General features: G+C 36.4%; 3 protein-coding genes across 3 annotated transcripts; 2 read left to right on the top strand and 1 right to left on the bottom strand.

The window, feature by feature from the left end:
• Positions 1-17,235: 17,235 nt before the first annotated feature.
• On the bottom strand, positions 17,236-38,695 carry adad1 (adenosine deaminase domain containing 1 (testis-specific)). Its single transcript, XM_081382349.1, has 12 exons — positions 38,642-38,695; positions 37,685-37,848; positions 34,123-34,257; positions 33,866-34,033; positions 32,552-32,626; positions 32,248-32,373; positions 28,583-28,706; positions 27,141-27,311; positions 25,947-26,179; positions 23,851-24,085; positions 20,195-20,327; positions 17,236-17,665 (listed from the first exon to the last, which is right to left on the bottom strand). The coding sequence occupies exons 2-12, from the start codon at positions 37,839-37,841 to the stop codon at positions 17,552-17,554; spliced, it is 1,671 nt and encodes a 556-aa protein (XP_081238475.1). The 5' UTR covers positions 37,842-37,848; positions 38,642-38,695; the 3' UTR covers positions 17,236-17,551.
• A 4,294-nt stretch (positions 38,696-42,989) lies between these two features.
• Positions 42,990-60,351, top strand: srp72 (signal recognition particle 72). The gene is made up of 18 exons (XM_081382419.1): positions 42,990-43,111; positions 43,607-43,727; positions 46,531-46,654; positions 48,355-48,498; positions 48,909-49,020; positions 50,214-50,245; positions 50,391-50,515; positions 51,958-52,015; positions 52,110-52,241; positions 52,325-52,453; positions 53,384-53,456; positions 54,738-54,802; positions 55,650-55,745; positions 55,823-56,004; positions 56,543-56,680; positions 57,292-57,329; positions 57,633-57,792; positions 59,696-60,351. Exons 1-18 carry the CDS (start codon positions 43,012-43,014, stop codon positions 59,865-59,867), a joined length of 2,001 nt encoding a protein of 666 aa, XP_081238545.1. The 5' UTR covers positions 42,990-43,011; the 3' UTR covers positions 59,868-60,351.
• A 1,312-nt stretch (positions 60,352-61,663) lies between these two features.
• On the top strand, positions 61,664-69,547 carry arl9 (ADP-ribosylation factor-like 9). Its single transcript, XM_081382420.1, has 4 exons — positions 61,664-62,348; positions 63,653-63,821; positions 64,948-65,123; positions 69,026-69,547. Exons 1-4 carry the CDS (start codon positions 62,160-62,162, stop codon positions 69,200-69,202), a joined length of 711 nt encoding a protein of 236 aa, XP_081238546.1. The 5' UTR covers positions 61,664-62,159; the 3' UTR covers positions 69,203-69,547.
• The last annotated feature ends 2,542 nt before the right edge of the window (positions 69,548-72,089 follow it).

The raw sequence follows: 72,089 nt of genomic DNA, 5'->3' as shown, positions 1-72,089 counted from the left end.
TTTAAAAACATTAAAAAATCTTACTGACCCCAAACTTTTGAACGGTATATAGCAATTTTCTGCTCTAAAACACTACACAAAAATCCACTAAAAATTACCTTAACCCCAGTGGGTCAAATATTATTTTAGTTATACATTTTAGTTCTATCATAATTTATTTTTTATGCAATTAAATGTAAACTTTTTAAGTGTAGCTTTAACTATTCAAATATACGTCACCCTTAAAAACTCATTAGCATGAATGTCAGTGACCATCTTGTCCCCTAGATTAATCTACAGCTACGCAACATGGAAAAATGATCAAACAGAATCAATCCCCAATGATTCATGCTAGAGTAAAGGGGAAGATATGCTATGACACTTAAACATGAGACTATTTTAAAGCTTCATCCCATACAAAAAGTTATTTTTAGGGGGAAATTTTTTTTATAATGTTTTCTGGATTTTTGATCACACACCAAACATGCAACGAGCATAATTATCAGAAAAATTAAATGACGTAAATGGGGGAAACCGTTTTCTGTGCAAAATGTAGGCTATTAGTAATAATGTCACAAGTGCCGTACATTTTTCCATGGCAGTTTTTTTTTTTAAGTTAGTAGTTTGCTAATCCATACCAGAGGCCATCACGTCACATTGAATGACCTTTTAGTCAAGTCAAAGTTTCTTTATAAAGCACTTTTTTAAAAACAGCAAGTGTTCATCAAAGTGCTGTACACGCATATCACATATCAATGATACAAACAGTCAACAGCGCAGAATAAAACAATAAGACACAATAATAAAAAAAGCAACTCTCACATATAAGCATCAAATGCCAGACTAGAAAAATGTTTTTAGGCTAGATTTAAAAACAGCAAGTGTTTGAGTCTGTCTAATGTAGAGGGGCAAACTACTCCAGAGCTTCGCTGACAGCTATAGAGATCATCAATCGGCCATCTACTGATATTCCTGCCCTTCCCGCATGTCAAACGTTTAATTTTCTGTGTAATTTGAACCACTGAATTTGTAAAGCGGAATAAAATGGACCGAAAATTGCCTGTCGAATATTATAAGTTGTATTTTTAATACATTTTGGAAGTAAAATCTGAAAGGTGAATATGGATTATTGAATTTTTAATAATGAAAACGTGTGTAAAAACATGTGTTTTGAATTGAAATATTCAGAGCTTAAATATACAACCATGTTGAATTTCAGCCCATAAAAATGCAAGCCCTGAAAATGCAATGCAAGCAATTAGTAGTGCAATTCAACAAGCTTTTTTGTTTCAAAAACATGTCATTTTATTTTACTTCCACTTCAAATGCTCTGTAATGCTTTAGTGCCATTTCACTTTTTAAAAAACTAGTTTTTGGAAGGTAATACAGCAATGTACTTTTAAAATACCTGTAAACAACATAGTTTGAATATGGTAATCGTATCGCACTGGTATGCCATGAACACACCATACAGTAACTATACTATGGTACCAACCATTTTTAAAGAGTTTGCACTGTGCCAGTGAATTGGTTGTGATGCAACTGTAGAAAGGGAACTTATTCCATTGTTTCTCCTGTGGGAGAGTTTTTATGGGAAGCAATTATCCACTTCATTGTTCTCCGATTCGTGAATCAAATGTAAGTGTAGATGTTAATGAGGAAGGAAAGGTCTGGAGATAATCTTGACAGACGCAAGAAACAGAAGTAAATCTATTGTTTACTAAAAAAAAACACACTTTTTTCAGCTTTAATGGAGAGAAATCATGTGCACTGCAGCTTCAAACACACTGCGTACATACTGCATCCTCAGGAAGTTTTAAATCACTACAACATAATGTGGGGAAATGATATCAGCTCACGTCATCCAATAAAAAGGTAATATGAAAATGCTACATTTTTCTCAGTAACACTTTATAAACATAAACAAACATTGGGATAAACTACGGTTCAATTGATTTCTCAACTCACTAACATTTGCTATGTTTCCATTCACTTACATTTTTTTGGGTTACACTTTATTTTAAGGTGTCAGTGTTTCAGTGTAATTATATATTTAAGTACTGAGTAATATTAATCAACTACATGTACTTACTATAGGGTTAGGGTTTGGTTGAGGGTTAGTTGCATGTAATTATGCATAATTTACTGTTATTACTATGGTAAGTACATGTAACATATGTAACAAGGACACTGTAAAATAAAGTCTTACCTTTTTTCCCCCGCATTTTGGGATATCGCATCTAAAAAAAACTAAAATCCAGGATGATTCCTTTGTGGGACACATGTGTGAGATTACATTTAAATTTATGCATTTGGCAGACGCTGTTATCCGAAGTGACTTGCATTGCATTTCAAGATACACATTAACATTCTCACCAGTTCTCGCTTTCCCTGGGAATCGAACCCATGACCTTGGCTACTGTTTGAGCTACAGGAAACACTTTTACTGTTATTATATCATATAAATATGGATTTACAGTAGTTGGAAAGCCTATTTGCCATCACAATAACGTCATAAACAAATACGCTTTTGTGATCGTCTCTCTGACTCAATCACTCGATTTGACCAGGTTTGAGTGATACGATGTGATTTGCTAAGGCTAGTAGTAGTAGGAAGACTTAGTGCATCTTGAACTGGTATTTTTGCTAGATCAGGCAGGTTTTATTAGGATGTTAACAAGTGCATGTCTAGACGAAATCTTTGGCAGGTGTTGCTGTGTTTAACGACTTTTGGTGAGGTCAACACTGGTTCAAGAACATGATGGCTGCGCTAATGAATCTTCAATGGCAACCACATGTTTCTTTTTTAAAAATGCGGGACATTTCTTACGTCTTTCAGGACACGGGTTAAAGCTCCCTGTTTTGGGAGTGGGTGGTCATCCCAGTCAAAATGTGCTTAAATTTCCCCCCAAAACAAATATATTTACAAAACTTATGAGGATAGTTGAGGCGAATACATTTTTTTATCCAATAAGAAGATATGTGCATAAACTGTGATGGAAAAACTTTTACTGAATAATAAAAAGTCGAAAAGTCAAAAGTCTGTCTTCAGAATGATTTGGTTTAATTTCTTCCAGACGCACCTCACGCCATGCATGAGAACATGACAGAGTTTAGAGCATTAAGTCATTTATGAAGGAGGAAAGAAGAGCCACAGAGGCTTCCCCCGATTGCAGCAACTTCTGTTTTTATTACAGAAGCAAGCGTAATTCTGTTCCCTTGAGCACATGGGATGGCTAATGTCATAGCTAGACATAGCTAATGTCAAGTTTATTTGTATAGCGCTTTTCATAATATGTTTCAAAGCATTTTAATAAATAAAACATATAGACATTTTTTTTTTATATTGAAATGCTTTCTGATTCAGTTTAATATCGCTTTATAAAAACGAATTATTATTATTATTAATATGCAGAAACAACTATATACTGTTAGTGGGTTCTATAGAACTCTAGGGTTCTTGACTCAATTTTAAAGAACCCTTTATTTATACCAAAAAGGTTCTATACAAGGAGAAATGTCTTTGCGTAATACTTTCATGTTTAACATGTTACTTCAGTTTTTTTTTCTAGTGATAAAGTATGTTTACGAGCTGCTTAATTCATTACATTAAATTAAAATGACAACTAAATCCATAAAATAACCCTGTGATAGAACCTAGAGCTCCACGATGAATCATAAAAAGATCGCAATCTCTATTCAAACTCCCACATGATCTCATTCCTAAACGATAACGAATTCAGCTCTGTCTTTTAAAACCTTTGACAAAAATCACACCGTAACATTCAAATCTGTGTTTAAATCGCTGATCCTGAGAGAGCAGATGTTATAGGTATGAAACAGCTTCACAAACAGTCTTGTTATTTCTGTGTTACAAATATTCATATTATCACCAAAGTACTGGAATAAAAGTTTATATACAAACACTGATGTCTACAGTAGCAATCGAAATAGAGTAAATCACATTTTGAAAGCAACTTGACGCTCAAAACATAAATTCAAATTCAGATGACATCATTACACCACCAGGTGGCGACAAGTGACTATTAATGAGTCATTGAATCATTCATTAAAAAAAAAATCACAGCTGTCAATCATGACGTCACATTCCCGTTTTTATAGCATCAAATAACTAACTAAGACCAAACTTATTAAAAAAAACTACCTAAATTGACAGAAAACATTATTTGAAGTGTAATTCGATTGTTTAGTTTCCCTTGCGTCCCATTAGACTACATGGAGAGGGCGGGGTTTATGAGCTATACTGGGACCAGCCACCGGGGGGCAATCGAGACTCAGGGTTTATGAGCTATACTGGGACCAGCCACCGGGGGGCAATCGAGACTCAGGGTTTATGAGCTATACTGGGACCAGCCACCGGGGGGCAATCGAGACTCAGGGTTTATGAGCTATACTGGGACCAGCCACCGGGGGGCAATCGAGACTCAGGGTTTATGAGCTATACTGGGACCAGCCACCGGGGGGCGATCGAGACTCAGGGTTTATGAGCTATACTGGGACCAGCCACCAGGGGGCGATCGAGACTCAGGGTTTATGAGCTATACTGGGACCAGCCACGGGGGGGTGATCGAGACTCAGGGTTTATGAGCTATACTGGGACAAGCCACCGGGGGGCAATCGAGACTCAGGGTTTATGAGCTATACTGGGACCAGCCACCAGGGGGCGATCGAGACTCAGGGTTTATGAGCTATACTGGGACCAGCCACGGGGGGCGATCGAGACTCAGGGTTTATGAGCTATACTGGGACCAGCCACGGGGGGCGATCGAGACTCAGGGTTTATGAGCTATACTGGGACCAGCCACCAGGGGGCGATCGAGACTCAGGGTTTATGAGCTATACTGGGACCAGCCACCGGGGGGGCGATCGAGACTCAGGGTTTATGAGCTATACTGGGACCAGCCACCGGGGGGGCGATCGAGACGCTTTGGCTTCACTTTTCAGGACTTGTTCGGCACACTTGGTTCAGAATCGTGATTTATATATATATATAAATATATATATATATACGTCATCATTGCACGCGCCAGACGGAGTATCCTGAATAAAAAACAGCAAAAACAAAAACAAAACCATCCAAAAACAGCATACACTCGATTTCCTCCATTGTCCTGTGTGTGTGGGTAGCGGGTGTGTGTCGTGTAGAAGATTAAGTCACGGCAGTTTTTTCGCTATGACAACCAGGTATTATTATGGAGGTTGTGGCGAAAAGTGAGACGAGACGAGACGAGACGAGTCGGTACTGATAATGGAAAAGCGCCATAAGGTTCTATAAGGAACCCTTTTTCTTCTAAAAGTGTAATATGTAGGTCAATTCCCCAAAAACTGTAACACCGTGGAGCTTTTAAAACATTGGCATGACTTTAAAGCAGTTTGTCCAGGAATGATCTGGGAAGCACGGTGTCCATTGTGAACATGACTTGATGTCTTTCATTCATTCTTCGCACCATTGTGTTGTTCGACACCATGCACTACCTTCAGACACATATCCACCAATGCAGTGCCTCAAAGCGCCCACTGCTGTCTGCCATCATTTTTACACAAGAAACCTACACTGTAAAAAAATATTTTCACTCCAAACATCAAACATTTCACGGCATTTCCTTGTATTTTTTGTCAAATGTACTAGCGGTTTCTCACTGACCGTAAATATATATTTTTTTAAATGTATAAAGTAGCATTTACTGAGGGTTTCCTATGCAATGAACTAGAGCAAACCCACACAAGCAATGACCTGATAATGTCTATGATGTAATGGGTTTGCAATAGTATGATCTAATGCCAACTACATGCATCACATCGGAGGGGACAGGACACTTGACTAAATATTTTAACTTAAGTTTGTTACTATTTATTGGTGACTACTTTACCACATTCAGAATATGGCATCTGTGTAAAAAAACCTCAATGTGTTCACGCACACACACACACACACACACAGGGTGGAAAGGACAGGGGGGTGGGGGCTAGATGAGGGAGAAAGAGCAATAAGAAAAATCCCAACAGTCATCAAAAGGAAAAAAAAAAACTCCAGCAGTTGATTGTATTCGCTAATATCTGTAGTCTTTCTGCCCACCCATTCATTTTCCTAGTGCTGTCAATATATAGACCAACACGAGCGGGTTACAAGTCACTTGCACTTGTGCACTGAGGATAACCATCCAGCAGGTGACTCGAACCTCGAAGGACTTCCACTGACACCATGTCTTCTCTACACTGGATTTGTGCTCTGACACTGGCGCTGGTTTGCTGCCTGAGCGCCCAGCCCGTCAAACGAAACGCCAACAAGAAAGCAATGACAAAAGATGATCTACTTAAAAACCTTGAACTTTTTAAAGATGTTGCTAAAAAAAATTGTGTAAGTATTATCTGCTTTTAAAACACCCAGCAATATCAAACCATTTTAAACTGTTCATGCATTTATGCTTCATTTTATTTTTATTTTTTACAGACTAACGAAACGCAAATCTACTCTCCTGCTGACATTCATGAGGTAAGCGAACTCATTTATTTAATTTTAGCTTTAAACATCAGTTTGTTTGCTGAAGAGAGATAGATCACTCACACAGGAAGGAGGTTACTACGAGAAAGCCAAACCTCAAGCCAGCTCTCACAATTTTCACACACACACACACACACACACACACACACGAGCAGCTGAGAGATACAGAAAGAGATGCGCTCTGCAAACAACTCGAGGATGAGCTAAAACTCTAGGCCTGACACACTCTTTCTCTCTGTTTCTTTCAAGGATTGTTTGTCTTCAGCTCTGAACTGCATTATTAGCGATCTAGTCGTCATTGAATATGAATGCGGTCTTGAAAAAAACGAAGATGATTTGAATCTCTTCGACAGCATCTGCATCGACCTGGAGTTTGCAAAGAATGACGTAAGTGAAAAACAATTTTATATGCTTCATCAATTAGGCCTAAAGTAGCGATGACCGTGATTGGTGATACTTTCTTAAAAATAAAAGTGTCTTTTTTGGCATCATTGGTTTCACAAAGAACCTTTAACTATTAAGGTTCTTAATAATGCAAAAAAAAAAATATTGTTTTTTATCCTGTTCACTGAAAGTGAAAAAAATCGAACAAAAAAAATGCTTTTTGAACCTTCATTTTTTAAGAGTGTAGTGGAAATATGTTCTTTAGATTTGTAATAACTGCACGTTTCTTTGGGGAACCACTCTTCTATGGCATCTCTGAGAAACCTTTATGTTTAAGAGTGAAGACTCATATTGTTCTCTCTTCTCCTCCTCTCTCTAGACTTCACCAAGCCCAAGCTCATGCAAAGCCTGCGAGATGTACCCCAGAAAAAATGTTGAGGAGCTTCTAAAAGACATCGAAAGTCTGGTGCAGCAATGGTGATCATGTGAAGGTTAACCTGCTCTCGACCACTGCAAGCTTTGGGTCATAAAAAAGCTATTTCTAGACCATGTTTAGGAAACTTTAAAAAAAACTAAACAAAAAACATCACAAATGACTTATGTGATGTATGTTACTGGATTATGTCTTTATACATTGCAGTGCTATGAGATATGAATGTCTCCTTGATATAGATGTTATGTAACTTCTATGAAGACCGACAAGTTACCAGTTCTCTGAGTAGTATTTTGTTTTTGTTTTTAAAAAATCACTAGAATGTTTGATATAAGCTTTGCTGCCTATTTATCTATTTATGAATTTATTTATTATTTATTTGAATCTCTGCCATTTGTTTTACGATAAATAAATGAACCGAATTCTTCTAAAACCTTGAGATTTCACTGATTTCAATCATCAAGTGGGTTTTATTACGCAGAGGTTTTTAGTTTTTTTAAAAAAAAGCACTAGAATGTTTAACATAAGCTTTGCTGCTTATTCATGTATTTATTACTTTATTAATATTTATATTTTTTGAATTACTGGATTCTAAATTATTGAATTATAAATTGTATTTATTTATTGTGTTTATTTGAATGTCTGTCATTTTTTACGATAAATAAATGTGAACTGAATTCTTATAAAAGCTTGAGATTTCACTGATTTCAATCATCAAGTGGGTTTTATTACGCGGAGGTCACGGGTGCTAAAAACACGACTGCTAATTTAGATTCTGACCCCCTGACCTACATATAAACTGCGTTTATTTGAGCGTTTGACCCCATTTCACCGCTAAGGTGGACATCGTGTGTGTGAACTTCATTGGGAAAGTCCCCGATCACACGTTCTATGACAAGCAATGGGAAACATGCCTGGAAAATATTTTCTACACCTACTACTAATAAGTCATCACTCTTGCCCACCTAAACCACACTGGGATGCTCATCATTACACTGAATTAGAGTTATCAGTTATGGCACGTTCCTTTAGCATGCGCTCTAGTTCACTTCATGTGATACAGTTGCGGTCAGGCACTTGTTTCTCTCTAAATTATAACACATTACTCACTCTTGGCTTGACAGCAGAGGGCGTATGTCCAGAACAACTTTAAATGTTGTTAAATATGTTTTTTTAAATAGCAGTGCTTGCACCGCAGCCAAAGTGGATTAGTTTTGGGGCATCAGTGCTTGTCTTGTTTTCTGTCGGCAACGTTAACACGATCACTGGCTGTAAATGCATGAACGTGTGCAAGGAATGCAAGCCATTTAATAAATATTCCCATGATGTCATCACTGCGGGTAACATTGGAAACGCGGAAAATTCTGTCAGTGTCAATGGGAGCTTTTCAAATATTTCTTATGAAGTTTAGAAAAATAAACAAATAAATAGATGGTCAATGGGAGATTTAAAAAAATAAATTAATTTGCAAAAAATAAATTAATCAATGGTCAATGGCAGAACTATGTATTTTTTATAAAGTTTACATAAATAAATAGTCAATGGGAGTTTTTTATTTTTTAAATTTGCATAAAAATAAATTAACAATAAATGGTCAATGGCAGAATTATGTATTTTTTATAAAGTTTACATAAACAAATAAATCGTCAATGGGAGATTTTTATTTTTTAAATTTGCATAAAAATAAATTAATCAATGGTCAATGGCAGAATTATGTATTTCTACATAAATAAACAAATAAATGGTCAATAGGAGATTTTTATTTTTGTAAAATTTGCAAAAATAAATTAATGGTCAATGGCAGAAATATGTATTTCTTATAAAGTTTACAAAAATGAATGAATTAATAAATAATTGATCAATTTTATTTCTTATAAAGTTTGGAAAAAAAATGTCAATGGGAGATTCTTATATTTCTTTTAAAGTTAATAAAAATAAAATGAAAGAATAAAAAACACACTTAAGGATGAAATGGGGTCTTATATGATGCATTCAATCTGTATAATTGTCTACAGTCCGTAAATCTAAGAAAACCATACATTTGATTACTTTTATTAACAAGCCTTGTGATTTGAGGCATTACTCATGTCCGCAGAACAAACGGCGCAGCACATGTTTAGTGTCAAAGCTTATTACTTAGGTAAGTGTTGAAATCTCTAATCCTGTAAGTATGAGCAAATGAAGTAGTGATACTTGACATGGCAAACACTGCCTTCCTTCCTGGAAGGTGTGAAGGGAAATGATTAAACTGCACTTTGCAGCATAAACAAACTCTTTCAGATAGTGTGTGGGCACCTCTATAAGGTTCCTGCGTGGGTATCGATCACCCCAAAAACCAAACGCACAACACTGAGCAGCACTAAACCACAGTGCTTGAGCATTTATTTCACTGCTTTAAAAGTTGATGCCAGGCGATGATTCCTCAAGACTAACGCCCACCTTCCTGATCAGGAAATGTGTTAGGGATTAAGGGGGATGTGGGATAACGGGACGGCCCACCAGCGCAGCAAACAAGACAGGAACCGAAAATAAATAAATAAATAAATTGGCCCACATGTGAGAGTTTATGTGGTTGAGCCCTTTAAACCATAAACTGATACTATCTGAGTTACAACCAACTGCACGATCTCTAGTGCCTGAGCTATAACTGACAATACCTGCTCGATATCATCTCAACCATGAACAACGTACATGTGTGACCCTGGGTGACAAAACCAATCACGAGTCGTGCGGCTATATCTGTGGCAATAGCCGACAATACATTGTACGGGTCAAAATGATCGATTTTTCTTTTATGCCAAAAATCATTAGGATATTAAGATCATGTTCCATGAAGATATTTAGTAAATTTCCTACCGTAAATATATAAAACATGTATTTTTGTGAGTGAATGCAGCACAATCGTGAACATAAATGAACAACTTTAAAGGAGATTTTCTCAATGTTTCGATTTTTTTGCCTCAGATTCCAGATTTACAATAGTCGTATCTCGACCAAATATTGTCCTATCCTAACAAAACCATACATCAATGGACGGCTTATTTATTCAGCTTTCAGATGACGTATCAATCTCAATTTCAAAAAGTTGACCCATGTGACTGGTTTTGTGGTCCAGGGTCACATATGATGTTGCAAAAATCAACCTCATGCCAGATTTCTCTCAATGGAAAACGAGGAGTTTTGAAAAAGAATGCCAAAAAAGCGCCATAAAAAAGAAGTCCATACATCTGTGCCTCATAATTCCCAATTCCAAGCTTAAACTCCCTCAAAGGAACATCTGTGGACAATCTTGAAACGCCTCCAGGCAGCTTTTTCCCCTAGTCATGCAAGAACATGCAAGAGCATGAATAGGGAAGACTTAAATCAGCTTATTTTGTGACACAGAAGCTATTTTCTGTAAACGTTCAAGGCTTCATATTGGTTAATAAATAAAAGAATAACAGTGCGGTTAAAGGGTAAAACTATTTGTGCTATGATTATGATAATAGATTTAAAATTATATGATATAATATGATACCAATACCAGTTTTGTGATATATCAAGTAGCATAACTCTTTTATGGTAGAGCTAAAATTAACTGGAAGTGGAGGACAAGAACGTTAGTCACCATGAAATCACAATGTGCAATTCTTGTTTGGAATATTGCAGTGTTTATTATAAATGATTTAATGATCCGTGTACATCGTTAATTAATGTGCCTCGTAATCTTGAGTAAGAATAACTTCCCAACCTGCGGGGCAACCTGTCACTCACATGAGATCAGCCAATAGTAAACCACAACCAGCCAATCAAATCCTCACAGACAAAATCAAGCCCCGCCCACATTTGCTCTTGTTCCAGAAGCGTTTCACTCGGATATACGACTAGAGGTAGAACTGCAAAATTCAGTATCAATCCGACACCAAGTAAATACAGCGCCAGTATCGCCGATATCGATACATATACTTGTTAATTTTAAAAGCATGCACTTTCCTGTGCTAGAGCAGTGTGTCATGATTTATGAGGTGAATGCATCATTAATATGCTAAATCTGAAGACGTTTTCAATATTTTGTGATTTGTGCTCTCAACTCGCCTGTAATTAGTCAGTGACTTTTACCAAACTACCCTAATTATAGTAAATGCACTATTGTTCACTAGCCTACAGTTCAAAGGTTTGGGGTCTGCAAGATTTTTAATTCTCTTCTGCATTTATTTGAGCAAAAATGCAGTAAAAACTGAAATATTATTACAATTTAATAGTAAACTGTAATTTATTCCTGTGATCAAAGCTGAATTTTCAGCATCATTACTCCAGTCTTCATGATCCTTCATGATGAGAAATCATTTTAATATGCTGATTTGCTGCTCAAGAAACATTTCTTATTATTATCAGTTTCATATTTTTGTGGAAACCACCATAACCATTCTTTTATGCAGAATTATTTGATGAACAAAGTTGAAAGAACAGCATTTATATAAAATAGATTTTTTTTTAACAGTGTAAAGCCCTTGACTGTCACTTTTGATCAATTTAATGCATTGATCCTTGTTGAATAAAATTATTAATTTCATTAAAAAAATTCATACTGGCATCAGCATTTTGAAAAGTTATGTACACTTTTAGTTTGTTTATTGCAAAATAACTCCCGATTGTTTCTCTGTCATCTAAGCATGGCTTCGTTTCCCAAACGGAAATCGAACGCTCTCTGTGATTGATTGGTTTCGTCTTGTATCCAGATGACTAGGAGAAATAGTTCTATCCTACACAATTATTCGCTAACGTTCGCTTATTTTTTCACTTAGCAGCTTATTTTACGCACTAAATTGCGTGCTAAATTAATAAAAATTACTGGTTAAAAAAAAAAAACACATTTGGATCGATATTTTTATGTGATGATCGATCCTTTTCGATTCCACGTCAGTATCGATACTTCCGGATCGATCCGCCCTCCCCTATACACAATATATACGACACAACAGGGAAGAAAAGACTGTTGCAACTTCTGTTTCATGCCGACTTAAAAAAAAGGTGGATAGCTACGTTTAGATGCAACCAAAACATTGTGAGTAATCTGATTGTGCTCAATCCTAACTGAATGTCAATCGGACTGAAAGGAGTGAAGATCTGGAATAATCAACAGTAAAAAAATAAATAAAAAAATATAATATTAAATACATTTTTGAAAAAAGCACCGAATCCAACTATTTTCTCAATCAAATTGACCTTGCACAGTGCAATGATAAGTATGTGTACATACTGAACATTCTACATTCATGTTTATTTACGTCTAACAAGTGGTGGAGGAGACTGAATGTTTACAAGATATCTGCTAAAAAAAGCTCTTCTGTCACACAAGCTCCGATGACATTATCGTGGAAGCTTTCTCTGATTTTAAACATTAAGTTTTGTTCTCAAATCCAGCAACACTAAAACAATTTTAAAGGGGTGGTATAATGCCCTTTTTACAAGATGTAAAATAAGTCTCTGATGTCTCCAGAGTGTGTGTGTGAAGTTTTAGCTCAAAATACCCCACAGATATTTTTATATAGCATGTTAAAATTGTCACTTTTTGAGGGTGAGCAAAAACGCACCGTTTTGTGTCTGTTCCTTTAAATGCAAATGAGCTGCTGCTCCCGGCACAGGGGGCGGAGCTTCAACAGCTCGTGTCCTTTTACCTCACACACACATGCACTGAACATTTCACAAAACTTTTAGCCTTTTATGTTCAAACCGGAGTCAGACAATGATGGAGAGACTCGAGAAGAAGTGACAACATGTAGAAGCAACAGGACATTTCTGAATGGTTAGTTGATGAATTTATGTAGCTTATGTGTAGTTATCTTCTAGTCATTGATTAGCATATTCTGTCTTGATAATCTATAAACCATGTTCAGGGGGCGGAGTTTATGTAAATTTTAGGGTTGGTGATGTCACTAACCCAGGAGGAATGTGGTGTAGTCTCTACCAGCCGTTTGTTGTAGTCCTTAAAAAGCGATTTCTTTAAAAGCAAATATCTCCCTTTGCTTTGAACTTTGAGCGTTGTAACTTTGCAGATGTTGTTTATGCTTAAACAGCAACATTACACACTAACTAAAGTTAGAAAAGTCAAATCATAATCAACCACCCCTTTAAAAGACTTTCAGCTAAAAACACACAGTGGTATGTAATACATTTTATTCAATATTTCATTGTATTATAGTAGATGTCTGTATTCATGTGGTCCCATCAGCCAACCAGTGCTGCCGGGAGCCAGGGCTGGACTGGGACAAAACAATCGGCCCTGGCATTTTGGCCCACTATATGATCATAAACACCACCCGTCTTATATAACACACCCTTAAATATATGCATACCAACTCCTATTCCTTAAAACCACTAATGCTAATTGAGCATTAAATTCATCAATCTGGTGCACTTTAAGAGTTCAAAATTAAAAGCTCCAACCCATATTCAGTGTGCAAATTAAACAAAGAAAATGTCAAACCTCTTTTAGTTGCAGTGTCTGTTTACATTACACCTACTACATAATTATAGTTATAATATTAATCCAGTGACATTAATAGCCATATTTTGTAAAAAAAAAAAAAAGAAAAAAAAAAGCACATGATCTTTTATTTTGACGGAAACTGCATCAAGCTTTTATTTTGGTGGAAAAAATGGTTTACAAACACCTCTCATAAAATTTCTAGTAAATTGTGGCAATCGTCACCTATGCAGATGTGGAAATAATCTGTAACTGGGTAATGGGTTCCTACACTCATAGCCTAAGTGTTCTGAAAGTAGTTCTGCTAACTGCAGGCTTTACACTCACTCATCTCTCTCCTGATCCTCCTCACAATCATCATCATCACAGGAGCTGATGAAGGTCAGAAAACATATATTTTGACAGTTTACAGCGTCTGCTTGAAGGGCCTGTTTCTATTTTTTCACGCTATTTCTCTGCACATTCCTTGCGTTTCTTCTCCATCTCTCTGACTATTTTGACAGATACACACTGACACTGCTGCACGCTCGCTCACTCGTTTAAAGTTGTGATTGGGCCAGCCCAGTGTCAATCAAGAAAAGAACCAATGGGCCGCTGATCTACGTGTTTCATGGGCTGGTCTGTCAGAAAAAAAACTGACTTTTTTTGACCAATGCATTACACCGGCACAAACCTAATTAAGCAAAACAAAACAAAACGAACTGGCCACCGATGTACGAGTTTTATGGGCTGTTAAAAAAATAAATAAAATAATATTAATAAAAATTATGTACGAGTATGAGATGTATCGACCCAAAAAGCACGTCGGCCCACCGGGAAAGTGTATGCCCGATGGTATGCCCGATGGCCAGTTGTTCAAAAAGTTTAATCTGGATCAGAATGATCTGGATTGGGAAATCACATGTCTTGCTATCCTGGATCAGGTAATCCATCTTGTGTGCCGGTTTTTCAAAGCAAAACTGGATTGGATCCTCCTGATCCAGATACACACCTTTTCAGATTACCAAATCTGGATTACTAGTGCTCAACAGAGCCCTTAAAGAGAGACATGGTGATAAGAAAGAATATGAGATGGGGGGAGACACATTTCAATCCTTTAGCGTTCTCTCAGAAAAGTTATGCGGAAAAAAAAAGACTTTGCGTTCGCTCACAAATAACTTTTGACTGGTTCATCTCTTATGATTGTGCAAATGTAGTTTACAAAGTGATCAAAACAAAAAACCCACTGAATTAAATATATTTAATATGTAGCCTAATGTCTACTTCTAATTCATTACTTTAACAGTTAAACTAATCAAGAGCAAAAATACAAAAATGTGTGTGTATATTACATGATAAAAATGAAAACAAGGTTTTTTACCTTTTGGATCAAAAGTTATCCTAATCTTACAAAAAAGTTTTGAACAACACAAACTGATGATTTGATCCAGATCAAAAACAAGACTGGACTTTGTGATCTAATCTGATTTCAGAATCCTTTTTTCCTTTTAAACAACCCATCTTCGGGGTTTGATCCAATCCGAGAGCCGAAATCCGATCAATTACTTTTGAACAACTGGCCCATGGATGTCATTTACCTGTGCAGTCACATGACATTTACAGAACAGGTGATAAAACACAAAAAAATACAACAAAAGTGCCTATAAGCAGAGATAAAAGCTTGCTGACCACATACTTCCATTTCTGGAAGTCGTGCAACTAGGATGAATGGGAATGATAACAGGCTCTCTGAAAGTACTATAGACGTCCTTGCCTTTTTTTTTCTTTTAACAAATGGTCAATGGTATATGGAAGCTTGTTTCCACCATGGAATAAAAAAAAATGTAATTGCAACTTTTTCTCTCACAATCCTGACCTTTTTGTCTCAGAATCGCAAGTTTATATCTCAAAATTCTAAGGGAAAAAAAGTCAGAATAGCAGAAAAAAAACTCTCAATCCTAAGAGAAAAAAAAATCATATAATTGTGAGATGAATTCGCAATAGCATGAAAAAAAGTCAGAATTGTGATTTTCTCCGAATTAAGAGTTTATATCACACAATTTGGACTTCATCCCTCGCAATCGCGAGATTATGTCTCTCAATTCTGAGGAAAAAAATCCGGTTTGCGAGATATAAACTCGCAATTACGAGAAAAAAAGTCTTGTGAGAGTCGTAATTATCTTTTTTCCTTTCTACACCGTGGCGGAAACAAGTTTCCATAGCGTCCTCCACCTTATACCGTCTCTGAGCTTCTTGCTCCATTTCAAGTGCATTTTATCCTTGACCTTTGACTCCAGACCCCACAACTGAAGTCTATTTCACCACGGTTAAATTCTGTAATCAAAATATTAACATAACTAAATGCATTGCTATGGAAATAAAGGCCACTTAACATGAATGACACAAACTGACCACAACCGAAGTTCAAGCATTGACAGAACAAAACATCCTGCGTGTTAAACAGCACTCTGTCTCAATGCATTTTAGGCTGTTTTTGCAGCATGGCTTGATTGCATGCATTCACATGCACATTGATCCTGCGCATTTGCTCCAAAAGAAAAACAAAGACTATTGTATGACTTCAAAATGCATTAATCCAGAACAAAAAAAGCAAAATGCATGAATCACTCCCTCCATTTTAAGAGATGCATACAACGTACAAACCTGCTCCACAGCGAAACGTGGTCCCGTCACTAAGATGGGCAACAATTGATTGAAAAGATGGTCCATGCATGAGCCCCACTAACATAAACGCATATTAAACACGATTGGATGCAGTTACACCTTTGACAGGAAGCCCCTGAGGTTTCCTGTGTTGTAGTATGAACAGGGAACTTGAACATCTGATGTTTACCTCTGAACAAACACACACCGTTGCAGTGGCCCGTTTCTCAGTAGGGTTTCACTAACCACAAATAAAATGACCTATAAAGCACTTAAAAGAAAGCACACTTCTAATCTACAACATGTCCCACATTCCAGATGTCAAAACAGAGGTACACGAGAGCTATTCACACCTGAACTAGTTAACCCAGGTCATTCTAAACCCCAGGTAAATGTAATCCTGGGTTATCTTGCGTCACGTTTCAAACTGCTCATAATTTACCCAGGGTTAACTATTAACATAAGCTGACATTTCACACTGTACATTCCTAAACCCGTGGTTGACATTCTTATCTGCATATTTCGTTAATATGTGGATGAATCAAATTGCTATTTTCCTTCTTTTAGAGAAACTAACTTGTGACTTACGCCGGAGGTCTAATGATTTCTGGCGTATTTGGTCCCCTCTTCTTGAGAATGTATGTTGAAAGTCTTGTTTTTTTTTTGCAATTACCCTTCACCCGATCCTTTAACCAGTTAAAAATATGCCGCCATGAGACACTTGTACCACGGTTTTGATATTGCAAAACTATAAAAACAATTCTTTCATTTATTTTACACTAATTAAACACTATTCAGCCAGCAAATGAAAGTCCAAACAATTTTTATTATTTTCATTTACCTTGAAAACAAACAGAACATCCCCTTTTGTTACAATTTTACACTATTATCTGTCTTGAACTGTATTTTATATCTTTGCACTTGTGTAAATAAACTTCAAATCCAGTACGTTTCCCCAGTCCAATAACCAATGTGCATCTGTTGTCTGTAAGTGCCTCTTGCTGCATCGTAATACAACAAATTTGAACAAAACAAACATGCAAACCACAAAGTAATTCAGCATGCAATTTAAACATATTCATACATGATATTGCAGTGGCTTATGGCATCTGTCGGTGGGTTCTCACACAGAGAAATGGTCGCTGATCGGCGGCTTCTCCACCCACTGGCCGTAGCCCTTCCTTTCCAGGTAAGACTTCAACACACTCTTTGCTTCCTGGTACGGCTTTGCCATCATCTTGACGTTCAATAAAGAACGAGATGATCAATATTAAAGCAGCAGCCATTAAGAAGAATTATTTTAAAGCTGGACAACTAATAAAAGTGACATGATTTTTTTGTCAATAATTGCATGCAAAAAAAATTCATGCAAAAAAAAAACCCGCCAGAGTGGTTTCCAGGGTGTTGCAAGGGTGTTCCCATGTGGTTATAGTCGTTTTGAGCTGGTTTTATCTTAATGTAGGACTGCACGATAAATCCAAATAATACTGAAATCTGCTATATGGCTTAGTGATGTCACAATACCAAAATTATGACTTTGATACGATACTCGACTAAAATATATTGACACCAATACTACAGCAAAAAACCTAAAACGGCAGTAAAAGTAATTGATGGACGATATGATCAAAATCTTATTTCACGACATGAGTCATTTTATTTAACAACATTATTTTATTTTGACTTGGGCTTTAAAAATAAGAACAAAGATTCAAATTATAAACATTAGAAGAAATTCAGTATAAGAAAGAGTAGTTTAAACCTTTCTTGCACTGTATTTCTCTTAAAGGGGTGGTTCGGGATTTTTGACATCGGACCTCATTTTTAAGTCAGCCTGGTTGTTATTCATCAGTGGAGACATTTAAAAAATATATATATATTTGGATATCAGTCCTTATATTTGGATAGTTAGCCGATGCTAGGCTAGCGCGAGTCAAGGGTAGATGTTAGCCAGCCATTAAAAACCGTTTTACCCACTCCACAGTGCACCAAACGCAAATCAATTATAACACTAGACTATCGATGCAAATGTACGTTGAGAGAATAATGTTAGAAATCAAACTTACCTTTCATCACATTGCATTAGTTATAATTTGTTCCCTGTAATCATAAGCCTTGTCTACAGCAGCAGCGGAGTGATATTGATTACCTAGGCAACCGAGTGAGCCGGTACACACATGTACTGCACACACTGTAGTGCGCTTCGTTTATGTGTTTACTTTTTGCCGCATTACTAACTGGAGCAAAGTAAAATTCCGCAGCTGCTGAGAAACTAGTTCCTTTGGGATCATTGAGATGAAAGGTAAGTTTGATTTCTAACATTATTCTCTCAATGTACATTTGCATCGATAGTCTAGTGTTATAATTGATTTGCGTTTGGTGCACTGTGGAGTGGGTAAAACCGTTTTTAATGGCTGGCTAACATCTACCCTTGACTCGCGCTAGCCTAGCATCGGCTAACTATCCAAATATAAGGACTGGATATTTTTTTTAAAAAATGTCTCCACTGATGAATAACAACCAGGCTGACTTAAAAATGAGGTCCGATGTCAAAAATCCCGAACCACCCCTTTAATGTTTGTAAGAAATACTACAATGTCCATGGCTTTCCATGCTTAAATCTGCGTTAACATCAAGCATGTCCTGTTTACTCATGCAAGCATTTACTTCTTTATTGCTGTAAAGTGTCAATAACTTAAAGCAGTATTGCACTACGTGGATATATTAACCTATCAGCTCATTTAAAACGACAAAAACTTTGACACGCTGAACACAATGCAGGAAATACGGCTCATATTAAACACTGTCATTCTTAAAGTACCGGCACTAATAAAATGAGAAATTTTATTATTTTATACAGCAAGGTATCACAATATATTTCTATTACCGGTTATGTCTGTGATTAATTCAATAAATGTATGCGCTGTGTGTCAGAGTGAAGCCCAGCACTGTGTTCATTTACACGAGCAGCTCATGATAATAATAATAATTATTATTATTATAGTAAATAAATATTATTATAGTAAATGTATAGGCCAAACTGTGCAGCCCTACAAAAAAGCACAGCAAAGCTGGGGCGTTATTTATAAAGATGTGCATATAATGATCCTAAACGTGAATTTACAAGAGTTTCTGAAATGTTCCTATGAACAATTTATAAAGCGTTCGAATGAACAAAAATGTTCATACATGCATCTCTCTTTATAATTATTATTATAGGTTTGGGTGTGAGAAAAGCGTATTATAAATAAAATATACTATAATTATTATTATAAATCATAGGTGACCTTAAATTCAAATGCAACATGTACAAGCACATCAACACCTACACAATTTTATGGTTCAGAATAAAGTAATTATTAATTTCAGTAATTATTAAAAAGCAGTTTTGTTGCTCCTTTATGCATATAATTATAGTAATGCATGTTGTGACTGCCTATTTATCTTAATGTTTTCCTAAATGATGTTGAATCATTAAATTACTGGTATATGAGCAGCAAAAAGTTTGTACGCACACTCTTCAGTCGGCATATGCATAAGAACATTTGCATGACAGTTTTTGCTTATGTAAATCATGGTTTGTTTCCTCACATTGGATAAAACCTTTGGTATTTAAGACCAATTCAATAAATTAGGAACTTAAAAAAACAAAAATAAATAAATAAAACATGTTATTTTGCAATAAAATCATAAAAAATTGCAATTCGATTTCCCCCCCAAATCATGCAGAGCTATAGCTGAATGTAAATAAGAAAGAGTGCAGTACCTTGGCCTCCCTGTACGTGACAGCGGTGAGCAGCTCCTCTCTCTGGGCTTCTTTAGCTACCAAATTAAATCGACTCAACATCGCTGCCTTGCAAAGACGGCTGGCCAAGGCTGGACTGCTCTTAAACGGAGAGCTGGAACAAACACACAGACGTTTTATTTATATTTTTATTAGCGCTAAGGGATGGGAATCTTTAGGCAACTCACGATTCCATCCGATTCTGATTCGGGACTTAAAGGGCTCCTATTATGGATTTTTGAAAATGACCTTTCATGTAGTGTGCAACATTGCTCTAAGTGAATGAAAACATTGTGCAAAGTTTTAAATCTGAAAGTTCACCGTATATAAAGTTATCGTCTTTCAAAAGTAAGAGTCGACTCTGAGTCAATGAAAAGAATCGTTTTCCAAACGAGTCATAATGACTGAGCTGTCTGGCCAATCAGAGCAGAGTACCTCGCGGAAAGGCGGGATTTAGAGAGATTGATTCATCTGACGAGTTGTTTGAGAATAATTGAAAATGTGGTGATGTGCAAATGTTTATTATGAGAAAATGAAACATGCTTTGATGCATGTAAACCTGTTGTAGGAGACTCCAACAACATTAGGAAACTTTAAAATAGCATAATAGGGCCCTTTAAGATCCGATTCAACACCATTCTGGATTCAAATTAATGAATACGTTTATCTTTTTAATTCATAGGCTACCATTTTATTTACAAATGACTAATTGATAATACTGTAATAGTTATTAATTAAAAAAAAAGTCAACATACAGCCTCAAAACATAGGCTAACAACAAATACAAGCAAAAAGTCAATGATAAAGAAGAATAAAGGAACAAATTACTCTACAAGTAATAAACAATGAGTGTCTTATATCAAAGAGTGCTTTCAGTATCTGAAAGTTTCCAGACAAGTGCATTGACGGATTTTTCTCTTCATCCAAGCATTATTGCCGTTTGATTATTTTTGATGATGAATTCACAATCATGCACAAATCTGTTTTGACATTTCATATGTTTTGTCCTGTCTGCTTATTCCCTTAAAATTCCCTTTTAATTAAGCATTTTACAAAGTGTAGATATGCTGTGTAGCCGTCTGATAGCAAATGAGTTTTGTGTGTCTAATAATGCATTCCAAATGGCATAAATAACCACTTTAATGAGCATTTGGAGGAGAAAACACTGAAGTACCGTTGAGACTGTACAATGTAAGTTTTGCAACAGTGAGTTTTTTTTACAGTGCATAGAAAGCAAGAACAACAATTGTCATTTAGGCCTGGGACTTGTACCATGATGGTAGTTGAACAAACTCCGGGTTACAGGATTAGTTTTGAGTTGACAAAACCAAACCAGTCCAACCAGGCTTTGTTGGTGCCATGATGCTGATGATCAACTTCTCTGTCAACTCAGGCTTTGATCCTGAGTTTAGGTGTGACATCAGTAGCGAACAGCCAATCACATGCTGAGAAAGAGTGAAACTCATTCAAAACTCATTTAAAATAATTTCTCGCAAGAGAAGCAGCGCGATTCACTTATTAAATAAAAATATTAAAATATTAAAAATTTAAACAAATTTACACAGCAAGAAGAAAATAGATGTCTATGAAAGAGGACAAAGTCTCACTACTGTATATCAGTGCATGTAAAAGTTGTGATGTTAGTTTATACTGTTGATAAAGGTATAGAGAGAATTTAAGAGAATTTTCATTTTATAGCTTCATCTATTGATTCTAAAGCATATTTATATCACCTTTATACATTTATTAATTTAAACTCTGCGTAATAATAATTGATGGACTAAAGTTGTACATGTGTGATCGATTAAGGGTATAGGTCTAATAATTACATGAATAATATCTAAATCATACAAATTTATTATTCTAAGTAAGCATTACATACTAAAAGCCAGACGATTTTGTCTTTAAAAAGCATTTGCTATGTAGTGACTTTTAATTTGGAGTGGAAACAAGTGGAGTGACTTTATCGCATCAGACATGTGTCACTTTGCTCACAGCTGATTGGTCCAAGTTCGGTTTGCAACCTCTTACCTGGAACATCACCTGACCCAGACCAGGACCATGTCGAGAATCAATTCAGAATCGTTGAAGACGATCGGATCAGTGCTGCATGGTCACGAAAGTTTATCATTTGCACACGTTTTCAAGCCTTGCCAATTTAAGCATTCGAGCGACAGAACTCGCGTGCGCTGTGTGAAAAGTTGTGTGCACAAATTCACACAAATTTATCTGAAAATCCCCACCTTTGCGAGTATCCAAAGTAAACACAGTCGTTTATGGCTTAAGTGAACAATAGAGAAAGAATGCATTTGCTTGTGTTTTAATCATTTGTTCCTTTTTTATTAATGACTTGTTTTTTTTAATGATCTTTGAAATGTATATTAGCAGTTTTAGCTCTGCTATTGAAATTCAAATAGAGAATTGTTAAATTTCACTGGTATCTAAAATTTTGGGTGTCATAACCTTATTTATTATACAATACAAGGATACATGGGGGAAAAACAACAAAAACAAGAACTATTTGGAACAATAGAGAGAGAACGCATTTGCTTAAGTTTTAATTATTAGTTCTTTTTTAATAAGATCTAGGGCTGTCACTTTTGTGAAAAAATCCTGTTCGATTTTTGAGACATAAGTGTTCATTGAATCGATTGTAAAATCGATTTTTCATGTCTAAAGACGTTTCCATTTTAAACGCCAAATATAGGCAAATCTACGGACAACTAACAGGCATTAGGACGAACGTAAACAGGGTGCTTGAGACGCGCACATTCAGCAATATTTCTGATGATTTATTAGCTAAAGTTTCTTGCACAATGACAAACAGGAGTGCAACATTCTCGAAAAACAATAAGCAGAGTGGACTGCCATAGCATCAATGAAAAGCATTAACTCAGGCTTCAACATGGCTGTGTTTACGATTAGAAATGTCAAACAAATTTTGCCTACGTAGACGATTGTAGACCGTAGCCCGAATCTGTGTCTGTATGCATGAGACTGAATACCGGCAGAATTCACTTTTTTGTAGTAAAAAGAGACACATTATGCAGAAGTATAATTTGCCGTCATGTGTGTTTGTCAGAGCCTGCAGCTGCTGTGTGACGCGCGTTCGCCGCGGGCGTATCGTGACGAGCTGGACGCGCTCCGAGAGAAGGCCGTTAAAATTAATTCCCTATTTTCGTTTTCGAAACTTGTGTTGGTTGGTCCGATCGATTGTGCAATCGATTTTCGAACGTAAAGTGACAGCCCTAATAAGAACTGTAATTAAAAAACTGTTACTTGTTTTTTTAATGATCTTTGAAATTTATATTAGCAGTTTTAGCTCTGCTATTGAAATTGGAATCGAGAATTGTTAAATTTCACTGGTATCTAAAATTTTGGGTGTCATAACCTTATTTATTATACAATACAAGAATACATGGGGGGGGGAAACAACAAAAACAAGAAGTATTTTATTCATATATTACTTTCTTTGTGGTGGGGCCAGTAAAAAATGGAATCACTAAAGTCAGTGAATCGAATAAAAAATCAAATCGAATTGAGATCTTGTGAATCGGAATCGAATCGATATAAAGCCCTAATGAGAATAACCAATAAGAAGCATAAAACATCTGTCATGAGTAGCATATGACACTCACTCTTCGGTAGACTTTCCCTCCAGAGCACTGACCATCTCCATCATAAGGTCTCCGTGGCTCCAGTTCAGGCTAAGGGACTTCTGGGTAGGGTGTGTGTCTGGAGGCATGGCCGAGGACACCAGGCTGATGTGTGGCCGGTAGACGCAGTAGTACAGGGGAAGTGCTGAGGTGATGCCATCAACACGCTGGTTCACTGCCATCTCTATACCACGAGTGTCACTGCAGCTGCCGTCACCTGAGCACATCAAGGATAGCAGGCACAAACTGCATTAAGAGCATTTACATTTTTATTTTTAAAGAGGACCTATTATACCCTTTTTTTTTTTTTTACTTTTTTTTTTTTTGGAAAAGAGAAAAAAAAAATGATACTTTGAAACAACTTAAATCTGGAGTACAATTTATATTTAAAACACATTAGGTAATTGTACATATCTGTATTTGTAAAGATACTTTGTGATTGCATTGAGAAATTAATGATCAAAATAAACATAAAATAACAAAAAAATAAAGAGGACCTATTATGCTTTTTCACATGTTCATCTTTAGAATAGATCTTTATTAATCACTGTTAATTGAAACAACGAAACACGTTTAGCAGCTCTTCACATTTAGCAGCAGAATAACCATAAACGATGTAAACAGTGTATATAAATAACAGGGACAATTGAAAAAGAAAGACACAATGTAAATGAGAATAGATAAATGTATCCAAACAAATAAACAGACAAGAGACATAATATACAGAATGCAAAATAAGATGTAAATACAAAGATAGACACAATGGACAAACAGTGAGGTGATGCAAAAGTGATGCTTAGTTTCATGTTTAGTGTGTGATTAATCGCAATTAAAAATTGTAATCTATTGACAGCTGAAAGATTTCAGTGCTAGTCTCAGCATAAGGGGTTTCTTTTTTCTGCAAGAATGTACTGTATTCTAAACTGCAACATCTGTTTCTTATCACATACCAGAACAACTTCCATATGGTACTAGGGTCAACTAGCCTGACGTCATCATACTCAGATTCTAGTCAGAATGTGAGTCTGATCTGCTCCATTGGGCTGTGATTATGGGGCGTGTCTCAACCGAACCAGGAAATAAAATGCCTCTGCACTCAATTTGATAGACCTACAACTAGGGATGTCCCGATCCGATCCACGGCATCGATATCGTGCCGATACTGGCCCAGAACGCAAGATCGGATATCGGAGGGGAGAAAAAAAAATATCCGATACCTATGATATGATACCTATTAGGGCTGGAACGTACGGTACGTGCGTCACGATTCGGTGCATGAATTTACACAGAGAATACACGGTATAAAAATAAATAAAACTCGTGTGCACATTAATTAATGTAATGCAGAACTACTGTTAGATACGCGCATAGACATATGCAGGTTCTTTAGGGACACCTAATCTGTTCAAACGAACTTCCCGACCTAAAAATGTTAAGAGTCAACGGGATAAGATGGGAAGTAGACTGTGGTCCCATCTAGTCTCCCTTTGTTTAATGCATAAACAGCCCTAATATTAATATTTCTTATTTCGTTATTTGTTTTGACCTAATTATAAATTAAATAATAATAAAATAAAAATAGATGTATATTTTATGTTGGTATATATTACTATAGAATTTAAACTGAATAAAAACATTTTATTTCAGTAACTGTTCTGCATATTTATTTAACAATTATAAAATTAGAGTTTTATTAGAATTATATGGAAAAGATCATTTGAACTTTATTATTGAAAATTGTAAAAAAAAAAAAAAGCAGAGCTAAGTCTGTGACCACTAAGAATAATACATTTTCAAATGAAGACAAGTAGCGCTAATTTTACATAAAGAACCAAGTGAATATGACATGAATACGATATAGCAGCAAACTGGATACATCGAAGCAGATTTAGGCCTAAATTAAGGATTCAAAGTTTGTTGATCGTGTCGCTGTCAAAATAAAAGTCCTACTTCCGACTCTTTATCCGCCTGATGCGATAATTAAAAAATGGCAATAATCCGCCAATATATCAGCCTTGGCTATTCATCAGTCTACCCCTAGCCTGGATTGTTCGTCGTTGGGCGTTTCTCTAACTTACCAATGAAGATGCTGCTCACGTAGACTGGCTCAATGAAGTGGCTCAGTAGCGCCCCCTGGAAGCCCAACACCTGCCACTGCATGATCTTATCGGTAGCGGACATACTGACAACATGCGAGCCCATCTGCTCATACGAGCTGGAGAACTTGGAGAAGACCTTCCCTTCCACCACCACATGAAGGCCGATCTGATTGTTCACCTCCCATGCAGAGATGGACAGAGGATTGAGGCGGCTAGAAAACAAGGACAACAACTGGGATTTAGTTTAACAAATTCGTACAATTTGCATACCTGATTTCTTTTATGTTTTGCATTCAAAGTTTATGTTTGTGCAATATTTGTTCAAGATAAATGGCACAATGCGTGTATGCACAAATGAGGAATAAAAAAAAGCTCACGCTCAACCAATTTAAACGAAAATGTTAGATTTTAACCCTATAAAGCCTTTTTCATATTTGATTTGGAAATTTCTTAGGCCTGTAAATGATCAACATGATCTATAAATCTATAAAGCTTTTTGTATTGTTCACGTCTTTTTACTGTAAAAGAATAACTTTTATATTGTTAGTAATATATTAAGCTATATATTAATATATATGAGCATTCACTGGACTGAAGCAACATAGGTTTACTTGATTATCCATACATTTATTTCTAGAAAAGTGTGTAAATGTGAGTAACAAATATGATCATCAGGTTTATTTGTTCATATCTCAATCATCATTGTTTTGCATTATGTTTAAAAAATAAACTATGGAGATTTGATCATAAAACTAAACATTTAAATATCAAATTACCAAGACACATTATTGTCAGATATAGCGTGACAACTGATATTTTAAGCATCTGCTATACTGTTATAAAGAAGCACTTACATTACAATCATCAGAATTTCATCTCACCTTTCGGCCATTTAAATATCAGCATCTGCACCAAATTGCATATTTTTTCTCAGTTTGGGCCTCTGAATAAAATTGAGCTCCAAATTCTTACTATATCATATGAGCCATAAAAGCCTGTATCAAATATGATATTCAACGAAAAACAAATGCAAACTTTCATATGTCAGGCTTTACAGGGTTAAAGAAGAGCAGGACACTGGGCCTTCATCAGACCTGACTCGTGAATGTTGCATCTTCTCTCCTTTAGAGTCTATGTAAAAGTATGTGTGTGTGTGAGTGTGAGTGTGTGTACAGTTGAGAGGGTATCTGCGCTGCTCCTTTGGGCAGCTGGCTCAGGTACAGGTGTAGAGTGATGTGGTTTTTGAAGCTGAGGAGCTTGGTGGTCTGGTCCTGCTGAAAGACTGACTTCTCCTCCAGAGCACTATTCTTACTGAAGAACAGAAGCAGATTCCTGTACAGAAACCTACGGCACATTCAAAAAGACATTCTAAATTCCCAATCATCTGTGCTTTAAAGCTGCAATATGTAAGATTTTTGTAATAAAATATCCAAAAATCACTTGCACAGTGTGATATATTTCCTGCATTTGTGTACTTACAATATCCCAAAAGTTCCCAAAGATTTTTAATTTCAGAGATATTCCAATTTTGAATAACGGCTCGTCCCTGTTCACTTCTCGCCTGTCAATGTAGTAATATCCGCGTTATCCCTGGTTTCCGCTCGTTCTGCTATAGTAACCATGGCGACAGACGTGGACAACTGCGTTACGTCTAGCGCGCGCTCACGCTGTTGTTGTTTCGTTCAAACATTATGGATCATGGCAAGCAGACTTTGGGACAAAAGGAGAACTAAAACGAGGATCAATATCAGCGTGGCGTTTTCAAGATGCCGAGAGCTAGCGTCCGCGGCTAACTTCCACTTGACAGAGACGTGCAAATGTACTTAAAACTGATCAATGTTATACAGCTCAACATGATGAAATGTTAGAATATGATCAGTATGTTATTCTAATGTTGATCTAGCTCACTGCTAGTCTCATACAGACAAACTAACACACAGAATAACATAACTTTAACACACTCAAATGCAGTTTAGTGTGATAGTGTAGAGCAAGTGAAACAGCGCTGCGTTCCCTCACAAGTTTCATTCGTCTAATAAACTGATCAGTGTGAGTATTATTCAGCACTTGTAGGGTAAGTTAGTTCGGTAGGATTAAATGTCCTCATCTCTTTATATCCGCGGGACTCGCGTGTGGCGCTGAGATCTGTCTCTCATTAGCACTCGCGCTGCTTCATTCCACAATCATGTTAAAAACATCAGTGTATTCACTCATCCATAAACATCATTAGATTCTTCAGCGTGACGACAAGCTCCATAATTCCGCTTATGCGTCATCAACCGACGCCTTTGTTATTGTAAGAGGTTAGCGACCCCTAGCGGCAGGAAAAAATTACATATTGTAGCTTTAAATCAACTACAGATTAATTAATGAACTTATATTTGGCTATTTTGAGTTCGGTTGACCAACAGAAGTGTTTCTTCTAGCATTTAAGCCAAAAGCCTTCAGTTTACAAGGTTTTTAGATCAAGAGACATGCATTTTTGATGCACAAACCTTTGACTGGTAGGATAAACAAAAAACAAACCACAGCTTTTCTCTGAACTGGCCATCAAAGAGATGATTAATATGAACATCAATGTGATGGCAACCTGCAACAGCTGAACATCCATGTACCTCATTAGTGATCTCCGGGCAGTTACTACAGCGTGTGAATCATGCAGGATTCGTCCTGTCGGCGCTGGACTGGCTTTGGTATTAGAACTGCCAGTTCCAAGAGCAACAACCTCACATCCTGCGGCTGCAGACGAAACACAGGACAGTTCGGATTACAATTATACAAGCACAGACTGACAAGAACCGTGTGTCAAAATTAGTCAGATGATACATTGCACAAGTGTTTGCATATTTTGTTTCAGAGACCGGTTCTGCTTTTTTCTATACATCTTTCTTTCGTGTGTAATGTTGATGTTTGAGCATGAAAATGCTCCAGCACGAGTTATTCTATATCAGTGTCAGTGTTTCTGAACTCCTGAAACGCCTCCATTGTAGTCTTGGGTTTCTTCCGGGAACGAACACGTCACAATATTCCTCATTTAATAATTCATACGCAGAATAAAGGGGCAGGGCCTGGTTGAGTTAGTTAGTAGTGTGTTAAACTGGCGGTTATGGTATGGGGCGGGACATTTCCCAAACACACTCGAAGCGCTCGACCAATCACAACACACTGATCCAGCTGACCAATCAGAGCACAGTGTGCTTTTCAGAAGGAGGGGCTTCATAGAGCTGGTAAGTCCCGCCCCTTCCGCTAACCCCGCTGGACGTCTAGGTTGAAAAATGGCTGTGTCTTTGGTGCACTTCACCGCCTTCTTTCAGGGACAGACAACATATGTTCACATTCATGGCACAATTCAAACGGGACCAGAAAATAATTATTTTCTCCCATTCACTTGCATTGACGATTTTTTAACCTAGAGGTCCACTTGGGGTTTTACGGATGGGCGGGACTTACCAGCTCTATAGAGACAGGAACTAAATCAGGGATGGCTAACTGGCGGCCTTTTAATATGACAGCCTTTAAATACGGCCCGCTGGACCATAATATACCCTGATGATACATTTTTAAAACATTTGAAAGGTGAGTCACATATATTCATTACAGCATAGCATGCTAATTTGTAAAATACATCGTCAACAAAACATTTTTGCCAAATGCAGGACAGAAATAATAATGTTCTATTCATGGAAAAATGTAAATTTGAAGAAAAGCCAGGAACTCACACGCCTTAAAAACTGGCGTGACCAAAAACCAAAAACTCAATTTAGGAAAATAAAATTCACTTCAAAAAAGCCTGTACACTCTAGCAATGAAGGGGAACCACCAATTGCAAGATAAAAACCACTGCTTTAATGACAATTTGGTCACGTGACCTATGTAATCATGCGACTCCTTATATTAAGATGCCTCCAGCGCTGAGTATTGTTAACTAGGCATTGAGAAAGGTGACGTGACTGAAACGTTAGCCTCTTTTTAATTAAAGCAGTGGTTTTGATCTCGCAATTGGTGGTTTCCCTTCATCGTGGCACCACTTTCAAACAAACCTATCAAAACACAGGGGGTATTCAGGCAAATCTAACAACCATGTCTCCCAGTTCCCTTCCTTTTACTGTAAATGTTTCCAAAAACAAACCTGTCAACACCTATGACGACTTGTTTTGGCTTCCTTGACCATTTCACTTGTCTAATATCCTGTGGATGTTACGTACCTATATCATAAAGAATCTTCCATCATTTCCTGTTCAAGTTTGTTTGGTTTGGTTAAAAACATCATCAAGCCAATGAAAAAAATTACGAAAGGGTCCAAGGAAATTATATAATAATTGCTTCCTCTTCCAGTATATGTCCATATCTGTGCACCATTGTTGGCTTTACTAAGAGATTCACTGTGGAAATTCCAATCTGCCTACTCACATTTTTAAGTGCCCCCATGATATTACAAATGCAACAAACAGATGCCATTCGTTTAAAATATCATATACGACTATGTTAATTCTAGAAATATCTCTAATTCATAAAGCTCTAATTAGATTTAATGTCAACAGTTCCCATAATGTTCTGCCGTAAGTACTATTTCCCGAAACAGTCTTTGAGTAGGAAGTGCGAGTCAAGTTCATTCATCACATGTGCGCCCTGTCGCACTCCTGTCTACCCCGATGACCTGCCCACGTCTGACATGTGTTTTTATTTATCAGCGTCTCTCAATTTCCCACAGGTTTCCCGCATCTTTTGACTAATGAAAACCCATGCCTTTTTCATTTATTTATGATTGCTGGATAAGGATTACTGTGATAACTGTGCTTTGATTATAATGAAGTTTGAAAGGTGAAGTTCCTCGAAAAGTGTGGTGCAAACATTGCTCTTATACATGGTCGTCTAGATTCGCTTGGAGACCTAATGCAAAATATATGCCATTATGTGTATTAATTTGCACTTTATGCAAAATAATGTCTGTTTCAAAAGCGTTTGATGTTGTCATTGTAGAGGGGAATCTCATAAAAAAAGGAGTATGGAAAAATGTTCATGTCACTTTTCCCCTCTAACTCATAAGGAAAGAGATTACAATTACTTTTTTCAGTGCAATATGACTTTTTCAAGACAATTAATCAAATTTATGCTAACAGTGTTACATTTTGCTTTAGTTCTTATCACTTTATTTTTTTACAAATTATTAAAATTGTTTAAATCAACATAAAAGGTAGGATAACAGCACAACTATGATGCATAAATATATTACAACTTAAATCTGAACTGGCGCGGCATCTGTGAATCTCCTGTCTGTGTGTGAGACACACACCGGACAAAAGTATGCCAAAAGTCGAGTATCCTCTTAAACACAGTCTTAAAATGAGTACATTAAAGTCTTAAATGACTGTAAAGAGTTGTGAGGCCATAGGATATGAGTCAGATCTGCATCATTTCTTAAAGTGACAGGAGCCTAATAAACCTGCTGCTGGGATGTCTGTCAATAATGTAAATCAAAGAACAAAAGACAAATAACTTTTGTAGATTTAATCTATAATATATATATAGAGAATTAATATAAATATAAAGGGTTAATCTAAATTTCATAGGGGTGTAACGCGATTCGATACATATCACGAAACTAAACTCACAATACAAAATCGTTGCGATACTTCAGGACACATGATAAAAGGTTAAACATTTTACTGTTGATTAAAATGCTAAATTTGATATTACATTGGGGGTGTAAATGAATAGTCTTGGACTTAGTGCTGGAAACCCAAAGCACAGGACAATAGAGACACCAGAATAACAATATTCATGATTCTGAAGCTGAAAACAGAATTATTTTAGACGAATATGCTTGATCTCTGTCACTGACTAGATATATTGAAAATAATGTCGGACACTTTTTACTGGTAACATCAGACATTTGGCATTATCAGGACCCACAAATATTCCCCCCATTGCATTATATTCAAAATTATTTATAGTAGTTTAATGTAGTACTGAGACTAAAACTTGTTACACCCCTAATATTTCAATTATAATGTATGCAGTGAAGTGTTTGATAACTTTATATTATTATTCTACATTAGTTTGGAGATTAACTGTGAAATTACTCTACAAACTTTTAATGTTAGGTGCGATTAATCGCTCTTAATTACAGAAAAATTGGTTAATTTTTTTAATCGATTGACGGCACTAATATCCAGATTCTGTGCAGGACAGATTATATGGCAACAAGTGTCACATGACGTATCAATACTAATCCCACAAAGAAAAACCTGTGGTCTGACATCCTGTGCGTCTGACTTACGAGAGAGCATGACAAATGCAGCCACTGTTCCGCCACAGCCAGTGAATTCTGGGTAACTGTCCATTAGCTTGGTGAACATCTCCTTCACCACGCTGGGTACCTGATCCTTAATGGGGTTCTTTCTTTCTGCGTTAAACCAACCGAAATGAAATTATTAGTCAGGTTCACAAATATTTCCGATTTTGACACGATTAGACGCTCTGATGTCAATGGTTACTATGGCTAAAACATCTGAGCATTGATTATAGATTTTATTAACTGGGCTATTAAATACAATGCAGACTGACTTTAAGAATGTATTTACCAATCACAGCTCTTCCAGAATGGATCTCTTGGATTGGGGAGTCCTTCTCTCTCACTGGCAGAGGAGGTGGCCCCTCTAAACAAAACACACAAACAAAAGAAAACGTGAGTAGGGCTTGTCCATGCAATGCTTGCGAACACAAAGATTTGCATTTACTAAAGAAGTGCAGGTTTTATTTGTGATTTTTTGTTTGCTCACTGGTCTGATCAAGGCGAGGTTGAACGGTGTGAGACATATGCACTCAAGACTTATGCACTCAGGTTTATTATTAGGGTTAGTAGTTTGTTTAAATCCCCAAACCTAACTATGAACCACAAGTAAAATATAAAAAAGTCAAATAATAAAATGCGTCCTAGCTTTATGCAATCGAGAGATAAAATTATTTAAATGATGCAACAGATAAGATTAAATTCCAGCACCACCCTGATGTGTGAATGTCACTGTTTTTTTTTTTTTGCATTAAAAAAACAAATGTTACACCCCCACCTCAAACAGGAAAGAGCTTCACCACGGTTTCAGTGAATGACTATGGGGTTGTTTCGATGGGAGGGAACACAGCGAGGATGTTCTCTTTCATCTGGGGAAACTTTCACATTGAATTTCGAAGTTTGCATATTTACATTAAAAATGGAAGAGCTGACTAAGTGCTTGCATCAACTCCATGGAAAGTGTAAAACAGAAGGTCACACGATTTCTGCCTATTATTTGCAAAAATGCTTGCAAAGCAGACCATTAATGAAAACAAACAGTGAAAAATCTAGGGTTAAACCATATTGCTAAAGTCAGGTGTTTTTACCTTTTAGGCATTTTATTTTATAAATGAATAAATATTATTTGTTGTCTCTCATTTTTAGACGAACTATTCCTTTAAATATCTGATGAGTGGCAAATGATAATGATTAAAATAGTTATTTTAGATTTTGAAAGCTGTCTATTAGGCTTACTAAGGCTCAGTAAAACTCAGTACTAGTTTTTATTGTAATATATTTACAATTTTTGTAATTTATTCCTGTGATCAAAGCTGAATTTTCAGCATTATTACTCCAGTCTTCAGCATCACATGAGTCGATATAATCATTCTTATGAACTTTTAAACTTATTTAAGTCATTAAATGCAAATCTTGCACTGACACATAGGTTTAGGTCTCAATTAACTTTATCGTCACAAGAAATATGGAGTGATGTTTGATATCAAAATGCATCTCAATCAATAATTCTTGATTCTCATTTAATAATTTACATTGATTCTCAATGAATAATTTGCATTTATGCATTTTGCATAGTTGCCAGTATAACTCATCATTAGATTATTACCGGAAACATCTGAAGGTATCCCATCGTTCTCTAGACTTGCTATGAGCTCTTCAAGGGCCAGTTCAGACGCTTTGGCCCTGGCTTCTTTCTTTGTGATGCCCATTCCAGTCTTATACTGGATTCCATCAATCACAGCACAGAACGCAAAGAAAAAGCCCGTAACTCCTGCTGCTCAGAAAACAAAGAAAACAAATGTTGAATGCATCTATGAACTGCACTTAGTTAAATCTAGAGATACAAGGAAATCTGCTGGTTACCAGTCGTAACGGTTTCTTTCAGATCCAGTTGAAACTGCAAAGTTTGAGAGAGCTGGTACAATGCCGACACCGGGTGTGTATCTCCTCGCTTGTATCTGTCGATCAATTCAAGGGGAAGGATTTTCTGTTTGGAATCTGCAAAGGAGACAAAAGTGACAGCGGACAATATTGATATAACGTGATTCAATCCGTAAGTGACTGAAGCTGATAATAACACAGTCCTTAAAACAGGGTTCCCACACCAAATTCAAGGACCTTTCAAGGACTTTCCAGGTCCAATACCCTCAAATACAAGGACTTAATGTGGGGACACATTTCAAGTGAGAGCAAGGTTACATTGTTTCAGCTTATTTTTGCAATGTTTCACGGTGTGTCTGTGAAACATTGAGGTACCATTGTAGTAGTTTCGTGCGCGCGTGAACGTCATGGCAACATACGACACAAAGTACCTCACGCGGGAAACACTTAAAGGGATACTTCACTGATTAGCATTTAGCTTTGTATTGGTAGAAACCCGGTAGTATTTTCGAATGACCGTGCTTCCCTCCCTCATGTCCCCCTGAGACGAGAAATTTCTGTATTGTGTGTCTGGAAAAAAACCTCATATGACGCAAAAATCGCCATTTAGCTCATCAGAGGCTCGTTTATCCAGAGGCGAGAGACTCCAGCCAGTAGGAGGAGCTCGTTCCACATGTGATCAACCCGCCCATAGGGGGATCTCACGATAAAACGTCGTCTTTTCAGTTTCGAGTCGACTAGTAGCCTAGTTGTATCATTTCTCCCGATACTGCCCTCTGTAACCGGTAGGCGTGGCTTGGGCGTGTCCTCGCAGGGCAGCGAAGCAAGTGCATTCTGGGAGTTGTAGTCTTTCATCCACATGAGCCAAAACTACATTTTCTGGCTTTTCTCAGTCTAGAAGACACCAACTTCTACAATAATTTCACAATTCTACTAGATAAATAACTAAATTTAAATACACATTCATCTTTCCAGCGGTGAAATATCCCTTTAAAGGTCCCGTTCTTCGTGATCCCATGTTTCAAACTTTAGTTAGTGTGTAATGTTGCTGTTAGAGCATAAATAATATCTGTAAAATTATAAAGCTCAAAGTTCAATGCCAAGCGAGATATATATTATTTAACAGAAGTCGACTACATCGAACGGCCCGTTTGGACTACATCCCTCTACTTCCTTCTTTAATGACATCATTAAAACCGTTTTTTGACTAACCTCCGCCCACAGGAATGCTCCCTCAACTCTACCGAAATTCGTTTATGTACTTGCGCACTTCTTATAACTTACTGTGTTTACTCAGCTCTTACGGTGATTTTCTGAAGTAAAACTGACGCTTCATCTTTTGTGTGATGTACAATAAACTTTATTAAACTCATCAGTATATGTTTGATCATCATTCAGACAGCAGACTTGTAGGCTATTAATAAATAATGGATACATACAAGCAGATGACAAATACGTTATAATAACCGTAATTAAACTACTAAACTATACCTGTTTCATCTCTATACAGCACTCTGACTCCGTAGGCATTATTGTCCGACTCGAAATGAACACCGTTACTGAGAGTTTCTGATATTATCATCATTCCGTGAGCTGAAATTGTCCTGAGAGACTGAGTGCGAGCTCATGAAGCTCCGCCCCCTGTGCCGTGCAGCAGCAGCTTATTTGCATTTAAAGGGCACACACTAAAACAGCTCGTTTTTCTGAGCCCCAAAAAATGACAATTTAAACATGCTGTAAAAAATGATCTGTTGGGTATTTTGAGCTGAAACTTCACATACACACTCTGGGGACATCAGAGACTTATTTTACATCTTGTGAAAAGGGGCATAATACGGGACCTTTAATGTAACGCGTAAATGCGCGTAACTAACGAAAATCAAGCAAGCTAGTACGCATAGGCCACAAAGTGTTGGCAAAATATCACATTAGCAGACCAGAGGGAATAATATGGAATTTTCTCCAGAAAACTTCCTGTACAAGAACTTCTTGCTTCTCAAGCACTTTCAAGGACCTGTCTCTATGTATGTTTTCATAAACTTTCCTGGGCCTTGACATTTTTTTTTTTTCAGATTCACAAACTTTCAAGGACCCCGTGGGAACCCTGTTAAAAACTCAACTATTCCAGATGACACTGTGCGATCTGTGATTTTCCCTAGTATGAGTAAATCCTCCTAGAATTCTGACAGTGACATCAAAACCGACCCTGTTGACCCTGGTCTAGTCTCAGCCTCAGACGTCACGCCCACGGAACGTTGGCTAAACGTCTGATGCATATGGTACACTTAACTGGAAACACTTCAGGAATGTCGAAGTCGTCATCTGATTGGTTGAATTTTATCGGATTTCCGGGGGGCGCGAGTGTCGCGTTTATTTTCGGTCAGCCGGGAAACAAAGCGCAGACGTGTGATTGCGGAAGAAAAACTGTTGTGTTTACATGAGTGACAATGAGCATTTATCAAGATCAGCTAAACGTAGGATTCTCAAAAGTATACGTGCACGAACAGATCAATGACTTACTGCTTGTTTTCTTCTCCTTCTTTGATTTTTTATGCTGACTGACTTGTTGCACGCCGGTCTGTTGTTGTGGGGACATTTCCACGCCCCGAAACGTGACGCTGAACGAAACGAACTGTAATTGGTTGTTTGACATGTCGGTCAAACGGCCTTATGGGCGGGCCTTGGCCAAAGAAAGCTGCTATGAATTCCAGACCTTCAGCCGTCAGTCTGAAGGTCTGGCTACGCGAGACTAACCCTGGTCTAACTGTGCCTGGCCTGGTTTCTCCCAAGGTTTTTTTTCTCCATTTCTGTCACCTGACGGAGTTTGGGTTCCTCGCCACTGTCGCCTTTGACTTGCTTAGTTGGGGATATTTAATATTCAGTATTATTATTGATTTGACTGCACTGATACTATCAGATGAGAACGAAACCTGAATTGAGCTGAATAACGACACTATTGACTTCTGCAGAGCTGCTTCGTAGCTCATTCGACTTCGTTTCATAATTGATGAATTTTGCTAATTGACAAACTATGCAACATTGACACTATTATTGAACTGAATCAACATTGAACTGACTCGGCTGAATGACGCTTACAGCAGAATTTAAATGTGTTTTAATATTTTGTGAAATTGATATTCTTACTGTACTGTATTTTCCGGTTTATTACATTGAAGCTGCTTTGAAACAATCTGTATTGTATGAAGCGCTATATAAATAAAGATGATTTGATTTGACTATTTGTGCACAACTATACAAAGAATTTTTTTTTAATCTTTGTAATCTTGTCTCTGAAATGATTTTCATTATCACTTGAGGAGCTACGTGCACACTCCGAGCCTTAGTTTTAAATGTGGCCAATTTTAGATTCCAGTGTAAACAGATCAGTGTGAACTAAGAAGTATATCACATTACGGAAGCAAAATAGGATGCAAATGCCATTTCATGTTGATTTTAAAACACAAGAGAAGTCAATGGAAAAGAATTTGCCTAAAAAAAAGCAATGGTCAGTCTGTCAGAAATACAAAAGAATGAAAGAATTAACTGATTTTGGTGGAGGCGCTCAATGGTTGTCCGGGCAGATATTTGTTGTTGTTGTTGTTGTTAATGTCATTGAAAGGTGAAGGAGATGAGATGTTTGTCCATTGACTGTGGGTCAGGCTGGACCCTCTGGAGGACGCACCCCTCATCATCATCTTCATATAACAGCTTTAGGGACAGAAATACAAAAAAGAGAGATCATAAAGTTAAATATTAATTATTAGAAAGAAAAGACAATTAACTACTGTACATGCAACTCCCATCAGAAATTTTATCAAGCAGGTCCTCATGGTTTTATAGATGGTTTTAATAAATTATAATGATGATGATTAATCGGATTGCCCCTTATGAAAATTAGCCATGGTTTTACTACACATAAAACAAAAAAACATATTGTAGTTAAACCATGGTAACCGCAAATTAGCCATGGTTTTGCTAGACTAAACATAGTTTAATTATTTGTAGTATTTGTAGTAAAACTGTGGTTTTACAGATGGTTATCAATCCGCCAGAAAACCATGGTTACTTTACTTTTACTATAATAAATCCATGGTTTTAATAAATTGATCATGATGATGATTAATCGGTTAACGTTAACATGAAGGAAGAGCGCTTGACCCTTCACACAAATTATTTGACGACGTTTAAATTCATGTAAGTTATTAGTTTGCAAACTCGCATAAAACACATTCAAACTAAACCCATATAAACAAAGTAGCAACAAAACCAATATAAACAAAGTAACAGCATCTGACAGGTTAGAGTGAAATTAAACAGACTGAAGTTTTTTTTAAACGCCGATTGAGACGCTAGTCACGATGCTAGCGCGCTAATTTAGCTGAACTAAACAATAAATACAAACTTATATTTATCGTGATTTATCATAACTTATCGATGAAGCAGCAAATGTTACAGTTTTATCTTCGAACAAACACAAAGACAGATTAATTCGCATACATACACGCCCACACGGTTTCCCTGAGGGATTCGCTCACGACACAACTGAATCTGATCCACAATCACAGACAGATTCATTGGTAAACAGATAAGTTAGATTGTAGAATTGTGGAACGCCATTTCCGCCACATTAAATCACAAATCATGCTCTGTTAAGCCATAATTATGACATAAAAAGTCAAAATTATGACTTTAAAAGTATAAATAATCATGAGATAAAAGTCGAAATATATAAAGCCTAAATTTCATAATTATGAGACATAAAGTCGAAATTATGACTGTAAATGTCATAATTATGAGATACAAAGTCAAAATTATTACTTTAAAATTCATAAATATGAGAAATGATAAATAAAGGCCTGGTTTCGAAGACAGGGCTTAGATTAAGCCAGGATTAGGTTTTAGTTCAATTAGGAAATTTAAGTAGCTTTTATAAACATGTCTTAGAAAAAAAAAATACTGGTGTGAATCTTTTTAAGTCAACATTTTAAGTCATAATTTCGACTTTTTAAGACATAATTTAGACTTTTTCAGTCAATTTCAACTTGTATCTCATAATGACTTATACGTTTTGATATTTTATTTCATAATTATTACTTTTTATTTCATAATTTTTACTTTTTATCTCATAATAATATAGTTTTATATTATAAAACTGTCATAGTTTTGTCTTTTTATGTTATCATAATTAGGACTTTTCAAGTCAAAATTTTTACTAATCACATCATTTTGACTTAGTAATAATTAAGACTTAAAGGGCAAGTTTTTTTTTCCTCTTATGTGGCGGATATGGGCTTCCAAAGGATACATGCTTTTATCTGCATCTGGAGGAGATAGCACACACACACACACACACACACACACACACACACACACACACACACACACACACACAAATATGTATATATTCTTGTAAAAGCTTAACCACAAAATCATTTTTCACCCTTTTTTTTTCCATTAATGGCAGCCCAGTACAATGACCTGTGAGTAAAAGTGAAAGTGATGGACTTTTAAGGTCACCAGGAAGTAACATTCAAACCGGTTGTGCATTTAGGGACAACAAAGGGGTTTTTAAACAGTTACTCATGAAAACAGAGTTTTCCAGAGATGTGTATGACTCAACACTCTGTGTGTGTGTGCAACAGGAAAGCGCTATTGGCCTTTTTTTCATGCTCTAAAAATAGAAGACCTTTATTAACCACAAAAACGCAATGTTGACATCAGAAAATGAAGGGACAAGTGTTGCATGCTTAGATTTGCAATCTTTTCAAAGATGATATCAGAACAATATGTTGCCAAAAACAAACACAAAATTTCACCCTGTCCAAAATCCATGTTATTTATTTATTTATTTATTTATTTGTCTGTTTGTTTGTTTGTTTGGACTATTTATTCAGACATTCATCCAGTCAATGAAGGCTCAAATATAATATTATTTTAATTTGTATTTTTTCACAACATAATTCCTATTAATCCATTTGTGTCATACTTTTGATTACTTGACCTGTGTATGATCTCTTCAATTCAGTTTATGCATGCGTTTTTTTTTTTTTTTTTCATTATTGTGCTACAAAGCTTTAATTCATAAATCTATCAAGTGAAATGATATCTGATCTAATAAATAAATGATTTTTTTTCCGAAAATAAAATACTGTTATCAAAAATGGATTGATCGAAACAATAAATGCAAAACTCTTCAGGCTGTGTTTGCTAGCCTCAGAAAGGCCTCAGTTTAGCTCATTGTGTTTAATGCATGTATGAGAGGCGATAAATCCTTGGATAATTATATGTTTATCAGCAAAGTGGAAACATCCGTGGTGTTTTTGACGGTGGAGTCCTATGGTGAGCAAAAGAGCAAGACATCCTACCTCAAAGCCCACACACTAATATTGATGCCTGGAAATACCTCTATAACATGACGCAACTGATATCATTCCCCTAACCCTGGTTTCCATGCAGACACAATCCTGATTCTGCTCTCATTGTTTTTTATCCTTAATTATTTAGCTGATTTGCAAATGCATTCACGCCCAAAGGGTGTTTTGCACGACCAGGCCGAGAGCACAGGTAATGGTGTGCAATGACATTCATGCAAAGTGCAGTGTAGGTGTTGATTGACATGCTGTGGTTCATTGCTTACTCAGTGGTACAGTAAACACAAACACCTCTGTTGGATGGGTTGCAGACATTATCTCTAATCTAAATTATTTATATACATTACGTAGGAGTGCTTCTTCCACTTTGTCATCAGTCATTGGCGGTCTATATGATAAAATGTGCCTGGCATTTCAGCTTTAATGCGCGACAGCACAACCAGTGGAAGTCAAGATGTTTGCCAGTTCTGATTAACATATCAAGGTTGAAACATTTTCTTTTTCTTTCTTTTTCTTTTTGATATGTCACTGTGCACAGACTCCAGAAGACAGATGAACTTAGTCAAGATGTTGGAAAAGGGCCCAGACTGATGATTAACTGATGAGTTAACACATCTGAACATCCGCTCTCATTGAGATACCATCAGTGAGACAGAAAAAAAGGAAAAATACTGGTATCTAACCTATGATAAATTCCACGAAGATCTGTTTTAGACCTGGATTTGGTTATGGGTTTAAATGGGTATGACGTAACCCAGGTATTGGTCATATGAGCAGAGAATTAATAAAACTGATAATTTATTTCAACTAGTGCTGTCAAATCAATTAATCGCGATTAATCACATCTAACATAAATGTTTTACTGGTATATGGTTAAAAATATGCCCTCATTAAAGTAAAACATGGCCCAGAGAAATCAATTACAGTTGGGCAAATATTGTCCCTCAATAAAACAGCCAAAAATTGAAGTCTAGACAAAGTGCCAGTCGGTTTGACTTTGTTGTGCCCCCTTCTGGTGCAGATTGATAAAACAGAAGCTACTCCAACAATTAAATAAACACATAGGAGCATTTTAGACAGAATTGCAGTGCAATGGTTTCATGCAATGGTTTCATGCAATGAATGTGATAATATAAACACTGTCCCCTATTAGTTCTAGGAGCACCAAAATAAATAAATCAATAGTCAATAAAACAGTTAATTGAGTATACTGGCATGACAGAAGTCAAAAGGTGGCCTTCTAGAAAAGGCACTCGTGGAAACAAGTGCAGAGTTGCAGAAATGTAGAATGAACTGACAACGAACAAGGAGTCTGAAATATTTGATGATCAGATGATGACCTACATAACCTGACCACAAAAAACACAGCATGAGAATCTGAGAAGCCATTGAACAATTCACACCGACTGATCTCTTGTGGACTGTTGCAAGAGCATTATATTTGTCTGCGTACTAAATATCATATTATACCAGAGAAAGAGATTGTCACACTGAAGACTGCAAGTGGAAATTGACATGCATTAATGCTTTTTAGAATAGCTGAAGTGAAAACAGTTGAAGGGTGGTTTAATGTTTATTGGAGTTTTCATTTTATTTCATTGCTTTGGCATTTATTTTGATGGTTTTGGTTTCGTTTTAGCAACCTTTCAGTGACCTGCCCTCGACCTCTAATGTGGGCCAAGGTCCCAGTGAAATCATCCTATGCCTCGTCTGCTTTATTTAAAATATGGAAGTCTTTCTTTCCGGACCAGCGTCATGTTCCTTTCCAAACAATATGAGGATGCTATGATTCATGTCCCAATGAAACATAAAAGTACTTCCACTATTGTTAATTTCTGCAGCATGTGTCAAGGTTCTGTTTATGCCCAAAAGTTATAAAAAGTTATTTTTCAAAACCTCAGATTGGGTTCCGTTCACAGAGATGAGAATAGAAGTTGTTTATGATCATGTCTTTTTTTGTGTGTAATGTATCAGGAAGTACGCACACATAAACAATCGTCAGGTTGAAAAATGTGATAATGAGATGTTTTGAAGAATTGAAAAGGATACTGCCTGTTTGAGGGAGGACACAAATACCTTTAGCCTAAGTACCAATTAGTGTAGTGTAGTCCTTAATAATTTAATAGTGTGATTATTATTTTGTAATAATGTTACATTTATCAATTCCACAGTATTCTGAAGTGCTACACATAAAACTGACTTTTGTAACAGTAATAATATACAAATTATTAATTACCATTCCACATTGCTTAAATCTTGCATAAAAATATCCTCAGATATATTTATTACAAGGATGATCAAGTAAAACAAAATCGTAAAAATAAATAAATAAAAAATGAAGAAGGCTTCCAAAATATTGTGTAAGTGTCATGTTTTGGGGACATTCCTTTCAAATCTAAATTTACGATTTAGATTGGGGACTTTTATTATGTCTTTGGGTTGTTGTTGTTGGAGGACTTTTATTCTGCCCGGGTGTCTGGTTCCACTCATATGGCAGAAGATGGCGAGCGGATCGGGGCCCGTTTCGGCTCTCTGGACCGAAGTCAACCGCTGTGGACAGAACGGAGACTTTACTAGAGCCCTTAAAGCTGTCAACAAAAGTAAAATAAAAACATATCATTCATATTTCTATCCAGCTCTTTCTCACTCTAATTAAAAACACTGTTTAGCTCCATTTCTCCCGTAGCATGTGTCTAACCTGCAGTGCAGTAGAATCGCTAATGTCTGCTTTTTACTCAAATTTCATATTTTATTAAGGCAAATGTGATGTTTAATTTAATAATACAACTCATGAGAGGCTCTTATAGGGTGTCTTTATAGTCTTGAAGACTTTCTGGAGGTTTGAGGGGTCTGTGTTTAGTGATTACGTGTCATAAAGGGCTGGATTAAAATGTAAACATGCAGTCAAATATCTTAATTTTATGTTTGTTTAAAGATCTAAACTTATTAGATATATATATTATTATGTTTTTGTATTTGGGTTTACTGATTATTACATGCTCTATATTGTGTATATGTATATATATATATATATGTATATGTGTGTGTGTGCATATATATATGTATGTGTTAATTCTTACATTCTCTTTTTGCAGTTCTTCATGAAAATAAGGATGATGTTACTGCACTACACTGTAAAATCGTCTGTCTGATCCAGAATGGAGGTTTTAAAGAAGCCCTGAATGTCATGAACACACACACCAGATCACTGCCCAGGTGAGATGATCACCCACACTACTGCAGACCAATTTGTAGTATTTTAAACTAAAATTACGTATTTGATCAATTGATTGCATTAAAATTCTTTGCTTTTTCCTTAACATTTTGTTTCTTTTAATCAAAAACAGTAGTGGTTGGCACTCAGATTAGCCCTAAAACATGCACAGAGGGCCCCTTCGAAAAGCCACTAGAAATAGTATTTTCTACAGGTTAGATGTGGTAATCTTGATCACATCACATACTAATCAGGGATGATTGTATACAAATTGAGAGGTAGTTCTTGATTAAGGCCAGAATTTTCACACAAGACCTTCTAAAGACAGCCTGGATGTGTTTGATAGAAAGTTATAATTCATTGGTCCTTGAAGGGAAATTTCTTTTTTTTTAAGGGCATTTTTAAGTATGCAAAATATACAGTATGCACAATGCAATATAGTGCTCGACCGATATATAACCAAGGCATATTTATGGTGTTTTTTAAATGGTGCCAAACACCGATAAGTTCTTCACTGACTTTCAAGTCAGTTTAATCACTGTTTAATATTAATGCACTGCTGTCATTGAAGCGCACACATGCATACATCATCAGCTCTGTTTTCATTGAAGCACACAGGCGCATACAGTACCAGTCAAAAGTTTGGAAACGTTACTATTTTTAATGTTTTTGAAAGAAGTCTCTTATGCTCATCAAGCCTGCAGTTAAAAAACAAAACAAAAAACAGTAATATTATGAAATATTATTACAATTTAAAATAATGGTTCTCTTTTTAATATACTTTAAAATGTAATTTATTTTTGTGATGCAAAGCTGAATTTTCATCAGCACGTACTCCAGTCTTTGGTGTCTTATGATCCTTCAGAAATCATTCTAATATGATGATTTATGATCAATGTTGGAAACAGTTGTGCTGCTTAATATTTTTTATAACCTGAGATACTTTTTTCAGGATTATTTGATGAATAAAAAGTTAAAAAGAACTGTATTTATTTAGAATAGAAATCTTTTGTAACAATATACACTACCGTTCAAAAGTTTGGGAACAATAACTTTTTTTTTTAAGAAATTAGTACTTTAATTCAACAAGGATGCGTTAAATTGATAAAAGGTGATGGTAACGATTTATATTGTTAGAAATGTTTTTATTTTGAATAAATGCTGTTTTTATGAATAAATGCTGTTAACGTTTTACTCATCAATGAATCCTGAAAAAAGTATTCCAAAAAAATATATTAAACAGCACAACTGTTTCCATCATTGATAATAACTGAGTATCAAATCATCATATTAGAATGATTTCTGAAGGATCATAAGACACCAAAGACTGGAGTACTTGCGGATGAAAATTCAGCTTTGCATCACAAAAATAAATTACATTTTAAAACATATTAAAAAAGAGCACCATTATTTTAAATTGTAATAATATTTCATAATATTACTGTTTTTGTTTTGTTTGTTTTTTAACTGCAGGCTTGATGAGCATAAGAGACTTCTTTCAAAAACATTAAAAATAGTAACGTTTCCAAACTTTTGACTGGTACTGTATGTCACTCGGAGATTGCTTTTAAAATCGCCCCCTAAATAGGGCACTTTTTGAGGGAACAGCCATCTGTAGTTGTGTCTGAAACCATAGTGGACGTTATCAACTGCACTCATTCAATCCCACAATGGACCGCAATAACGAGTGTACAACCGATGTACACCCAACGGCAAAGGAATACCCATAATGCACTGTGAGAGTTGTGTGCCGAATGAATTCCATTTAGGAGCACAGAAACATATCAACGCTGCCCCACTACTTTTATTATTAAAATAGCTTAGCTGCTTAATCACTACATTATATTTCTTAGCAACGAGTGGGAAACGTAGCAGGCTTTGAAGTAATTAAACTCACAATTCAACATCATTCACACATGCATCTCTCTCTCTCTCTCTCTCTCTCTCTCTCTCTCTCTCTCTCTCTCTCTCTCAATTCAATTCAATTCAATTCAATTCAATTCAATTCAAAATGAGCTTTATTAGCATGACTGTGTAACACAATGTTGCCAAAGCATCAACATATATAAATAATAAAACAAATAAAACATATATGTATATATCATGTCATATGTAGCATAGTAAATATAAATAAATAGATAAATAAACACAATCTATCCTAATAAATGAATAAATACAGTGGGTCTCTCTAGAGAATTAGCTGACTCTGGCGTTGTGAATAGCTAACACATATTTAACATATATTCTCTCTCTCTCTCTCTCTCTCTCTCTCTCTCTCTCTCTCTCTCTCTCTCTCTCTCTCTTTAACGAGTCCTAACTGATGAAAATAAGCGCCATTTTTTTTATCCTTCCGGCCAAATATTGCGCTGTAAAATCAACAACAGCTTTAACTAATCAATGCTGGCGAATGAGCATGGCATAAGCGTGATAATCCACGGCTATCTGTGCATTAAACCTTTTGAATGCCTCCAGGCGTGCATTAAAATCAGTTAATACACAGCTAGCTGTGGATTTTCTCTTACATATATATTGGTCAATCGATTTTTTTGATATCTTAGAGAACAGGGTGGCTCTTCTTCCTCCTGAAGAGTATCATTTAAACCTGTGATTTTCAAATAAAACCCAAAGACCTTGATTGGCTGGTTAGAATAGGATTCGTTCAGAGTATAATAAATCTAAAATATCATAAACACTATTATAAACTATGCTTCTAAGAGTCTAAATTGACAGCAGAATTTGGTAGAGGTTTCAGCATGTCGCCTCTGTTCTCAGTCTAATAAAAGCTTGTGTGATTTGTCTCTGTAGTGACTTGATCGGGTTTGAGAAGGCCTACTGCGAATACCGTCTGAACCGGGTTGAGAACGCTTTGAAAACTCTCCAGGGAATCCCAGAGCAAACGGACAAACTCAAAGAGCTCTACGGCCAAGTGGTGAGAATCGTGTGGTTTGTGTTTACTGTCAGATTTGTGCTGCCCAATTTCAGCGTTGACATGATTTTAGAAGAATTTTGAGTTTTAGGATTTGCTGTCAAAGGCCGCATTTACACTGCATGGTCCAAGTGACCCAATTCCGATTTTTTTCCACAGATTGGATATGACCCATGAACGTGTAAGCAGGAAAAAAAGCGCACAGATTCTGATATTCTCTGATCGGTTTCAGGCCTCATTCATATGTGGAAATAAATTGGATATGAATGGGATACGTGCATTTGTGCCTGCCTTATAAGCGGACAAATCGGATATTCTCCTGTCAATGCGAGTCGTACGTCATTGAAAAAAGTGAATTTTTGAAACATTTCACGGTACAGATACATCTATAACACATTAAACATCTCTAGTTGTCTAGCAGAGTATTAATTGCGTTAATTTGTGTTAAATAAGAGGCGATCTGGCGCTGAAATGTAGCCGCGTGTCCATTACCCTCCAAATTGCGCAAATTGAAATTGCGGATTGAAAATACGCCCAATGGAAACACGTCAATTTCGCAAAAACTCCCATTTATCGCAAAAAAGTTTTTCCGTTCGCATGAGGAGGTTTTTCAGGCAATTCGAAAAAGAAATATTTCGCAAAACTGCAATGGAAACAGTTTTTGCGCATTTACAGATCACCTGACGTAGATGACGCGGTGTGTTTGGACAGAATACGAGACAGAGCTCTTTATTAAATTCATAAAAGACAGAAGAATTACAGGAATAATGGATTCTAAACCTCTAAAGAAATGCCACAATCAAGACCTTGAAGCAGAAATGAGGGAGAAACACCCAGAAACTCCTCATATGTGCCGCTCACAGTATAATAAGGGTCGTTCCTTACCATTAATGATTGGATAACACACATACATCTCCTTCCATTAATAATAATGGCCAGTGCGGTGGCTGGGATATACGTGAACCTACCAACATCCGTCGCCATTATTTTTGGAATGACTTATCACGAGAGGAAAAAAAAAAAACGTTTTAGTCGCATAACATCGGTGAATGGAAACGCCGTCATTTCGCGATAGTTTTTTGTCTACATTTAGAAAAAAATCGCAAATCTGCAATGGAAACGCGCCTTGAAATCTTCCTGAGTGCTCGCTTCCACTGTTATCAGTGCCCAGACAAGCGCTTCAATCCTGTTGTGGAGACTCTATTCGTTCCAGTGAAATGCACACAAACACATCCCTGCTCTTGATATACAATCTCGGATGAACACATTTGGTTTTAATGAGAAAAAAAAAACCTATACGAGGGCAGATTCGAACCCAGAACCTCTAACACGCGTATTAAAAGTTCTACCCCGAGGCTGTTAGTAAACGGATCTGTGTTACATAATCACTGTCTTGAAGAATTTGTACTATATAACGATTTTGATATAAGGATGAAACTATTGCATTAAAAATGTTCCTATGAGTTCCACTCATGTATTATTGAAATTGATTTCTTGATTTCATAATGTTATTTTTTTGTTCGTTTCGCCAAGTGTCGTGTAAATGCAGATCTCAGAATAATGGTCACTATTAAAAGATGTAAGCGGGTTGTCAAAAAAATCGGAAAAAAATTGGAATTGGGCACCAAAACCTGCTGTGTAAATGTGGCCACAATGCCTGAGTTGATTTATGTGTGTGTGTGTGTGTGTGTGTGTGTGTGTAGCTGTACAGACTGGAGCGGTACGACGAGTGTGAGGCCGTCTATAAAGACCTGATCAGAAACTCTCAGGACGAGTATGAAGAGGAGAGGAAGACGAATCTGTCAGCTGTGGTGGCGGCACAGAGCACCTGGGAGAACACACGGCCGGTGAGAAACACATTCATACCAAACAAATATAATCTGGCATCTAACCTATGGCTATGATATATCTCACTATGATTTGGTGATGGGTTTAATATGGGTATCATGTAACCCAGGTATTGGGCATATGAGCAGAGAATTAATAAAACTGAGAATTTATTTCAACTAGTGCCGTCAAATCGATTAATTGCGATTAATCACATCTAACATAAAAGTTTGTGCTTATGAAATATGTGTATGTATGTATGTGTGTGTTCATGAATGAATGAATAAATTCATTCATTTATGAAAAGAATTCATAATTTATTTATTTATTTTAAATTTGAATACAAAAATTCAGATGATTATGATCATCTGTGGAAATGTGTTGATTTTCTTTAAGTGGTCACATGATGCATCTGTGACGTGTTTTTCAGGAGGATCTGGGTTTACCGGAGAGCTCATACGAGCTGTGCTACAACGCTGCCTGTTGCCTGATTGGTCAAGGCCAGCTCAGCCAGGCCATGCAGAAACTGCAGAAGGCTGAAGGTCAGGGTTTTCTTTAAAGGGAGAGATTACATTTGACACACACATCCTATCAGGACCAATAAAAAACATTCTAATAGTTATAGAAGCAATTATGCCTCAACCATGTCAATGCAGTTTTGTTTCAAAACGATCGGTAGTGATCAGCTGATACCGATTATTAGCCGCTACATCAGTGCATCCCTATAGAAAACAGTTATTTTGAAGTGTAATAATATTTCACAATATTACTGTATTTTTAGTACCTAGGGATCCCCTGAATCCAGATTTTTGGGGTTCTGCCGAATACCGAATCCACTGGTTAAGATTCTGCCGAAACCGAATACCGAATCCTACTCCATTCCTCAGTCCATTAACACAGTAAACACATTAATGAAGTAAACAACGTCCACAGCAGTGCATTTTTCATTTAAATTAACTGTAAAAAAAAAAAGAATAGGCAACATTATGCCAGGATGACAAGTGGGAAAAACAATTTTGACAATTACCATAGACCTTATCTCAAGATCCAATCAATATCCAAAATATTAGATTTATAATCCCATAAAGTAGGCAACCCCCAAGTACAAACCAAAACCTTTCAGTATAAGTGCAACAATGCAAAGATTTTTAAATCAGAATATGTTTGGTGAGTGACTTAACTGAGATTAATGTTATTGAACATTAGGTGTAGGGCTAGCAAAGCTGTAATGGTCGTCTGGTTAACACATGTTTTTAGCCGTGACTGTCCTGTACCTGAAGTTGCTGCATTTTTAATGTGAAATTCGTCGACTTGTTTGAGACCAGATCTCCGATCCTGCGGAGGTTGTAGGGGGTCTCTGGAGTGTGTTTTTAATCAGCTGGCCTGAACTGCTGGGAAATCATGTTGTGCAATCCTAACCAGGCTGCTTATTTACTGTCAGAACAGCCTCCAGCTTTACAGCTTTTGGTTTGGCTCATTAAATCTGTAGGTGGTAAAACGCTTCCTTTGTGTTTGTGTCAAACTGTTGTATGTGTCAATGAATGAGCCGATTAGTGTATGTAATATTCAGTAAATCTTGGGCCAGCTTTTACAAAATTAATTCTGCGAGCCGCCTACACAGTTTCACTTTGAGTCCCTGTGACTCTCAAGAATAACGTGAGCTGGATGAGAAAAACTTGAATGAGTCAGTCAGTTTGCTTGTGTTTTATGCATTTTTTTGTTTGTTTTTTCCCAGAGTTGTGCAGGATGTCTTTGGCTGAGGACTCGGTGAGTAATTCTTCCATGTTTGTATTCTGATGTGTTAGCAAAAGTGGATTTTGCAAGCGTAAGCATCACATGCTCGCACTTAGGATTAGGGATTTTAACCAAGGCCTTTAATATTTGTCATTAGTTGTGATTTATTGTGTTTTAGGATGTGACGGAAGAGGACGTGGATGCTGAACTGGCCATCATTCACTCTCAGATGGCTTATGTGATGCAACTACAGGGAAGAACCGAAGACGCCCTTCAACTCTACAATCAAGTCATTAAACTCAAGTGTGTTACATACTGCACGTTTACTATACTCATAACCCAACATATGTCTTAATTAATTAAACAGAAAATAAATGCATGCTCGGGTGATAAGATATGCATAGAAAAAACTCCCAGAAGAAATGAAAGGTGCAGAAAATATTGATATTTTTAAACATAATTGGGGATGCACGATATATCGGCCACCATATCGGTATTGGTACCAATATATGATAGCAACCACCCAGAACACCCTAGCAACACCATATCAACCACCCAGAAAACCCTAGCAACCACCCAGAATACACTAGTAACCACCTAGCAACCACCCAGAACACCTTAGCAACCCACTAGAAACACCCTAGCAACCGTGCCGAATTTTACCACTGCAAGCACCACTCACATTTTCTTCAGGAAATGTGCATTCTAGTTTTTAATGCTATCGTTATCGACCAGATAAGAAAATTTGGCCGATATCTTAAAGCTGATAAATAATGTATAATTTCCTTCAGCTGAGACACTTCAGATGTGCAATGTTCCACATGATGGTTTTGAATTGCTTGAAAGTCCGTCACATAGGCTACATGTATTTAAAAAAATATATAGGCTATATATAAATGATGCTGTTATACAAATATCCGATTAATCTCTCATGATACGTGTCGTTGGTGTTCATTCAGCTCTTCAGCACACGCAGTTTAAAAAGCAATTCTGTTATTTGAAACAGTAATATTAATTTTAGATTTAGATAAAAATGATCTAAAATTAGATAAAAAAATTATGCATTTATAATATTTAGCCGTATCATTTTCATCAACAATGTGGTTTAATTAAAATTATTTCATTATTGTCTGTGCGGAGTCTATTCCATTTTATTATCCATGGCACGTGCATTTTGATTCTTTATACTCAAGTAATGTTGTCCAATTATTCGTTTATTTAGGCGTTATTTTATTTATTTGTAAGTCAATATAATTTTATTTTTGTTTAGAAAGAAAGTTGCCCATAGGAGTGTAAAATTAATTTAAAACTTACATGGGTTCAAACTAGGCTACTGTACTATAGATAGTTAATGTGCTTGGGTCATGGCTTTTAATGGTGAGACTTTTGTTTTGGTAATCAGGCTCTCAAGACTTTTTATAAAAATGTATTAAGATTTATCAGCCAATATATTGGTCATCGGCTTCAAATATAAAGAATTATCGGTTATCATATCGGCTAAACATGATTTAAAAGCCTCCTATTTAGTCTGGTGTCCATGTAGTGTCTTATAACTCTAGTATTTGTTTATTTACATCATTATCATTTATTTCTGTTTCATATCTTCATTTATAATACTCGTATTTTGTGTCAAATGCTCGTAAAGCACTTTGAATTGGATTGGATTTGTTTTGATTAAGGAAGTTTTGATTAAGGTTGCCACATTAGACTCACGTTAGAGTTTTGTCTTTTCTCTTTGCGTTCAGGCCGACTGATGTGGGTCTGCTGGCTGTGACTGCGAATAACATCATCACCATCAACAAGGTAACAAATATGAAACCCAAGCTCTTCCTTCCTTCCTGATTGTGTCAGTCTTGTTTGCAACCAGTGTTTTTATCTGTGCTCTTTGAACCTCCAGGACCAAAACGTGTTTGACTCCAAGAAAAAGGTGAAACTGACCAATGCTGAGGGTGTTGAGCACAAACTGGCCAGAAAACAGTTGCAGGCAATAGAGATCAACAAAGCCCTGTTGGCCATGTACACTAACCAGGTGACCACTCAGTTTGTACTGCGCAGTATGCTTTAATCCTGACGGATGTGACCTGTTTTGACCTCTCCGTTGTCTCCCAACAGGCCGATCAGTGCAATAAGCTGTCGGCTAGCCTGCAGGCCCAGAATCCCAGTCACCCCAGACCGGTTCTGATCCAGGTGGCCCAGCTCTGCCGAGAAAAACAGCACAGCAAAGCCATCGAGCTCCTGCAGGTACTTCCCCTCCTGACTCTTCATTTCTGCAACTAAAGCCCTATTCATACGGGATTAACATTACTAGGGTAGATGGAGTATTGTAATTTCACCACAGGACGTCTGTAATATTAATGGCCAATTCGCACGGGATAAGATATCTCAGTAAACTAGCAGAAGTGGGAGAGCAACTCGATTTGCACATCGCCGTCACTCCTGTCGTCATGTGTGTGTTACGCTGCTTCCTGATATCACGTGCACAAACACACATAACCTATATTTATATAAATAAAACAGTTATGTCCGGTCGAACGATGTTTTAATTAAGATCGGATTGTGTTGGTAATAGACACTTACCTAACGCTAAAAGATGTTTCGTGCCTCTAACAAGTGCTGTCGATCTTCTCTCTGATCTGAATGGTGTGTGTGAAACACAGACTTTTGCCACAGACTCGTCCCAGCGTCTAGAACGCAACTGATGCTTTTTCAAGCGTCTCCATACTTGGAAAACCGCGGAAAACTACTTTTAAACAGGAAATATTAACGTGCATATTTAGAGCGGGTCTATTCGCACGGGATTAGTATTACCTGAGGTTATTTTTCCAGACCTTTTTAATGAAGGTAAAAGTCGCTGTAATCTTTACTGACATTGTCTGTCATGATTACTGAGATGCACATTCGGACGGGACTAAAATCACTGAGAAGCGCTGGTAATTATTACTCTACCCCTCCTCTCCATGTTACACTAGTCCTGTCCGAATAGGGCTATAGACATTTACCTCTGATAACAGGCACTCTAAACTGTAATATGGACTCGTGCGCTTTCTGTAAATCTGCTTTGAAATGATGTGTATTGTGAAAAGCACTGTACAAATAAATGTGAATTGAATTGAATTTAATTGAATTCCAGCTCTCAGTGGCGTTCTGTAACCATTTCTGTCTCTCCTACAGAGGTTTTCAGATCAGCACCCTGAGAGCGCTTCTGGGATCAAACTCACCATGGCACAACTCTACGTGACCCAAGGTACTTTCATACACACAAAAATACAGTTCAGTGCAACATGTGCAGCGCAAGTCTGTCATCTAAGCTACATAAAATTATAATGAGAACATTATAATTGTGTGTTTGGGGCATGGCTTTTAATGGTGAGACTTTTTTTGTAATCAGGCTCTCAAAAATTATATTAAAATTTGGATTTAGATTTATCGGCCAATATATCGGTTATCGGCTTTCAAATATAAAGAATTATCGGTATCGGCCAAAATGATCATATCAGTGCATCCCGAGCCAATATCAGATTCCAGGGCGAACAGATCATGGTCCTGAAATGACCCGCATACGCAAAAGAACGATACAAATACGTCACGCAGCAAGTGATTTTGCGTTTATTTATAATTATATATAACATATTACAAATTCATACGCAAGCAATATAAAAAACAAAGACGAGGATGCGAAATAAAGAGCAGAGTTGTTAAACATTTATGATGTGATTTATGACTTATGACACATCACTGTCCTTCCACTGACTAGCTTTCGCAACGGTCTCGATAACGTCGGGCATGTAAAATCTGTGAAGTGACTCCCATGAGCACAGAATTGTGACGAATGTTGCTCTAAAGTGACGTAAAAGTTGCATGAATTCCGATATGACTGATATGACATTGCAAAACATCGGACCACAAAACCAGTCACATGGGTAAATTTTTTGAAATTGAGATTTATACATAATATGAAAGCTGAATAAATAATCTTTCCGTTGATGTATGGTCTGTTATGATAGGACAATATTTGGTCGAAGTACGACTATTGTAAATCTGGAATCGGAGCGTGCAAAAAAATCGAAACATTGAGAAAATCTCCTTTAAAGTTGTTCATTTATGTTGGCGATTGTGCTGCATTCACTCACACAAATACATGTTTTATATATTTACGGTAGGAAATTTACTAAATATCTTCATGGAACATGATCTTTACTTAATATCCTAATGATTTTTGGCATAAAAGAAAAATCGATCATTTTGACCCATACAATGTATTGTCGGCTATTGCCACAGATATACCCGTGCGACTCGAGACTGGTTTGAAAAGTCACTGATTTGTGACTTTTAATTGAAAAGGTCAGATTCCATGTGGTTTGTGCCGTTCACACTGTCATGACAAAAACAGATCTGAGTCGCATATGAGCAAAATAATGTTTTTTGGCCACATTTACCTGTAGTCTGAATGTAGCTTTACAGAGAGCAGACTGAACCTAAAAGAGTCTTTAAAATGTAACTTATGTGTCACATATGTCTTCAACAGGTCATGTGACTAAAGCCTGTGATATCCTGAAGTCCATAGAAGAATTTAAATACAAACCAGGAATGGTGAGATTTAATTTGCTTTTTATTTTTTAATTTTTTAAAGGGATTTACGAGGACTGGCAGTAGATTAATTTGTCGTGATTCATTTAATTTGATTTAATTAAATTTGATTTCTAGTTGATGCAGAATTTGCTAAAAGTTTTTTTTTTATTTGTTATTTAAAAAATATACTATAATTAATTAATATTTTACTTATGTCATTTAATGTCCTTCAAGTTTTATCGATGAATTAGCTAAAAGTCATAAATTATATTTGCTTAAAATTTGCTGTATAAATCCTGTGTAAATATAACTATATAAATCTCAATATGGAAATTCAGTACTTGAATGTTGAAGGACATCAATAAAACTTTAACATTGTTTTTGTTTCTTAAGAGAAACCGAATGTTAAAACTGATATATATATATATATATATATATATATATATATATATATATATATATATATATAATCAAACGCATATATTTTACACATTAAACACTATATAGAGATATAAACTCACAATTGCGAGAAATAAACTTAGTTTAAATAAGTTTATATCTTGCAATTCTGACTTTATAACACACAATTCTGGCTTTATAACACACAATTCTGGCTTTATAACACACAATTCTGACTTTATAACACACAATTCTGACTTTATAACACACAATTCTGACTTTATAACACAATTGCGACTTTATATCATGCAATTCTGAGATAAAAAGTCAAAATTGCGAGATGTAAACTCACAATTGTGAGAGAAAAAAGTCTGAATTGTGAGATAAAAAGTCGCAATTACCTTTTTTATTTTTGACTCTGTGGTGGAAACAAGCTTCCATGGTTTTGTTCTGTGTGTTTTTTAAACAGATTTCTGCTCTGGTCACGATGTACACGCATGAAGAAGACATTGACAGCGCAATCGACACATTCAGTCAAGCCATCCAGTATTACCAGAGAGAGCAGGTAAAGGCGAGCGCTGGCGGCTCAACGAGTCTGTATTCGCTCAGCACCGCTTTGATTGTGTTGTTCCCCTCTCTCAGACGGGCTCTGCCATCCACCTCTCTCTGGTGCGAGAGGCTGCGAACTACAAGCTGAAATACGGGCGTAAGAAAGAGGCCACCAGTGATCTGGAGCAGCTGTGGAAGCAGAACACTAATGACATCCGTACGCTCGCCCAGCTCATCTCTGCTTACTCGCTCGTGGATCAGGACAAGGCCAAAGCGTATCCTCTGATAGCACTCCAGTCTCAGGTCATTCTGATAGACATTCAAGCCACTTTCAGGGATGTGATTCTTCCGGATTAATCCGGAATTCCGGTTATTTCCGCCTAAAATCCTGACGCACGTAAATCATGCAGATCACTAATAAAAAAAAAAAAGAGGTCATTAAGTACAGATCATGTTCCATGAAGATATTTAGTGAATTTCCTACCGTAAATATATAAAACATGTATTTTTGTGAGTGAATGCTGCACAATCACCAACATAAATGAACAACTTTAAAGGAGATTTTCTCAATGTTTCGATTTTTTTGCACGCTCAGATTCCAGATTTACAATAGTCGTATCTCGACCAAATATTGTCCTATCATTACAAACCATACATCAATGGAAAGCTTATTTATTCAACTTTCAGATAATGTATAAATCTCAATTTCAGAAAATTGACCCATGTGACTGGTTTTGTGGTCCAGGGTCATAAATGTTGTATGTTCTTGCACTATTTTCCTTGTGTTTTCCTGAGCGCTTGATTTGAATTCAGTCTGAGTAAGCATCTTCCTTCTCCGGAAACCATGTCCTTTAACGTGGACGTCGATGAGCTGGAGAACTCGCACGGAGCCACGTATATCAGGAAGAAAGCTGCTAAAGTCGTGGGCGAAAGCCAGCCTAAAGAACAGGGGTAACAACACAACCAATCATTACTCTTTCGGAAGATATACACTCAAACCAAACATTATTCAGACACTAGATATAATTTTTGATATGTTTTACTAGTGTGTGCAGGACACTATAGTTCATTTCTGTAAGTGAGGAGAGCAAAATAAAGTAAACTGTGACACATTATACCCAATATACAGTGACATTTGGGACCAAAAATGATTCAGACACTTTGAGCTGATCATGTTTTGCTGAAGTGCTTTTTCTTTAACTGCTAATGCTCTTTTTACACACAGACTGAACAATATTAAACATTGCTTGGTGATTGGTTGAGCTAAACTGGTATAATCTAATTGTGTAGTTAAATTTAACAGCTGACAGATATTCAACATAATTCATGTGTGAGACAGTCTAACAGAAGGACGGACAAAACCAGTCAAATATCAACTGAGTTCTGCTCATATTTTATCACCATTTTCTAAACTATAGCGAATAAACTGTGATAATATGAGATGTTGAAGGATAAATGTTGGTTTGACTGTATCTGCATGTTTGTGTCTTTAATACTCTACATGAACACACTTCACGTCATCTTTAGCACTGTTTAACACGTTGATGATGGCTTTGTTTCAGTCCGGAGGATGTTAAAAAGAAGAAGAAAAAGAAGAAAGGTATGTTTGCTGCTGATGTTTATTTATTTATTTACCTTTATTTTATCAGGAAATAATCCCATTGAGATTCAAAATCTCTTTTTCAAGGCAGTCCTGGCCAAGACAGCAGAATAGTAGTTCCATATATATATAGATATATATATAGTACCTTAAAATAGTCCTTTATCCTAATTTTAAACTGTGTCATTGTCAGTAAATGGTCAAATTTGAGCTGATTCTGCAATTATTTGACTACCAGTGTCAGTTCTGTCTTCTTTTATCAGCATGAGAAGTGGTTGAGTTGGTAATCAGTTTTCTGTTCAGGGAAACTGCCGAAGAACTACGAGCCGAACTCGAGCCCTGACCCGGAGCGCTGGTTGCCGATGCGAGAGCGCTCGTATTATCGTGGAAAGAAGAAGGGCAAGAAGAAGGAGCAGGTCGGCCGCGGCACACAGGGAACGACCTCCGGAGCTTCTGCCGAGCTGTGAGTCTCCGCCAGTGATGGGAATAACGGCGTTATAAATAAACGCCGTTACTAACCCACAGCAACATTAAAATAGTGTAGATTAGTGTACAATGTTTTATAATAATAAGATGTTCTATTTAGTGTCCATTTAACATTTCATATTAGGGGTATAAGAAATTTCTTATGTTTAAACTTTTTTTTATTTTTTAAAGTAACGCAATAGTTACTTTCCCTGGTAATTAGTTACTTTTGTAATGATGTAATTCAGTTACTAACGCAGTTACTTTTTGTGAGAAGTAACTAGTAACTATAACTAATTACTTTTTTAAAGTAACTTACCCAACACTGGTCTCCGCTCACACGTACAGTTCACACTCACTTGTGTAGCGCTTACACACATCGAGTCCACATTACAGTTTAGAGGACGATCTGTACATGAACAAAATCAGTTTACATGTCAAATCAGTTCAGTTCCTCTTTTATGAAGTTATTTCACTTAAAGATTATGCCTGAAAAACTATTAGTGCTGTCAAAGTTAGTGCGTTATTAACGCGTTAACGCAAAATCATATTAACGGCACTAATTTTTTTTAACGCAGCGCATATTTTCTGTTTGACCCGTGGCCCAAAACCTAGTTGGAGAAATGGAGATTCACAGTGTTGCCAACTTGGCGACATTGCAGACCCATTTAGCGATTGTTTCCCTTTCAACAAAGCGCCCAAACCTTATTTAGTTTCTGAGAATACCGGTACCGCCGGTACTGCTCTCCCAGCACACGCGCACCTCTCTCTCTCTCTCTCTCTGCGTCTCGAAGCGCTTTAATTCAGTTAAACACAGATATGATGTTGCTTCTCTAATTTTACATGCAAGCATAGTCGAAATCATAGCACGGATATTGTCTTTATCATATGTGTATTTGATTTCACCAGACGACGGCTCGATTATCAGGATTTTTGTGCAGATTAACATCTTGGAAGGGAGAGCTGGTTATGTCTTAATGGGTCGCGTTTCAGTCACCATTTCAAATTCATGCCGTTGTTTGACAACAGAAACAGTAAAATATACCAATGAAAACAGTTTAATTGAGAATTTAGCTTCATCAAAATGGGCACAGAGAGAGACAAACTATAATGTAGCCTAATAATAAATAATAAATGTACATTTAGCATTTTCAGAAGAGCTGCCTTGTAATGCAAAAATCTAAACATGTAAACAATTGCTCAGTGCAAAGAAAGAGAAGTAATGGGAACCTGGTATTTCTTTGTTCTTTCTACATGTGTCTAATAGACATGAACAAGTTCTTTGAAAAACATCTATGACCTTTGAAACATCTTCAACGTCTCGTTTTCATGCTCTATGTTGACTATGGTTTTAATAATAAACATACATTTGCATAAAGCATCCATATTTATCAATGCCCACGTTGATTAGAGTATTACAAACTTGAAAAGTATTAATTTAAGGTACATTTAGAACAGATAAAAATGTGTGATTAATCGCGAGTTAACTCATGACAATCATGCGATTAATTGATTAAAATTTTTAATCGCTTGACAGCCCTACTAACTATCTAACTATCTATCCATCTATCTAACATTTATTTGTATAGCGCTTTTCACAATGCACATCATTTCAAAGTAACTTAACAAAATGCACGAGTCCATATTACAATTTAGAAAACGATCTGTTATCAGAGATGTATATATAGAGATGTATAAGTTATGTATTTTAGAAATGTACATGTATAAAATCAGTTTACATGTCCAATTCAGTTCAATTCCTCTTTTAATGAAGTTATTTAACTTAAGGACTCACAATTCACTGACTTTCCCTTTCTTCAGTTTCATTGAATGCACCGGAAGCATCAGTCAAAACTGTGTGTGTGTGTGTGTGTGTGTGTGTGTGTGTGTGTGTGTTTCAGTGACGCCAGTAAGACCGCCAGCAGTCCGCCGACCTCTCCTCGCCCCGGCTCTGGATCCGGCAGCGTCTCGAGCAACGCGGTCCCTCCACGACAACAGAAACCCACTGCGCCCGCAGCCGCTCGCAAGAAGGCCCCGCAGAAGAAGAAGAAAGGAGGGAAGGGAGGATGGTAGAGAGAGAGAGAGAGGAAAAACTTAGTCTCGCTCCGTTTGCTTGTTTAATAATGAAGATGCCGCGCACTCCTGAGGCCTGGAGGATGAAATGTTTTACTCATTAAATCGTGAAAGACGAAGGAATGTGATTTGAGCGACTCTGTCGTGTGAAATAAACGGGAATCGTTTTTTTTCAATGCATTTTTTTAACCATCCAATTCACTCTGTACATGCATAACTATCCATGTTTAAGAGTCTTTATGGCATTTTTCTTTTATTTTTATTTTCTTTCTGAACCTGGATGATGTTTCTGTTCATCATTTGTCCTTTGTTTGATACATGAATGCTTAATAAAGCAACTTTGTGTCACAATAGAGGCTGTTTATGCAAAGTTGAGATAAATCCTGTGCTCAACACTAATCATTTTAAACCATCCTCAGTCATAGATCATGAAACTAATCTTCAGTGTTATTTCTTAATAAAGAGATTTCTGGGAAGAAAAAAACTGTTTTTCTATTTTCTATTTAAACCCCTTAAAGATCTGTTGCCATAATTGCAAACACAATTGTGTACTAACTAACTATAAATTCCAAAGGTTGAGGTTTCTAAAACTCTAAATAAGTCGGCTTATCCTGTACTCACAATTAATTAATTATTTGTCTATCCTGACCAGCGATGAGAAATGAAGCGATCATAACATCATGTATTGTGTTGATGCAGCTTTAAATGGAGAAACTTTAATGTCTTTTGCATAAATAAACATTGTAACGTTTTAAAACGGTAGATTTATTACTTGCAGAAATTGTTTCATGATAACTGTAGTCCTAAATGCTTATGTCTAAAGTGAGCAACAGAGATTTAATACGTTATTTAATTACGTCTTATTTAATACGTTAACACCTTAAATCCAGTTAAATTATAAGTTTACATGTATGTATATGGGAGCCAAAAATATGAATTAAATAAATAATACATTAAATTATACTATATATGCACCATTTCCACAGTCACTTTCGCTTTATTACACACTAAACACACTAGTGCTGCTAACACACTAAAATGACACAGAGAGCAAAACCTCGAAAGTCTCCAAAAAGTCTAAACACATTTTCTGCTTTACACACATTTTGCGATTCAGAATGGCACTTTTGAACACGGTTCACTGCATAACACACAACAATCTGACTTTAAGTCACATGTTTGCCATTTCAAAATGACACTCCATGATCTGATTGGTCGATACACGTGTCACCTGACCAAACACCTCAATGCTTAACTGTAAACACTTCAATCTTTTTCAGTTTACTGTTTTTTGTGAGCATATTTTTGTTCAGTCCAATGTAAATATTTTTGACTTGTTTGGTGAAAAATAAAAACATAAATGTTTCAACAGCGTGTGTGTGTGTATCTGCACATATTTCTGTGCTTGTGAACAATCTGAAGAATTTTCTACAATTTGAACTATTTTAGTACTATGGCAAAGCATACTAAAAATGAGAGTGCTCTTCATTACGCTCAACAGTGTGTAGTTGGTTAGACAAAAATCTGCTAATATGAATGAAGTGTGCGCCATTTCGTGCAAAAGTTTGATTTTGATAATGCTATATGTAGTTTTGGTTGCACTGCGATATATTGGGTATTTTGCGGTTTGGGTGTGTGAATTGTGTTAAGTATTTTGATAAAAACCAGCCTAGTTTGCAAAACTGTGTGTTAGCAATTGGAAAAAAACTATAAATGTCTCTGTAAGTGCAGTACTTCACCAGCAGAGGGCGCTGTTGCTGCGGCGCATTAATTAATTCGCTCTGTATTCGAGCGCCCTCTGCTGGAACGATCACGCATTACTTGAATCAAACATGTCACCGCCGACTAGTGTGCACATTTAAAATTAAATGAAAACGATTTCCTCTCATTGGCAGGTTCATCTCAGGGGATTATTTGAGCTCAGACTCCCCGCAGAGACACTTAAGATGAAAATCTCTCGCGGTTTGTTGTGATTACCTCACGAGACTTTGGTTGTTGATCTCCAGGAAACGCAAAAGCTCGGATTGCAACCTTTTCCGTCTGTGCAAAGGACGACGAATAAACTTCATTTAGCGCTTTTATTCGATTGCTACCTGCACTGATAACTCTATTTCTTGCTCTCGCTGTTTCCGCCACCCGGAAATATATCCACTTGTAGAGTTTCTAATCCACTTGTGGAGCCGCACCGAGGCCTTTCTGTGGCGCATCATGCCCGAGTGCGTGTGATAAAAGTATCGCGTTTGTTTACATTTGTACTTGATTTGATATTGTAGGCTTGAGTTGAGCGTGAACATGCCCGGTGCGCGCGAGATCGGGATGATGGGCGCCGCGCTCGCGCTGACGGGAGGAGTCGCGTGCGCTTTCTGCTATCTGATGCATCAAACACAAAAACCAAAGAAAAAAGTGAAGGACGAGCTGAACGAACACGCGCATAAAGCGAACAAGACCGAAACTGCACAAAAGACGCCTATAATATCAGAGGTTTGTTGGTTTCGATCCAGTTTATCCTCTTGGACTTGCATTTATTGTGTATTTGTTGCACGCGAGGCCTCAATGTAACAGTCCAGTTTACACAAGTATTATTGTAATGCTTAACAGATCATGCACATTCTATATCCTCATAAATATTAATATTCAATTATTATATAATGCATGCCAAATCCTTAACGTAGGTGCAAATAGTTAAAAACCTCATGCAACTTTTAATTAAGATTTTCTCTAATGTTAATGTTCATTTATAAGCTTTATCATAACTTGTAATGCTTAAAATTATACTTTCAGTGCATGCAAATAGTCTCTTATGATACTATGGAACTTTGATTCATATTTTTGGAAATGCTAATAATTCGTTAACATTGTAATTTATCATTTTAGATGCAAAATACCATGCATCTTTAATTCATATTTTCCTAAATGTTAATGTTCATTAATAAACATGATCGGAATGTGTAATGCTTAAATAGTTTCAGATAGTATTATTATGATATTATCTTTTATTTTATTTTATTTAGAAATGTTAATAGTAATTCGTCAATATAAGTTATTAAGTTTAACAGATGGTGAACGAACATGCAAAATATTAAGAAATGTCATGCAACAGTGATTCATGTTTTTAATAAAAGTCAAAGGAGCACTTTATTTTACAGTGTCCTTGTAACACGTTATGTGTATTTACTACAGTAATTTATAAATTAGACATGCAATTAACCCTAATTCTACACCAACCCTAGTGCAAATACATGTAGTTTATTAATATTACTCCGTACCTAAATGTATAATTACACTGTAACAATGACACCTTAAAATAAAGTGTAACCAAAGTCATTAAAATTATTAGCTACAGATATTTCATGGTTTATGTAATGCTTCTTTTAAATAGTTAAAGTGTTACCTGAAAGATAATTAAAAATAAATAAATGTGCATGTATTGTTTGGTATTAAATCATGCATTTTTTTATAAGTAAAAAAAATAAATGTGCATGCATTGCTTGGTATTAATTCATGCATTTTTTTAATAATTAAAAAAATAAATGTGCATGTATTGTTTGGTATTAAATCATGCATTTTTTTATAATTAAAAAAATAAATGTGCATGCATTGTTTGGTATTAAATCATGCATTTTTTTATAATTAAAAAAATAAATGTGCATGCATTGTTTGGTATTAATTCAGTGTAATCGTAGTGTAATCCGTCTCTTCCTGTGACCTTTGAGGCGGCTTTACTCTGTGATTTCTGCCAAGAATGCTGTTCTGATGTGGTTGTCTCTGTTCTCTGTGCGGTGCAGCCCAGGACGGCAGGTACTCAGGTGCTGGTTTTGGGTCTGGACGGGGCGGGAAAGACCAGTTTACTGCACTGTTTCGCCACCGGCAGCCTGGAACAAGACGTGTGTCCCACTCAGGGCTTCAACGCCGTCTCCATCAACAAGGAAGAGCTTCAGATCGAGTTCTTAGAGAGTAAATATAGCTCACACACACATGACTCCTGATGATACCATGGGTTTGAACTCATGCACTGATCAAATAAATGCAATGTTGGTGTTAGCCCTGCATAAATCATGCTATTAAAAAGGGTGATTAAAAAGCATTAGTATTTAGTAGGGGTGTAGCAATATATCGCAATACAGAAATGCATAAATCAGGGTTCGTACAAGGTGCTTAAAGTACTTGAAGTACTTGACATTTCAGTCCTGGAGAACCCTTGAAAACAGCCATATTTGTGAAGAGGTACTTAAAGAGTGCTTTACTTACTTAAAATACAATAAATTCTTTCAAAAACAATATTTTCACGCAAAATGAACACTGCAGCCTGTCTGATAATACGAAGTACACCAACATTATAATATAAAACATTATTTATTGATCAATAATAGCCATTATAAACTTTGTATTTAATATATATTATTAAATACGTTGTAAGTTGTATTTTAGACACCTTATATCTGTAATTTGAGTTTTAATAATCCTTAAAAAATACCTCTGATTGTAGTCCTTGAAAACCAAAAAAGTAGTGCTTGAAAAGTCCTGGAATTTCTTTTTACAGCATCTGTACGAACCCTGATAAATAGTGAGGATAGTGACAATATTTATTGTGTATACCGGTAATTCACCCATAATGAAAATACTATTTTTTAAAAATATTTTCTGAGTTTTAGTGTCAGTACTACATTAAGCTACTATATATAATGTTGAATATAATGTATAATAATGCAATGGGGGAATATATGTGTGTCCTGATAATGCCATATGTCTGATGTTACCAGTAAAATTATATTTAAATATATCTAGTCAGTGACAGAGATCAAGCATATTCATCTAAAATAACTCTGTTTTCATCTTCAGAATCATGAATATTGTTATTCTGGCGTCTCTATTGTCCTGATTGGGTTTCCTGCATCAAGTCCGAGTCTATTCATTTACACTACAATGTAATATCAAATTTAGCATTTTAATCAACAGTCCATTTTATGTTAATCTTTTATCATATGTCTTGGAGTATCGCAATAATATCGTATCGTGATATGAGGGTCTCGTTACACCCCTAGTATTTAGTGTGTGATGTGTGTGTGTGTGTGTCATGCAGTCGGAGGCACAGAGAAGCTGCGTGACTACTGGCGGATGTATCTGGGTAAAGCGCGTGTGATGGTGTTCGTGGTGGACTCGTCCGACCCGGAGCGATTCCCTCTGGCTAAACGTCTCCTACATCAGCTCCTGTCGGCCGACCCCTGCCTTCCTCTAGTGCTGCTCGCCAACAAACAGGTGAACACACACTAATCCTGTCTGATCGAGTGTGTCAGGGCCATCTGGCTGCTCACACGTGGGATTAAACTCCTCCTGTGCGGAAAATCAAGCTTTAATGTTGTTTATATGCAGGGTTTGAAATGAACTTTTTCACTCGCCGGCCAATTTGGCTACTAAATGTTTAAGTTACTGGCCAGTCAGAACTTCTACTGGCCAAAAATAAGAAAGAAAAAAAGAAATAAACCATATCAACTATGTCACAACTAAAATATATATATATATATATTAACTATGTCACAACTAAAATATATATATATACATAAGTTATTCGTAGGTGGACAGATCAATACAGTACAAAGAACATAAAAAAAAGTAGGATTTTGGAAAATAAAAATGTATTTTCTGCTAACCACATGCTTTTTAATCTTCTCTATTGCTTCAGTGCAAATGAACAAGCGTGCCGTTATTTGTTGCGTAGTGACGTGTGTGTGTTCAAGTAAGCCAGATATGAGCAGATTCTGTGCAATACGCTGTATTTAATATATCATGATGACTCACGAGTATTTGCGCTAAATCGGCGCAGATTTGGCTTACACAAACTTCCCAGCAAAGTGAGTAAATCTAATAAGTAATACACCAAATTTGCTCGTGATTTTACAGCATTTCCCGCCACAGTTGATTTTTACCAGCAATTTGGCGAGTGTTAATTTCAAACCCTGTTTATGTCTATGTGGTGTTTTTAATAAGCTTTCTACAAACCATGTGTAAATTCATAAGTCGACACCATTGCTGAGTATTTTCTCCTTAAAACTGCAGTGAACCAAAGACAGTCTCAAAAACACGCTTTGTCACAAACTACCTTGTAACCAATCAGATCAACGTGCCGGCGGGTTTTAGCATATCATTAACAGCGAACTAGCAGGGGAGTCTCGAGAGAAGCCAGGTTATCCCGGTATATTTTTCTGTTGATATGAAATATCGGGTAGATTTAGCAATAAAGCGAGTGTATGATATATATTATGATGTTATGATGAACTATATGCCTTTCTCCACTGATGTTCTGAGTTGTTCAAAGCGTTTCTGAAGATTGTTAGACGGCAGCTGTCTGACTCTGAGAGGCGAACGGGAACATGGTTTTGTAACATTAGCAACACATTATTAGCTTTTTGACCATTAGGTGGCAGCAACTCACTGCATTAATGAGTAACCCTGCGTCTCAATGTCCACACGATCCATCCTAAACAGAGTGTGAGATTAAAATAAGTGTGTCCCAAAGCATAAAAGCATAGTGGTAATATTACCCACAACCCATTGCGCTTTGGAGGAGGATTCAGTTCAGAACTACAAACACGAGTAAAAAGTGTTCAAAACTACAAAACATGGTGGATGTGCATGTGCGCGACCGACGGTTGAGATAAAGGGGTTTGAGTGACGACTAATCAACATTTAAGCTGATTAAAATCTTGATGTAATGTTATCCGTGTTATATTTAATCTGCAACAACAACGTGAACTTTTATAAAGATCCTCTTGGCCACTTTTAAATGCATCGTTGTGCGTGAACATGAGGAGAGTCTCCGCATGAAAGACCCGCGACTGCAGATCAGCGTGCCTCTGCATTTCTCTCTGATACAGTAGGAAATTAAATGTGGAGGATTTTAACTGTGATAAGATGATTGACAGGCCAGTTTACTGTGATAAGATGATTGACAGGCCAGTTTACTGTGATAAGATGATTGACAGGCCAGTTTACTGTGATAAGATGATTGACAGGCCAGTTTACTGTGATAAGATGATTGACAGGCCAGTTTACTGTGACAGAGAGCAGCCGTTAAAGACGCAATTGCATGACGTGATAGTTTGTCCCAAAGCTTGTGTACTCTTCTGCAACACACTCAAAAGTATCTACTTTTTCTTCACAAAAAGAGCACACACTTTTAGGGCGTAGTATAAGTAGGCGAACTGAGACGCAGGATAAGTCATTCATTCATTCATTCATTCAAAGATTTGTTCAAACGGATGATTCGTTCCGGAATGAAACAAGTGACTACCTTCAGAAATTAATCATTGAATCATTGATTCGTTCGAAGACGCTGATTCACTCAGGAATTCAGTTGCTCTGAGACACTTAGTTGGCGAAATAGAGCCTGTACTGACAATACTGTCTAAAATGCAAGTCACAATATTAACTGTAGTGTAAGCCCGTCTATTAGTCCAATGGAGGTCTCCAATAATACGGGGAAGGTTTCTCTGCGCGTTACTGTCTTTCCTTTTACGCAACACAACAAGATTAAATGCAATATATTTTCTCACATGCAATAGCTCGTTTCATCTGACTCCAAAAATGAAAAGGTTTTAATGATATCTGTGCATCATTAAAACGTGAACGAATATTTGATTATTCTCTTAAACTCTGTTTATATTTTACCCACTTAGATCAGGAAGACTATATCGCTCTGAGTTCCTTACCAAGGTCTCCAACACAAGTGAATCAGTTCCGAAGATCATAAGCTGAGGCAGTCGGCTAAATATCTCGGATTTTGCCGTACACGCGCAACAATCAGAGATATATTCAATTAGCCCCCTGGATGTCCTTCAGGAACTTAATTCAATAGTTTTCTAAACCTATTAAATCAGAACAGAAGTCATCGGAAGCGTCCAAGCTAGGTTAATCAACCAGCGTCGTGCTGATCCTAGATGGACAAACACATCCACACATCCGAGTCGCCCGCACACTTCCTGATATCAGTTTTTAGCCGTCGCTAATCTCTGACGCGACCTGTGGCAATATACGAATTCGTTAATCTTATTTGGGAAAAACCAGCCTCAGAGCCAGTCCGAATAAAATCAAACGTTTACAATTTATTAACCAGGTAATGAAGCAATAATTCAAAATCCAATTCGCAAGAATAAAATTATCAGTTAATCATAACATAACAACAATTCAGAAATGGAATAATTTGTAGAAATTATTACCTGGCAACGAAAATCACACACAGCGTTTGTGTGGGCAGTCAACCTACAGACTCCTCGAACTTTTCTACACCTTTTCCTTATATACCCAGATAATTCAATATTCTTACCAAATGGCCGTCTATCATTATAATTAGATTTTGGTTCCCTATTCAGGGATTCACACTGGGAGATCAGAATTTGTGTTTGAATAGGTTCTTGTTTTACATCCAGGAGGTACAGTCCGAATGGAGGATCTGGGAGAGGGAAACACCTTTAAGGGGCAAATCACTTTCTCATATTTTATAACTTCTTTTAGCTTTTCGTTATGGTTGGGAGAATGAGACCATTTTACCAGGCGCACTGAGACACTTTAAATGATATCAAACATGCATAGATGCTTCTTGTACATACTTTACATTGCATAGGTTTTCAGTGTATTTCAGGTGAGGAGGAGGGGGGATGAAGGGGAGATAGTGTGTGTGGAGTGTGAACTGCGTCTCGAAATCCCTGTTACATATGCAGGAGATAGTTCGTGTTAATGTCCAGGGGGACCTTTTGTTCCATCGAGGGGTCGGCCAGACATACTGGCAGCAGCCTTACAGTAGTATAAAATCAGTTTCATATTTTTCAGTTGTGCTGATATTCAGGGAAAACACACTTGCTCTGGTGAAATGGCTAAAATCTTCTCATACAGGGTTATTTTTTTTAGGAGGCATTTTAGATGCATATTTTTATTAAATGCCAGTCACATTACAAATAATAAACATGACAATAGTCCCAACATATTGTATAAAAGTATTGATTCAATATTTGATCAAATATCGACTACAGCAAGTAGGAAAAGAAAATATACAGTGTAATATATAAAATAATAATACAAGTAAAAAGAAAATTTAATTTTCTGAAATTTACAGGATAACAAAAGTAGATATCCATAAATCCCTCTGTAATTTTTTTTCCCATCAGGACGTCCCGGGGGCGCGTGGGGTCACCGACCTGTACGAGGCGCTGGATTTGGGGAAGGCTGGCGACGGACACCGGCTCAGTGTGATCGGCACTCAGGTGAAGAAGGGAAAGTGTGTGTCCAACACTGGTGTGCAGGACGCCCGTGACATCATCATCGACATGATGGCGGACAACTGACCGTCGACTGTGCGACTGGAAGTAGTTTCTGTGTCTCAATTATTCAGGGCTTCATTTACATTCACCAAATGACAACCAAACCAGCCTGTTCCTGTAGAAGAAGAGAGACTTTAACGTCTTTTAATGACACTAAAACATGAAAACGGAGCATTTTGAAAAAGATGCCAAAGATGATAATGTTTTTCAGTGTATTGCTGCTGCTGTTGTGATTGTGTATTATGGGATGTCTGAGTATGCTGTGAACCTTCTGAAGCTCTTTTATGAAGACTGTATGTGTTCGATGCATTTGCTTTAGGGCTGGGCAACAATTAATCACATCCAAAATAAAAGTGTGTTTACATAATATATGTGTGTGTACTGTGTATAATTATTTTGTGTGTGTGTGTATATACACACACACACATGCATGCATATATTTAAGAAAAATGTGTTATTTATATATAATATAAATTATGTATAAATAAATATACAGTATATACATGCAAATATTTCTTAAATATATACATGCATGTGTGTGTATTTATATGTACAAAATAATTATACACAGTACACACACACATATATTATGTAAACAGGGACTTTTATTTTGGATGTGATTAAGCTTAGCCCAGCCCTAATTTGCTTTGATTGGTTCATAAATCAGGGTTCGTACAAGGTGCTTAAAGACTTTTTGACATTTAACTCCTGGAAAACCCTTGAAAACAGCAATATTTATGAAGAGGTACTTAAAGAGTGCTTTCCTTACTTAAAATACAATAAATTCTTTCGAAAAAAAACAACAACAAAAAATATATTTTCACGCAAAATGAACACTGCAGCCTGTCTGATAATACGAAGTACACCAACATTATAATGTAAAACATTATTTATTGAACAATAATAGCCATTATAAACTTAGTATTTAATATATATTATTAAATACGTTGTAAGTTGTATTTTGGATACCTTAGATCTGTATTTTGAGTTTTAATAATCCTTAAAACATATTAGAGATATTGTTTGCTAAGTGAGATCTCTGATTGTAGTCCTTGAAAACCAAAAAAGTAGTGCTTGAAAAGTCCTGGAATTTCTTTTTACAGCATCTGTACGAACCCTGATAATGTAACACACTGATTTGTCAGTAAGGATTGTCTACACTGCAAATGTCTGGGTCTGTATATTCATTTTGTAACTTGACCTTTCTGTGTTTAATTGGATTTTTAATGCCAGAAATCAAGTGAAGATTTGATATGTTTTATGATTGGTCTTTTGATAACCATTAAATATCGATTGAAACACCTGAATATGTTTGTCATTTTTGACGATGACATAATTTTTTATCTTTGATTTCTGGAATCTTGTGTTTAAATTATTTATTTATTTATTTTAAATCCTGTTGTGTTTATGATGTCACTTGTTCTTGATCTTTGGTGACAGAGCTGCACCATGTGACACCGGTTGCCATAATAACAGCTTCCTTGGCAACAACTGGTCTCTATTGTGACTATCCAGTAAGCTTTTAGTTTCCCAGGATTCCTTTGGGCCGAGAGGTCTGTACACTGGACAGAATGGACTCGGGTAAAGTTTGCATTTAAATCAAAACCTAAAAATGCTCTCATGTTAAAATAACCTCTCATGTTGTTTTTACTGAAAAATGTGCTAATATATGTTGTTGTTTTTCCTGTAAGATTTGGATAGGTATGTATATCAGAATAACATTTAGTTTTTCATTAAATTCTTTATATCTTTAAGAGGCTGATAACATGTTTGCTTGTAGGATTTCATTTCTGGCTCAACCAAAAAAGTCCAAGACTGTTTGGGCCACAACACCTTGGTAAAAATGTATTTTCTTTGTATTTCTCATTATCAATTTATTTTGAATCAGTTTTTGTTGCTTAACATTTTTGTGGAAACCATGATTCCACTACATTTGAAAGTTATACACTAGCATTCAAAATGAAGTCAGATTTTTGTTTTGTTTTTAAAGAAGAAAAAAAAGATAGTTTTAATCCCAAGGATGCTATAAAATGAACTAAAATGTCTATTCATAATGTTACAAAACATGACTAATTTAAATAAATGCTGTTCTATTGAACTTTCTATTCATCAATTAATCCTCAATAAGGGTCTTCTTTCAAACATATAAAAACATCTTAATGATTTCAAACTTTTCACTAGTATACATACAGAAAGTTTAATGCCATTTTTAACTATTTATGATGTTAGCTTGAACTAATATAGCTGGTGTTAACCAGTCTTCTATTGTTTTTTTGTTTGTTTAGTTGGGTGAGTCTTCAAGACATTTGGAAATTAAGCCTATTCAAAGGAACATTCATTGTTTTTGTATCATGAGGCTGTTTTCATGACAAATACAAGTGTAAAGTAGGCTTCATTTTTCAAAATATACATATTGTATTTTGGGTTTAAATATAGACCTTGTGTAGCCCCGCCCCTTTTCAGCGCTGCGCTCATTGTCTTTTGTCTTCCGGTCTGTATTTTCACAGCGATTTTGCGTGTTTATGAATGAACGGCTCGTTTTAAAATCTTCCCGGTCGACTGACATTTGTTAAGTAATCTGCTTTCAACATTACAGCCCTCATGATAACTTTCGTTAACTTTACATTAAGTAAATCCACGTCAAAAGTTAATTACTCCTGGACAGAAATGCCATAGAAATATACGGAGCGACCGCAAAACCGGAAGTTAAAAGACGATATTCTTAAGATGGCGGCGTCCTCATTTCTCTGGCGCATAAGGTCTATACACACCAAGCATGTTCTGGACAGATTTCTCATATCGGTTGTTTTCAAATAAAATACTCAAGTAACAAATAAACACAAGGCTTAGGCTATATTTTTCAGCACTAGCTAAATACAGACATTCAGCAGTTGTTTCGTCCCCTGATCCA

The sequence above is a fragment of the Scardinius erythrophthalmus genome, assembly GCF_964197995.2.
Source record: "Scardinius erythrophthalmus genome assembly, chromosome: 13".
NCBI lineage: Eukaryota > Metazoa > Chordata > Actinopteri > Cypriniformes > Leuciscidae > Scardinius > Scardinius erythrophthalmus.
This window is presented reverse-complemented; position numbering and strand designations above follow the sequence as displayed.

What these genes read in the sequence shown, in the direction of transcription:
- arl9 (XM_081382420.1), top strand. Translation starts at nt 62,160, where the DNA reads ATGCCCGGTGCGCGCGAGATCGGGATGATGGGCGCCGCGCTCGCGCTG. An exon ending in AGACGCCTATAATATCAGAG is followed by an intron (nt 62,349 to 63,652) that starts GTTTGTTGGTTT and finishes TGTGCGGTGCAG; the next exon opens with CCCAGGACGGCAGGTACTCA. An exon ending in TCAGATCGAGTTCTTAGAGA is followed by an intron (nt 63,822 to 64,947) that starts GTAAATATAGCT and finishes TGTGTCATGCAG; the next exon opens with TCGGAGGCACAGAGAAGCTG.
- adad1 (XM_081382349.1), bottom strand. Translation starts at nt 37,841, where the DNA reads ATGAAGATGATGATGAGGGGTGCGTCCTCCAGAGGGTCCAGCCTGACC. An exon ending in CGTGAGCAGCATCTTCATTG is followed by an intron (nt 24,086 to 25,946) that starts GTAAGTTAGAGA and finishes TGATGTGCTCAG; the next exon opens with GTGACGGCAGCTGCAGTGAC. An exon ending in GAGGGAAAGTCTACCGAAGA is followed by an intron (nt 20,328 to 23,850) that starts GTGAGTGTCATA and finishes TGTTTGTTCCAG; the next exon opens with CTCTCCGTTTAAGAGCAGTC.
- srp72 (XM_081382419.1), top strand. Translation starts at nt 43,012, where the DNA reads ATGGCGAGCGGATCGGGGCCCGTTTCGGCTCTCTGGACCGAAGTCAAC. An exon ending in CCTTAAAGCTGTCAACAAAA is followed by an intron (nt 43,112 to 43,606) that starts GTAAAATAAAAA and finishes CTCTTTTTGCAG; the next exon opens with TTCTTCATGAAAATAAGGAT. An exon ending in AATCAAGTCATTAAACTCAA is followed by an intron (nt 50,516 to 51,957) that starts GTGTGTTACATA and finishes CTTTGCGTTCAG; the next exon opens with GCCGACTGATGTGGGTCTGC.